Genomic DNA, 56,681 nt, shown 5'->3' with positions numbered 1-56,681 from the left:
AGATTCCATTGAGGATTTTTTTGTTAATCTTTTGCTGGCTTGTTTATTTAAATTAAACCCTGATTAACTTAAGAAGCTTTCTTTGGCATTTAATAGTTTATCAGAGTAAAAGATTACACTGCCAAACCACACACACTTTTGTCACACAGCTGATTCTGGGGCAGTAAAATTTGCTATGCTCTCTGTTTCACTTGCTGCACAGAAAGCACTTTATCATAAAATGATTTAAGGCACATTTATTGCCAGTGTCCTGTGGAGGAGCAGAGGATCTTGTGGGTATAAGGTTAATGGCCTGTTTGCTTGTGGTTTATGATGCTGACATTTGTTGTGGGAATGCTGGACCTCACAGAGACTCTGGCCTGTAAGTGTGTGCTGATGGCACAAGAGTGGGGTTCTAACTGGTGAAAATAAAAGAAAAAACAGATGGAAAGTTTTCTGACTGTATTTACTAGTTCATTGTAGAAAGGGCCAAGCAAAGCTACGTGCAAAGGGAGAGCCTGTGCTGCCAGTGGATGTGGTTTGTGCCTCTCCCTTCCTGCACACGAAGGAGCAGTGCCAGCAGTGGGAGCTGAGTGACCCCTGGGCTCCTGCTGGACACAGGAGTGACCCAGGGACTGAGTGGGCCCAGGAGTGCAGTGCCATCCTTTCAACATCAAACACAAACCTCAGCACCTACAGCAGAGCTGGCAGCTGCTTTCCGTGAGGCTTCTGCATTTGTGAGCCAATGTGCTCTCTTCTAGGTTATGTCTGATTTATGTAACTTTTTATTGGAAATCTTCCAGGATTAAAAGAAAATGGAGAAAAAGCAAAATTCTGAAGTATTTCTGCTTCAATGTGTGACCCATGGCCATTCAATATGTAATATGAGTAATTACAGGTATCAGAAACTATTGAAAATAGTTTAGAAGATAACTAAAGAAGAGAAAGAATTGTTGAATCTTGAATGAGTGTTTCAGCAGAGATGGAAAGAAGTGGATGAATTAATTATCCATTAGTAAATATTTGCCTAGCTTTATCCCTCACCAAGGCAGGGAAAAATTGAAGTACTGTAGAGATTTGGAGGTAAAAAAATGCTGGCTAAATAAACCCTTGTAACAACGTGATCTGTTGAAATTTAAAAATGCTGCATTTTTGCAGGCTTGTTAAGTCAAAAAATGTATCAAAGACTGGTGTATCAAAAACTGAATAAATACATTTCTGATCCTGATAACTAAGCATGAGTGTATTCAGCACCAGGTTGGATTATTTGTTTTAGTTGTCTGGTTTGTACTTGAAGATTTCTCATGACTCAATCCCTTTTCTTTTCCACCTGCTTATGTTGCACCCCTCGGGTGTTAGAGGGGATGCCTGGGAGCAGATGTCCCTCCAAGCACTGTCACAGAGCTGGTCAGCAGAAATGGGAAGCTCACTGTGAAGGGCCTTGCAGAATCAGTGCCCAGATTTTGGTCTGTGTTCTGTTTCTGCTCTCCAGTAGATCCACTGACCACTGCAGACAGAAACATAAATCCCTTCCACAAGGTCAGCCAGGAGCAGCCACTGCTTCCAGGGGATGCATTTTTGGGAGGTTCCTGGAACTGGGGGCTCTGCCAGGGTGAAGTTTGTGGGGCCACAGGAGGGCTCAGAGAGTTTTGGGACAGCAGGACCAGCTCCTGGCCCGTCCTGAGCAGGAGATGGCTCCTTTGGAGAAATGAGGTTTGAGCAACAGTGGGCAACTCCAGAGTGGCCATTCCCACTTTTGGGGTGTTTGCCACCTTCATCCATGCTTCTGAACAGGTTGGTTGGTTGGTTGATGGTGCAAAAACTGAGCATCAGTGTCCAGAAGACCCATGGAGAAATTACTAAAAATGGTTTATATGAGATCTCTTTCTTCTGGGAGAGGGATGGGAATGATGGAGGGCTGGATATGTCTCCTTCAGGAGCCCTGCAGGAGTCTGGCAGCCCCAGCCCAAGCTCTTTTTTGTTTTGCATTCATTTCCCATTCACTCAGCTGAAATGCCTCATGTCAGATAGTAAAGTCTGAATGAAGGGTGAAGCTGTCAGCAGGCAGCAGCATCCCAGGAGTGGAAAAACACAAACAGGAGCAGGGGCTGAGCTTGCCAGCTTGGCTGGCCTCAGCAGGTTCATGCCTGAGGGCTCCAGTAAATTTTCCTGCTGGAAAGGGGCTGATGTTCAGTCGCTGCCCTGCAAGTGACCTGAAATATGTGCTCACTTAAGCAGCCAGATATTTGCTTTTTAAAATGTAAAATCATATTATGGTTGAACTTGTCTCCGGGCTGTGGCAATTCAGCCTCTGGTGTGGACCCAAACTAGCTAAACCAGCCCTGCTTTAGGAGGAAAGGAAGGAATCCTGCACATTAAGGCATTTCTGTGAGTCAGTTTTTCTTTTTTTTTTTTTTTTTCAGGACTGCTGTCAGGGTTTAGTGAATTACTTGGCATCCTGTATATTACAAAATGGAAACTATACAACACCACAGAGCCACAAGTCCTACCCCCTGCAGCACCTCAAAGACCCCCACAGCTAATCCTTAACAGGCGTGGCAGCTTGTGATGAAAGGTGCCGAGCAGAGTGACTGCTCGTGTGCTTTCCTCTCCTCTGCACACCAGCCCGTGCAGCTGCTGAGCTGGAGATGCCACCAGCAGGAACAGAAATCAGATTTCATGCATCTAACAACCCATAATACCATTATAGTAGTTGTTAACAATCCCAAGTAGCTCTTGAGCTGTAAGCAAGCAGTCTGAACTCTGGACGCGGAGGGGAAGCCAGGGAGCTGTTTTCTGGCAATATAAGTAGCTCAGACACCCACTTTATAGCAAGAAAAATCACAATAACCTCTTTCCCTTCCCTCCTCTCTCTCTCCCACTCACCATTACTAATTTATCCTGATTGTAATGGCTTCTATTTGCTCTAAGCAGATCCTGTTCCCTTCCTGGGAAGAACAGCCACAAGGACATCATATTCCCAGTGGAGGATCTGTGCTAGGATTCAGGCAGGCTCAGGCAGATAAAATGATCTCTTGATGGGAGGCCCCCTTTTCGATCAGCCAGCCCATGGCCATTCTAATGTGATCATAATCTGAAATAAAACACCAGGAGCTGCATCTGGAGTGAGCCCTCCCGTGGTAAGGAGCTGCTGTTTAATTTACTGTCACAGGGAAACATTTTGCAAATGTTTTATGTCTCTTCAGAAAGCCCAGCTGAGCTGCTTGTATGTGCCTGCTGATGGGGCTAGAGGCTGTGTCATGGGTGCTGAGGGGCAGCAGAGGGTGGCTCTGCCACTGGCAGAGATGTGGGGACAGCCTCATCCTCTGTCCAGGTCCACCCAAGGGGTCACACCGTATGAGAGTTCAATCTTCCCTGACCATTCTGGCTGCAAAGCAAATGCCAGCACTGCCCTGGAGCACTGCTACTAACTCAAGAGGGTTCCCTGGTTATTTCTGAAGTTTCTCTGCATTTGCCTCTCTCTCACTTTCTCCCACTGTCATGGATCCTGGCTGGATTTGCTGTCTCTGTGCCATTGCTAAGCTCCTTGTGAGGAGCAGAGCTCAGGGGAGGGGGCAATTGAAGCTGTCTGAAGCCACTCTGTGCTGGGCCCTTTGTTCCTCTGCGGCCAAGGGAGAGAGAAGTGCTGCTGGAGGATTGTTCTTCCCATCAAGCTGAGTGGGCTAAATAGCTCTCAGGATGTTCCTGCCTCTCTCAGCTGGGTACAGAAGGAGCCTGGGCACTAGAGTAAGAGAGCCATTTAGGTAATGGGTTCCTATATTGATGGGGGCCCATTAATGGAACAGCCAGCATCACTCAGCCAGGACTCTCTTTATCAAGCCTGTGTCTGCTTTACTGCTTTTGTTTTGTTTTGTGACACTGGGGAACCATGGTAGCTCTGCAGGATGGTACCCCTGGAGCCCCAGCCAGCACGCCTGGAACTGCCTGGGTGGGCAGTGCTCACTCCCTTGAGCACCACAAGCATTTTGCCTACAGGGGGGTGTTTGGGGAGGGAGAACAGACAGGTTTCCTGGGGACAGAGGCTGCCAGTCTGCCAGAGAGCTCCACCTCTCCAAACGGCACTTTAGCCCAGCCAAAAGCCAAGGTGGGACAGAAGCTACACCACGTGCCTCCTGGCACTCAGCCCTGCCTGCTCTCCCCTCCTGCTACTGCTGCTGGAGGCTGTAAGGCTGTCACCTCGTCACAAAGTCCTAAATGATGTTCCCAGTGCCTGCTGTCAGCTGGGCTGTCAGTTCCAGAGCACTGTGTGGTGCCCTGGACTTTACGCTTGTCTGCACCACCCTGACTAACTGTGGGCACCATGTAAATAAAAACACTAATTCACCTTAATACCTTCCCTCTGTCCTGGGTTTCACAGCAGCACACTCAGCCACAGGTCACAGGTGCAATCACATCCCTGTCGTCAGTGTAATCTGTCTCCGTGTCACACCTGGACAGGCCTAATTTAACAGAGATGTTTTTTAGAACTAGCTAATAAATTGTTTGCTCTGCGTGGTTCCCAGCCCTGCTCTCAGCACTCCCACCACCCTGGTGTGTGGCCCATGACTGTTTTCAGCCTCTGGTCTCTGTCCTGTTTGGTTGTGGAGGGACTCAGGGCTCTGCTAGGCACAGTTTATCTCTGCAACAATGAGCAGCTCCACTGTGCATGTGGCTGGGATGTAACGCCTGCAAGGCCAGGGATGACAGCGTGGGGATGTGGGTGCTCCAGCTCACCAGGGTGATGTGATCCCTGCACTGTCCCAGGCTGGGGCACAGGGCTGCCTCACAGAGCTCCAGACCTGCAGCGAGGGATTGTGGCTGATTGATTGTTTTTTGTATCCTTGGAAACTGAAAGGGCATTAAAATTGCATGGTGTGTGCAGTGCTGATGCACTCTGCTCCTTGCAGTGCAGCCTTGGGCTTGGAGATGGCTTCAGCCTCCAGCTGCCCTGTAAAGGGCACTGGTTTGAGAGGAAAGCTAAGCTACAGCTGAACACAAAACTGCTTAGAGGGAATGCTACCTATTTAGAGGGAATCCAACCAAGGCTGGGCTAGATGGGCCTTTGAGCAACCTGGTCTAGTGGAAGGTGGCCCTGCACATGGCAAGCATTGGAAATCAGATTCCCTTCCAACCCAAACCATTCCATGATTCTGTGAAGTACCTTTGTGAATTTCCTCCTGAGCTCCAGGAGGGTGTCTGGCTCTGAGACATCCCTGACCACGGCTCGGCACTTTCTCTGTTGTGTTTCTCACAGCAGAGTTCCTGCCCAAGAGGAGCTGTCTGCCTCTAGACCATCCCACCCCAGCCATGGGCACTGCTGGGCAGCGGCCAGGCCTCAGGAGGAGCTCCTGCACAGCAATCACCACCCACCAGAACGAGGAACAGGGCTTGCAAAAAGCCCCAGTGTCTGCTTAGGGCTTCATCATCTGACACCAAAAGGGAGTGAATATAATCCCTCTGGGAGAGAGACTACAGAGAGCACAGGGTAGCAACAGAGTCCCTCTCCAGCCTTTGCCTCATTTTGTCTCAGCTTTTATGCCTTAAAATAAATTTACTAAATAAGAAATACTAGCTCCAGTGGCCGATGTGTGGATGTTTGTGACCTGGTGTGCACAGAGCCCTTGGCCAGCACAGGGTGTAGCCAGCACTGCCTACACGAGGGCTCCTGTGGCTTCCCAGCGTGGTGCTGGCTGCTGGACTGGGCCCTGCCTGTGCATCCCACAGCTGTGCCAGCAGGGCAGAGAGCTCTGGGATCAGCCCTGCCTCACCTGTGCTTCTCAGGCAGCTCTCCCCAGCTCTGAGGGGAAGGGGCTTCTCTGGAATTGCCCCCAGGGCCATGGGAAGGAGCAGTGAAGGGCTGTCCCCAGTCTGGAGCTGCCACCAGCCCAGTGCTGCCATCAGTGCACACACTCTCACGGTGTCTCACCAGCACCTGCCGTCCTGACCTCAGCCAACAAACCTCATTTTGCATCAGATCTGGGTTACTGTCTCTCAGACACCAGATTTTCCATTTCCTACAACAGCACCAGAACAAAGGCTCTCCCAGGATCTCATTTGCTCCTGCCTTCTCATTGCTGCTAATTAATACCGTGGCTGCCTAGTCACGCAGTGGGTGTGCATCTTTATGCATGTGTTCACAGAGGATGAGCATAATATCTGCATCACGGGGTCCTGTGAGTTGATGTGCTGGGGAAGAGAGGTGCCTGATGCTTCAGGAGTTCCTCTGGCCACGGCAGGATCTGCTGGGCACCTTGGTGCTCTCCTGGGCTCCGCACAGCCCTGCCAGCCACGGTGCTCTGGCTGCTCCTTGCCAAAGGTCACCCCAGGAAACATCCATGGTCAGGGGGCTCGAGCTGCTCCTGGGATGCTGTGGGGGGTGACTCACAGGGTGCTGCTGAGAGCCCTGTGCCTGCCCGAGCACGGCCAGACCTGTGCAAGAAAGGGAATGGGGCAACCGTGTGTGCGAGCACGTGGGGAGGAGGGAAAAACAGTGAAACCACAATTGGTCGTGGGCTTCAACTAATGGGCATGGAGTACTCAGAAATCATTCTGTAAAGTGCACCAGATCCCCACAAAGCCTCGCTGGCAATGAGTCACTGGTTAATGTACCACTAACTTGGATTTATAGGTTTAATATTTTTCTGTAGCACTGTTGCTGTTGCTGTGTAGATTGCTTCATCAATTTTCTTTCCTGTTCTGAGGTACGTTCAAGTAGGATCTTTTGGGGTTGTTATTTTTTAATAAATAGATTATATTTCAAAGAATATTGAAAAAGTTCCTTGCCATTTATTCTTCAAGACTTGAAATGGTCTCTCTAATGTCCTAGTCCAATTTACATGGTGGCTAACTGTCTCATGCCTACATAAATGTCCTTCTTCTGAGCACCTAGTGAATATAACAGCCACTCTCAATGCATTTATTTCAATAGTGGTTGTGAAGGAGAGCATTTAATGAAACAATCTTTATTTTTTAAAAAACCTACCAACATATTAATAATTTTTTTTTAAAGTGTCAATATTCTTCCTGTGTCCGACTGAATACAGACATTTCACTCACTGTTTTGAATAATATACATGCCAACTTTCCCTTTCAGAGATCAAAACTCTGCTCTGGCAAGAGATTTAAAAGTAGGAGTTCAAACTCGGCCACATCCCACGGAGCCAGGGGAGAGTGGCTGTGTGCTGTGACACTCCCTGTGCGGGACAGGCTGGCAAAGCTGGGCCTGGCACTCTGAGGTGTCTGTGCTGGCACCCTCAGATGCTCACAGGCACTCGGGCTCCTGAACACCTGCGGAGCCCGGAACCCACTCCAGCCAGGTGAGGGAAAACGGATGTAAGGCTCGTGGTATTGAACTATTGAAGTTGCTGGGTATTTAATGTCTGTAATTAGTCATTTTTGACACCGTACACACATCGTATATATACACACACTATATATATATATATATATATATAGACACACAGGTATGTGTGAGCATGTGTACTTGTTGGGTTTTATATACATTCCATGGTCCCTTTCCAGACAGGCTGGGGCGGTGCAGGTGACCCTGGGGCGGTGCAGAGGCTCCAGAAGCGCCAGGAGCACTCGGTTCCTCCGGCAGATTTCAAAGGGAGCGGAGCCCCCAGTGCAGCAGTAGGAGCCTGAATCTCTCCAGAAATGAGTCTCGGTTTAAAATACATGAAGGTGCTGCGCACCTTGCTCGTCTCCCGCTTTCCCTCGGCGGAGCGCCGAGGCGGATGAGCTCTCCCCACGGGCCACGGGCTCAGCACAGCTCCTCCGGCCCCGCTCGGCTCGGCGGGGCTCGCCGGCCGCCCCGCGCGGTCCCGCCCCGCCCCGCCCCGCGCGGCTCCCGCACCGCCGCGTTCCGGGGCTGGCGGCTCCTCCCGGCAGTGCGGTACCGCGCGGCCGCCATTGCAGCACCGGCACCGCGCCGGCCGCGCCTGCCGCCCGCACCGCGCCCGCATCCCCACCCCGCATCCTCATCCCGCATCCTCATCCCGCATCCCGCTCTCCGGCTCTCGCGGCAGCGGGGAGAGCTCGCGGCCGGGCTCCAGGGGCGCCCGGGCCCGCGCGGGGCGCGGCGCGGGGGCTCGGCGGGATGCGGCGGTGGTGACGGGGCAGCGGAGCCGCGCAGGGCCCGCGCCGCCCGCCATGGGCCCCGCCTGAGCGGCGCGGCCGCCGGGCCCGCGGGCCGGGCATGGGCGGCGCGGCGGCGGGCGGGCGCTGAGGGGCCGGCGGCAGCAGCATGGAGGCCATCTGGCTCTACCAGTTCCGCCTGATCGTCATCGGCGACTCCACCGTGGGCAAGTCCTGCCTCATCCGCCGCTTCACCGAGGGGCGCTTCGCCCAGATCTCCGACCCCACCGTGGGCGTGGATTTCTTCTCCAGGCTGGTGGAGATCGAGCCTGGCAAGAGGATCAAGCTGCAGATCTGGGACACGGCCGGGCAGGAGCGGTTCCGGTGAGACCCGCGGCGCGGGGCCGGGGGCTGCGGGCCCGGCTTGGGCGGGGGGCCCGCGGCCGGGTGAGGCGGGTGGAAATGAGACAAAGAAGAGTCAAATTGGCACCTTTTGTGCCCCCCGCATCCTTGCCCCCATCCCTGGGACCGTGTCCGCCTGCAGGTGTGCGGGCTGTGCAGGTGTGAGCCGTGGGAGGGACGCGAGGCCCGAGGCAGCGCTGGGCCCGCGCTTTGCCGGCCCGGAGTGTCCTTGCCTCAGCGGGTGCTGCTGGCAGGGAGAGCCCCGGCTTCCCCCCGCGCGGAGGCAGTGGCCAGGATGCTTCCCAGGCGAGCACTGAGGCTGAGGCTCGCCAGACGCAGTGGAACACGCGTTTTGGTGCTCTGCTGCGACAGCAGAGCTCAGCTCTCCGTAGGACAGGGAAAGGTCGGGACGAGGCTTTGGCTGTGGCTGTGGCTGTGGCTGTGGCTGTGGCTGTGCAGGGATGACAGATGCTTTCGGAGAGTGCCACGCCGAGCGCTGCACGGGCACAGGCAATTTGGGAGCGTAAGCAACAGTAACCGAGTCTCGATGAAGTAAAATAGAGGCAGCATGTGGGACCGTGCCAAGTTTCCCGCAGGACTGTGCGGGAGAAACAGCAGCCCTGGTTGGAGCAGGCTCGGCCGAGCCAAAGAGGGGCTCAGATGTGCTGCTCACAGCGCTCGTTTTGAAGGTGTGTGAGTGTACCCACAGCTCCTGGCCTCCTGTTTATTTGTATTTTTCATGTGTCTTTAACCCTGATCCGCCCCTCCATCCCGCTCCCTTGGGATCACTTCCTGTGTTCCACATCTCTGAGCAGCATCACAGAGCTTCTCCTTCTGCGCTGTAATGACTCGCCTGAGGAATGTTTTGGTTTCATTCAGTAGATGAAGACTCCTCTACCCCACCCCTCTCACCACCTTCCCTCGCATCTGTGGCCCTGGCATCTGGCCCAGGATGTGCAGTAGTTGGTCCTTATCCACTGACAGGATTTTCCTCTGCTGCCTTGATGCCTTGCAGGCAAGGAGCTGCTGCTTTATTCTGCTGAGAGAGGAGGTGCTTCATCTTGCAGTTGCATCAGCTTCCAGCTTTGGATCTCTGGCTGAGGTCTCTAGCAAGCACACCTGAGTGCTGTCCCCTGTTCTGCCGCTGCTGCGAGGAGCCGGAGCTGTGGGATGGCTTCAATTTCCTTTCCTTTGCACATTAGGGAGTCCATGGCCCCGGAGGCTGCTTGCCCTCGGTGCTGGGGCTGACCCTGCCCAGCACTCGGGTTGTCAGCACCATGAGCAGGTGACCTTCAGAGCAAGGGCAGCTGCACTGCTGCCGTGGGCAGCAGCCTGCAAAGGGTGCAAGGGGCAGCAATGGTCAGTGACAGTGAAAAACCCCCACTGTGCAACTTTGAAATGCCCTTGCCAAAGTGCAGACTTGAATTGCCAATGTGAATAGCTGGAGCTAACCCAGGGGCCTTTATGATGCACTCTGAAATGTGAAAAAAAAAATAAGGTAAAATCTGGTTTGTGTTTATCCCTTTCAAATCACTCTTAGACCTGTGACAAATTGTGCCCCATGAAGACACCTCTTGGGCTCCTCCTACAAGGAATGTTTCTTGGCCAGAGACAAGAATTAGCTGTTACTGGAATAAGCCAAAGCCCTTGGACTTGTCATAGGCACAATGGAGCAGGTACTCTCCAGAAACCTGAAACTTTTTTTGTCATTTGTCAAGCACAGGGAATTTCTTAAGAGGGAAATCTGTAAAAATGAGCTCCCCATATTCAGATTTGAGCATTTTCGGTCTGCTTTACATAGTTTAACAGCTGCCCCACGAGGACAAAACCACTGTAGTTATTTTGAAAACACCTTGGCATTCTCTGAGCAGCAGCTGTTTTACAATTTTCCTCTTCCTGACTCCCTGTTGTGAGCTCTTTCACTCTCCATAAATTAGTAGCAATTTCTGTGCAGTCAAGGCTTAAATTACAGCTAAACATGTGCCACTCTGTTTTGCCAGACCAGGCCCCAGAACATGCTGCCTGGGGCAGTGCTGAGGCTGCTTTGGAGCTGTAGAAGGGCAGGGTCCAATTCTTCCTGGACCAAGCAGGTTTTGCCCATCTCTTGTTGCTCAGATACTGCTGTTCCCTTGTCTGAAACATGATGTTGTGTAATGCCAGCAAAAGCAGAAGCCTGTGCAGCCCTCACTCCCTGGAGCTGTCCCACCACCTACAGAAGAGCTGTTTCCTTCCAGCCAGCAGCTCAAGGGGAATACTCGAGCAAACAGGCGTGGGCCCTGGCTGCAGGAGTCCCCACTGTGGGTACAGAGCAGGGGACAGTTCCCAGACAGAGACTGTGTGTTAAAACTTGGCCAAAGCAGGTGCAAGTCCCTGTACTGCCCTGCATCAGTGTGTGTGGCAGGAGGAGGGAGGGTAGAAAGCTTGGAAGGGAGCTGGGGAGGGATGTGCAGCTTGAAGGCAATATGCTTTGCCTCCTGCAGAGCAAAATATGTGTAGAAAAGGCTTTAAAAAAAGGCACTGAGACCTTCACCTGATTTTACCTTGAAGCAGCATTCAGCTTAGATCCCATCATGTCTTTCAGGAGTACCTGAGGCATTGTTGTTGCTGGCAGGAGGAGGCAGGGCTGATGGCACAGAGCACAAGGGAGAAGCAGAAATGTCTGTGACAGTGTGGGGGTGAATTCAGAGTGCCAGTATCTCTTTGCAGCTGGCCAGATAGCAAAAGGCAGATCTAATTCCCTCAGTGCCAAATGTGCAGAGTGACTATTGTCCCTAAGCCAAACAGTTGGAGAGGAGAAATTATCCAAACATTGCCAGCTATGTTTTTTCCCCTGCTTCTGGCTTTCTTCAGTTTTGCATGTGCATTTTCACCCATCACTACGTTTGTCGATAAAACGATTCTTGAAAACTCTAGCTCATCCTTTCTTGGGGCAATTTGGACAGATACACACACTACAGGACCAAATGGCACCTAACAACAGTCTTGCATAGCCAAAAAAAGACTGTCCTAGGGTAAAAATGCAGCAGTGCTTGTATTACTCCAGCAAGGAAAGTTCAGGCCTGAGTGTGAATTCCTCCAGGGACTGAAATCGATCATTGCTTCTGGATTCAGAGTGAATCCATGACTTGCAGAAACACCTCTGTTCATGAGCTTCTTGGTTTCCCCTTGTGTAGCAGTCACTGAACTGTAGCTCTGCTTAGCCTTGTGGCCTCAGCTTTGCTCCATCACCCCGAGTTTGCTGATTTCCTGTGCTGCTTCTGGCTGCCTTGGGCTGGCCTGGCTCGGAAGAGCTGTGAGACATGTGCTTCGTTTTCCAGCCTGCAGTTCCAGGGTCTTTTGGTGACTAATGTCAGTATTTGGCAGGACCATGACCAGTGTTAGTGCAGATTCTCCTTGGAAGCTCTTGTATTGTTTTGCTGTTTCTTGGTCAGTGCCGCTATCAGTAACAGTGCCCTGTCACTGCAATGTCACTTTAATCCAGTTGTGTAGAGGAAGAAGCTGTAGGGATGGGTGAATGTCCCTACCCAGGGTCCTGGGTACATGGTAAAGGCCCATGGTCAGCCTTTCCAGATCTCTGACCTCCTGCGTTTATGTGGCTGTCAGAGAGCGGGTGTTTGGTTTCAACTGAATCCTTTGATTTGTCACAGTGCTTTTAAACCCGTGGGTTAGATGAGGTGTCCAGAGAACTGACATGTTGGGGGGTGGGAGTCAACAGCCAGGGACATACAGAAATCCATGAGAGAATAAAATGGTGGAGGGATTTTGAAGAGAGCCATAATCAGTGGGGCAGTTACACAAGCGTGAAATCCTTAAGCCAAAATAAGTTTTCCTTTTAAATGACAAGCTCTACAGAGCACAAGCTGGAAGTTCTAAGACATTGCCTGAATGGCTTTCTCTTGCCCTGTATAGTGCAGGGTGGGCAGGGTGGTGGTAATGCTGCTTTCTTAAAGGACACGTGTTCAGAGAGCTGTGAGTTAACACTGTTGTGGCTCCTTGGTTGCAGGTCCATCACCAGAGCCTACTACAGGAACTCGGTCGGAGGACTCCTCCTCTTTGACATTACAAACCGCAGGTCTTTCCAGAACGTCCACGAGTGGCTGGAGGAGACCAAGGTGCACGTGCAGCCGTACCAGATCGTCTTTGTCCTGGTAGGGCACAAGTGTGACCTTGACACACAGCGGCAGGTGACCAGGCACGAGGCGGAGAAACTGGCTGCTGCCTATGGCATGAAGTACATTGAGACCTCAGCTCGGGATGCCATTAACGTGGAGAAGGCCTTCACTGATCTGACTCGTGATATATACGAGCTGGTGAAAAGGGGGGACATCTCAATCCAGGAGGGATGGGAAGGGGTAAAGAGCGGGTTTGTCCCAAACGTAGTGCACTCTTCAGAAGAAGTGGTGAAATCAGATAGAAGGTGCTTGTGCTGAGCTCCTCTAGAGAGGCGAGTGGTGATGAACTCTACTAACCAAACGTTCTTTACTAAGTGAACTCAGTGTGACAGAAGGGAGAGCAACACTCCCCTTGTGAACAGCCTCCCACGCTGTTTTGGACACCAGGACAGACCCTGGAAAGAAATGTTCTGTTCCAAATAACCTTTCAGAACTGGGGGCTACAAACCTGAAGGAGAGTGAGTGAGGGTGCATGTGGATGTTGTAAGGAGACAGGAAGCAGAAATGAGGGGCTGCACAACACAGGAGAGGGTATACAGAGCTGAATGGGCTGGTACATGCCAGGGTACTGTACATGTTCTCTTTTAAGTAAACCCATAGCTTCCTGCTGGCTTTTGGAGCCACAGGATGGATACAGGATGGATATGACAAACAGGCAGACAGAGAGAAAGCAGGAGGACATTTTGGTTTGTGTGAGCTCTTTCTTTCCAGGAAGGTCTAAAGGCAGCACAGATACCATTTCCTCATAAGGTCAGTTCCACAGGAGAAGTTTACTGACATGGTATGCACACTTCTGAGTTTTCTTTCTTATGTTCTTGAACCTAGTTCAATAGAAAATAATATTTTGTGGGGTTTAAAGAGGAAAACAGTACTTATTTGATTGGTAATTAAAGTTTAAATTATTTCTCCCTTAACAGCATTTTTCTTGCTGTGCGGAACCAAGACTCTAAGTGGCAACTCTTGCTGCAGTAGAGATTATTCAATGCAATTTTTACTCATTTAGTGCCTGGGTGAGTACCTTGAAAGTACCCCAAGTTCAGGGCTTTCCAGCAGAATTAAGTGATCAAGAGCATAAAGAGAGAACCATGTCCTCAGGTGTCATGTCTTAAGGCTGGGTATTGCAGCCAGGTGGGACACTCCATTTCTGTCTCAGTAGCAGCTCTGTGCTGACCTTACCAGCCAGGTCACAAGGAGGAATGGAAAGGAAGGAGGGAAAAAGGAAACTCAAAAGAAAAAACTTGAAAAGCTTAACTCAGGTGCATCAGACATCCTAAAAGGTGAGATCAGCTCTTAAAGAAATCAAATAGCATTGAAAGCAACAGCTTCCATTGGTACTTTCTGCTGTTAAAATGTCATTTTCTGTCTTGGCCTCTGTGGAAGAGAACTGGCACTGGGAAGGTGGAACACACAGCAGGAGTGTCTGAGCAGGTGGAAAGGAAAGCCTCAAGACACACTCAAGAGTAAAAATTGTTTTCCTCCATGTTTTAGTTTGACAAAAGAGGATCCATCTCAGGCTGGCCATCATGGGATGGCAGCTGTGTCACAAAAGCTGTATGTAGGTGGATGTTTTCTGGGAATGCCATTCACCACTTAAAAGCTTTGCTTCTGCCAAATTTTAACCCAAGCTTTTGAAGTGCAATGGGGTGACTGTGCTCCTGTAGCAAATTAGGAAACTTCAGCCTATTGAAAGTGAGCAAACAAAACTATAGTGACTTTTTTACTTGTGTTTGAAAGCTTTATACACCAAACTGCAATGGGCAGGAGGGGGGATTAGGTAAAAGCCACAGGAAGCATCTAGTGTTTATTTTTGGCCTATGAGTAGAGAAAAAGAAAATATTTGTTCCAGCTTTTTAATCTGCCCCATCTACAGAAATACAGGTGTTGATTGCTGTTGAGTTCAGGCTGTTTCTCCTTCTGAACCCATTCTCACAGCCTGCAGCAGCACATGGGCAGGTCTGCAGTAAGAAAAAACCTGCGGTTTCCGTATCAAAGCTGTAAAAAAAACCCAAACCCACAGCAAGCCCAACCCAGCAACCCAAACCCTGAACACTTTTGTTTGTGGTGTTCTAGGAACACTTTCAGTTCCTGGGCTCTGCAGGGGAGCTGCATGGCTGCACCTGCTGGGAGGGCACAGGGAGCAAATGGCAGGAAGGGGGTGGCAGTGGCCTGGCACTGCTTGGTGAGCTTGGCACTGCTGGAATGGGCTGTGAGAGCATCCAACACCTCCTGCTGAAGGCCAGTGAATGCCAGGCACTTGTGGTTGGGTTGAGTGCCCTGAAGATTAAAAAGAAAAAGTATGCCCTTTACAAAATCTGTTTCTGGGTGAGCAGAGGTGGGTGCAGGGAGCACCCCAAGAACTGGGCAGCTGCCAGGGCAGTGTGGGGTTTGCTCAGACCAGCTCAGTCAGTTGCATTTCACAAAGGCAGGGACAGACAGTACCAAAGGGTCATTTTCTTTGTTCCCTGCATGGAAAGTCCACCTAGCAGCTGCTTCAGCTTTTCAGGGGCCAGCTGGACACTAGGTGTGTGTCTGGGGTGTCTGGCTGAGCCCCCAAGGGCACAGAGCCAGAGCGTGACAAGAGGGGCAGTTGGGAGTTGGATCAGACATTTTAGCAATAGTCAAATTCTGTAATTCCCTGTGTGAGAGCCTGGCCAGAGGGGAAACATCAACTTTTCATGAGACAGACAATATTTTATTCAATGGGTTTTGGATATTCCCCATTACTGCTCCCAGGGAGAAATTCCAGAAAGCCTAAGCCAGTAAGTGCATGCTGGCCTTCAGAGTAAATCTTCAATTTAAATACAGAAGTGTTGTAATTCTAAAGAGGAACAGTACAGAAGAAAATGTACACAGTCTTAACTATTTAGAGTTAATAAATTGTTATATTAAATGATAGAGAAATCATTATCTACATCTTTTTCTAATTCCTTGCATTTTCTAGACAGCTTATTAAAATATAGGAAATGTAGATTCATCTGTACAAAATTTGGAATGTTTTTTCTAAGATGAAGAACTTATTGGATATGCTAAGAATTCTTTTCTAACAACTGGTTTTAATGCTTTGACTTAGAGGGACTTAGAGAAATCAGGTGGTGATACCTCTCACAGGCTAAAGGTCAGGAGCTCTTATACTCTAGGACAAAAAGAGGAAAAAAAAAAGCAAAAGCTAACTTTCTGTGGTCTCTACCACATGTTAAAAACAATCTGCATGTTAAACTGAACTTGCTCAGAACCTCCAGAATAAAAGCATACTTTACACTGTCCTCGCTTTGTTATGCACTGTAACGAAATGTGAAAATAATGCTGTATTTAGCTGTCTGTATGTGACTGAAAACATGCTTGTATTTAGCAAAATGGTTACTACGTGATAATGTGAAATTCAAAACTTGTAAAGAAACTTTGGTGGTTGTTTTTTTTCCCTTTCTCTCTTAGTCAGTTCCCTGCTCCCTGTCCCTGCTCCGTATTCCAGCCAGGGCTGGATCCACCATTCCCAGGCACTGCCTCACAGGCACTGGACACCCTGCCCTCTGCAGAACCTGAACTCTGCCTTGCTGAGAAAAGCCAGACCAACTGCTCTGAGACAAACCAGCCCCTGGTGGCAGCAGCTGCACCCCGGCAGCCCTGGCCCCTCCAGGAGCTCTGGTGGCACAGCAGCTACAGCAGCAAAGGGCAGAGCACACCCAGGCAGGGGTGAGCCACAGAGCTCATCTGTGAGCTCTGGGGCTTTTATTTACCTCAGATCAAACATAAATGCCAAACCCCGAGTTATGATGGCCCCAGCCATCTCCCTCTCCCCAGGAACCAGACCCCTTTGGACACAGGAGCCATTTCAGCTCCAAGGCTGTCCCCTGTCCCCTCTGACACGAGGCAGCAGCTTCCCGGCAGTGGCATCCCGTGCTGATTCTGCTCGGTTCTGCTTTTGCTGTGCAAAATGCTTAACTGGTCGTTTTGTTGTGCACAACAAAGGCAGGCAATTGCTGCCTTAGGACCAGCCAGGGGTGGGGGGAGCACAGCCTGTTGGGATCTCATGAATTCGAATTGAAGAAAAAACTGGGAGAAATCAGGCTCTGTGCAGCTGCCTTTCCATCACTGCTGCTGCTAGAAAAAGGAAATGGAGAGCAGCAGCCTGCAGCCTGACCAATGCCACATCCTGCTGCTGTAGCAGACACCTGTGGCAGAATACAGCAGGGCTCCACGTTCCTCTGCTGCAGCCACAGACACTGAAACAGCAGCACTGCCCTGGGGAAGGAAGAGATGAGCCCAGGCACTCGCTGCTGACCAGTGCTAAGGGCTTGCCTACTCTGCCCTTCCCTGCAGCTCACTTTTTGTCAGGCACAGTGCTGGTGAATCACTTGCTTTCAGTCACCAATTCAGATGTGCTGACTCACACCCCCCTTTTCATTCACACCAGCATCCAGCAGCCACACTTTTCACGTCTGCTGCTTCCACGGAATTTTTCACTCCCCCACGGCCTGTTAAGGGAGGAAAACATTATAGAAAATCACACATCACATTCATGACTTTCACACAAAGAAAAATGCACAAAATCAGCTGTTTGCCACAACTGTTCAGTTTTACTATTTTAATATCATGAAATAAAAGTACAAAAAATTTACAGGTATATTGTTTCTTACATGAAGATTGAACAGTTAACATTTGCATTTATTTTGCAGTGAAACCTGTACTCTCAGTCACAGAATGTGATTATTAGCCACTGACATCACCACTGAGCATTTCATTTTAGAAAGAAACTGCAAAGGTAAGAGGCAACAATCTCGCAAGGCTTCGGAAGGACCAAAAAATACTCCAACTGTACCAGCAGAGGTCATGTTGCAGTCAGGCTCCTGACCTAACACAGGTTTCCCACCTGGGAAGCTGTGTTCAGACATTTGAACAGGACATCTGGGCCAAGGGGGCGGAGTGGAGGCTCTCCAGGCTGTGGGCTCTGGGAGTTCCCCAAAATAACCAACGTGGGCACACGTATGGAGAACAAGGGGTGACACCTGCCCTGTGCTGCTCACTGCCTTCCCACTGCTCTGAGGAAATCACAAACTGCTGCACGTGAAGTGCTGAGAGCTCCGTGACAGGCAGTTAGCCAAAGCACAGTTACCACAAGTTTATCCAAAGTGGATATCCAGGAATGCCTGCAGACTGGTGCTGCCATTGACTGACTGACACAAACCCCAAGATTCCACTCTATTTTTGTTGTTTTCTAGAACATTACAGCTGCACATCTTCCCAGCCCAAGTCAAAGTTAACTCCATCAGCTGTACAGAGATGGAAAACCCTGCATTGCCTTAGCCTGTGAACGTGTCAGGCTCCATTTCATACCTGCCCCTCAGCTTTCAGACAGGCTTTCAGGTAGAAATTTATTTATGATGGACTGGTCTGATCAAAATACTACATCCTTTGCTGGACTGTGTGGTGCCTTTTCAAATAATTTCATGAAGCATGCATGAAACCAAATTTTGAGTTTACAAATAAATAATATGGTGCTCACCATTAGTTTTTATATATTTTACCATTTACTGAAATGCTGAAAGTAACTCAGTCCTGAATGAGGTTTGGGGGTGTTTAAATAAAAAATACTTGGAAATTGAAACCACATTTAAAGTTGGAAAAACTATGCTTTGTTTTTGGATGGGTCTTGCTTGTTTCTTCTCTTTACGTCCCAATTATAAACTCTAGCCATATCTGAGGGTGTGGAATTAAGGAAACAGCTCATGCTAGCAGAAAAGAGAAAAAAAAAAGATTTTTAAAAAAGGAGAAAGTGCAGGTTACAGCGTTGGCCATTTAGTTACAGCAGTCAGTACAGAAACCATTTCATGAAAGGGCTGAGTTGGTGTGGAGCTTCAGCTCTCAGGAACACTGGTAACTGCAGTATTTAGGTCATTACTTAAAAAACCTCCAAAAAGATATTGCAGAGGTTTTTTAAGAAATTATTTTCTTAATTTTAATTTCACCTAATTTACACAATTTTAATTTTGCCTAACTCTGCTGATTTCAGTCAAGCTGCCCATATCAGCTCTATTTGCCTCTTTCAGGCATCCCAAACTCCTGCTGCACTAAGACAGCTCAAGTATCAACTTGAAAGAACAAGCAGTTGTGCCTTCATTAAACTAAATCCAATGCTTCAGGTAATGGCTACACTCATTAAAATGGTTTTTAACTAGAAAGCATAAAAACCAACCCTGCACACCCAGGAGATGGTTCATGGCAGCATAAAGAAATTTAAAAAACACTGAGCACAGCCCAAGGGCTCCAAGATGGGCAACAAAGAACAATGTCCATATGCTCTAGGGGAAGGGTGACTGTGCTTTAAGGTGGTCACCTGGGCATCAACCCAACCTTCCAACTCACTCTGCAGTCAGTCTGGGTTAGCAACCACTGCACTAGATCTCATGAGGACACATGTACAAGTTTTGTTACCTCTCACACACCAACCTCCGACTCAGCCCTGCCAACACAATATTCCATTACACTGCCAGGGCAGCAAAGTTCACAGGTGCTACAGAATTTTGAGGCAGCCAGTCTAAGATGAATACACATCAGAAAGTTGGTTACCTGGCTTTCAGATACATCTCCTCCCCCATCAGTGAAAAGGATACTGACTTCTGTAGTGGTGAACTGATCTCTGAGAAAATCCAGGTCTTCCTCTAGAAGATCGAGGTTTTTTGTGGCTGTTGACAAATTCTTCTCTAACAGAGCCTGAGCTTCATCAATATCATATTCAAGCATCACATTGGCCTGAAAAAGAAAGATTGATAAAAGCTTTTACTCTTGCATTGTAAGGATAAGGCCCACCAAGTATATTTTAAGCTGCTGTTCAAAACTAATCCCATTAGCACCACACTGTCCTGACAGGCCAATCAAGATTCAGGACAGGCAATGTCCAAATCCACTTGAGGCCTCCACCCCTTCAGTAACTGAGTAATAAATCTCTCTAGTGACTTAAAGTTAAGTTCTCTTCCTATAGCTCAGCAAGAAAGGATTTCTTCCCCTGTGGCTCACATGCAGCCTTTCAGGTATTAGCATCTCATCCTCACTGTATTTGAAAAGTGAGAGACCTTACATTTCTCAGCAGCACCTTTCAGGTGCCACACAACTATAGAAAGTTTTTGTTGGATTCAAGATAAACCTCTGTGTGGATCTGTGTGGAACACTGACAAACAGCTGGCACTGTCAGTAACAAGAGCTACTACAGGTTTAGTGATACAACAGGTATAAAAGTCCTCTCTGATGCTGTGGTGATGGTTTTTAATTCAGACATGGTTGTTTCAGTAAGAAGCTACCACAGGACAAGATCAAAGAGCAGTATCAGGTGAAAATGCACCAAAGAAGCTTTTTCACTTTCCAGAACTGAGCCCTGAATGGAGCCACAGGCTGTGACTGACAGGTTCCCACAGAAGGCTACACTGGATCATCTGTTCTTTAAAGCAGGTGCAGGAGAGATCCCCAGTGACAGTGACACACACAGCCCAACACAGAGTGTAGGCAACAAGCAGGAGAAAGGCAGAAGGCCAAGAACACCTAAATAAAATTGGTTGTGTGTGGCATTTCATCACAGCTTTTCAGTGTGAACTGTCAATAAGATGAACCTTCTCTGATTTTCTATTAGAAAATAAACCTGGGATGTTCCATGAAAGTCAGTATTTATGAATTTTGAAGACAGTCTCCTAATAGCAACAGGCATCAGAAAATTGTTTTCTTTTTATGACAGAAGTGGGAAAGGTTGGGAGCAACTGTTCAATCAGTCTGGATGGTTCTGTCCTAACCAAGAGGTTTTGTTTGGCAGCCAACACTGGGATTTAGGAACATCCATGATTTAAGGCTCAAAATAAGCAGCAGGTTAATCTCCACATATAATTAAGCCTCTAAATAAAAAATACTCCAACCTGATAGTGCTTAAGTACTTAGGAATCTGGGTTGTGAATGCTGATCCCAGCAGGCTTTAGTGCAAAGTCCACTCTAAATGCTGGCAGATACCTGTGAGAACAGAAATCCAATCTTTCCCTAAAAAGGTGCATGAAGAGGGAAAGCAAGATGCTGAATACAAATAACATAGAGAAGATGGGAAGCTACTTGCCAAACTAAGTTATTTTGCTGGGCACATTCCCATGCCAGGCAATGTCATTAATTTGAACCAAAAAGTGACAGAAATGGAAAGGAAAACACAAACAAGGTTTTTGGAAAGAACAATCCAGCAAAAAGACAATTCTCTGAAATCTAACTGTTCAGGAACCAAATAAAATGGAACAAGAAATCCTCACTAACACACTGAAGCTGCCTGGTTAGATGTGCTCTGCTGCCATGGTGCAGCACCACCATGCACCCAGCAACAGAACCATGCCCACTACAACCAGGGGAGACAGCAACCACAACTCTCTTTCACAAGCCTTTTATAAGTTATTAAAACAGTTTCAGAGAAAGTTCAATTTTACTTACCCCCAACCACAAACAAACTTTATCTGTAGGAGGAACTGAAGCTTTGCAGTAGAGATTATCTGCCAATAAAAATCTGGTTTCCATTGGATGTGTGGAATCCTTAAGACAAATGATAAAACTTACAATTGCTATTTTCACTGGAAATATATTAAAGACATAAAACTTAGAATAAAGAGCACACTTTTCTGCTTTCTACCATTGATACAGTATAAACTTGTGTGGAATTCTACATAACTTTACTTCAACAGTAAAGTTAGAGCTCCAAGAATAATGCATTTGTAAAAGATATATTTAAAACAATACAGAAATCTCTATAAAGAATGGAGATGAAGTCAAAGCTTAGCTGCAATCTATACACTATTAAAAATGAAGTTTGCATTACAAACATTAACTTTTTTTGAACTAGCTTTCAAAAAGTACTACATACCTTTAAAAATAATTCTGTTATTTATAAAGGCATATTAAGTGTGCTCTCCAAAACATTTCTTGCAATGTGTTCTGTTAGGGTGGAAAGGTAGTTAGCTTTTCTCATACTCATTAGATATTCAAAATAATTTACCTTTTTCTTCTGCATGTGTTTTAAAATTTCTAATGTCTGTTTAATTTCAGGAATCTGACTTTTTAGCCTGTGAATTAACAACAGTCATAATTTATTATTTTACAGAGACACAAAGTTTCCTAAACAAGTGATCAGTGTTATTATACAGTCCACCCTCCATTTTAAAACTTGTTAACAGCTTCTTCCAGCTTACAAAAGCAGGTTTGAAAGACATGGCATGTAAAGGCAGCTCAGCTCCAGCTTCACCTGCCCCTCACAACACCAAGGCTGGCTGGCTCTGGAAGCACAGCAACCCACTCAGCTTTCACAAGGGAACAACACACAGGAACAGTAACAGACCCCCTTTCACCAAAACAGTACATTCTAAATAATTGTAGTCTCCCAGAGGACAGGGAAACCTCAGCAGAAATAAGTAAAACAAAACAAGTGTGTTTCTTCTGAGGTTCATGGACTATTGTGACAGTGAGAGCCACAGGACTCTGCACTGCTCAAGCAAAAGCTCTCCAGAGCTGAGGGCACTGCTCTGCCCAACAGCCCTGGCAGAGGCACTGGCATCCCCACGGCCCTCCTGGCCACTAGACTTATCATTAAAAAAACACAACTGTGCTAAACATATCCCAAATCTGCAAAAATTACAACTTACCTCCTTTTCTTTTGAGCAAGATTAAGTTCCAGAAATTTATACTTCTGATACTGCTCATCCAACTTCTTAAGAACTACATCTGCTGTCTCATTTCCAGGCTGTTTCATAAAAGAATCTACATCTTCCTTTAAGGGGAGAAAGAAACCCTCAGTGTTAGAAGAGTTTTATGGAAATGCTAGACACAGACATGCTATCATCTTACTGCAGCTACGTATCTAGAGTTTGAAACGTAAACAAACTTTTTTTCTGGACTGGAGTACAAAAGCATTTTGTTTCTTTTCTTAGTCATCTCTTCATTTCCCTCTCCTTCCCTTTTTTGTAGGAACTAAGGGTCAGGTGCAAGGATTACTTCATAACCATATTTGTGGGTACATGGTTAGTGTGCTTTCAGTCCTGGCTGATGACAAGTGACACCTCACAGGGCTGGGTATCCATGGAGCATGGCTAAACCTGGGTTCCCTGCCTGTACAGCAGGGATAATGCTTCTCTGTGGCTAACCAGATTATGAACTATTTTGGATAAAACTGATGAAGGAAAAGAGCCTGATCAAGCATGTTGTGGCAGAGAAAGATGCAAAGGGAGGAAAACTGAGGTATCTGCTTGCACAGGCACTATGGAAGTGAACAGCCTGGTTTCAAAGGCTCCTTCTATAGTTAGCAGGAAGCCACAGAAGCCTCTAGAGAACAACTCCAGCCAGTCCTACCATCAACTGATGGTGAGAGCCATGGGACTGGCAGGAAAAGCTGCCAGAGAAGAAAGGCCCAAGTCGGCAAGGATGTCAGCCTTGGCACGTGCCTCCTTCAGAAGCCCAGGAAGCAGCTCCGTGCTGGGGGCCAACGTTCCCAGCTGCTAAAGGCACATCAGGCCAGGGACCAGCCACGTGTTTCTGGCCTGGGCACCACGTACACACAAAATTCCAGATGACACCACTCCCCCACTGAGGTAATTCTGCCCTTGTCTCCACAGCTCAGTAAAATCTGATGGAAGCCCCACCACAGGCCTCTTCAGCTCCTCCTTTTGAACTTGGAGTCTCCATTCCAGAAGCAGACTGTAATATGTTACTAAAGTGATATCAGAGATGGAGCTGCTCCCCCTCATTATGATGCCTTAACTCTCTTGGCTAAAGAAACTTACTAGGAAATTAGTGAATCTGGTAAGAAGTCCCTGCCTTCCTTATCATGAAGGAAATCTGTAGCAGAACATGAACTCCACAACCTGCAGCAGGCAGCACTGTCCAGGTGGTAGATCCAAACTCAAGAGACCACACCTCAGCCTGCCTGAAAAATGCCCCGAGCTCCCTCAGAGCCAGGGAAGCATTCCTGCCTCTGGACAAAGCTCCCAGAGAAGCCTTCAACAAAGAAAACAAGGATTAGGTTTGGGAAAGCATTGAAGTGAGGCCTGAGGATACTGTGAAATGAAACTCCCTCTTGTGGAAGCAGCTCTGCTTGTCCAAACCACGCAGGGCAGAGCAAAAGCAGGTGGGCAGCAGCTGCCCCCACACCCTGCCTGGCACCCAGCTCTGCCTCAGCTCCCATCTGTCAGCACAGGGACAGGACACAGTGCACATCCTCCTGAAACAAAGATGCTGGGAAGTGATTCCAGAAGTAAATCCAGGCCCTCTATATACTGGTGATCTCCTCCCACTGCATACTGTCCCAGTTCAAGGTGAGCTCAGATTTACCCCCAGGGTTTTCCAGCTGGGGCTTCCAAGCCTGCTGCTCAGGCTCTTGTCCCACCTCCCCACTGGCAAGGCTGAGGCACAGTCACTTCTTTAAGCTTGACCAGAACAGCTCTGAGGCTGCCAAAGCCACTAGGATCCTCACTTTGTGGTGTATTCCACAGCACCTCCACTGCAGAATTCTTACAACACAGGTTCTGCAAGGACCTGCCAGAACTCCTCTGTATCTTTTTTAGGAAGAGAATTCACTGGCAAAGCACCATTTGGCAAACTTCAAGCCAAGCCACAGGAATGCTCTGTAGAAGCCCTGAAGTTCAGCAGGATGGAGCATTCCCACGTGTCCCTAGGGTTCTCTTCTGAGTGATGACCCAAATAAAGAGCTGCAGGCATGAAGCTGCATCACTCTGCAGAGAGCTTCATCACCTGGGGGCCTGTGCAGAGAACAGGACAAGAGACACATCTCTGCAGAGCTGCATCCTCACACCTGCTGAAGAGGGCAGAACAACGAAGGCATTTCATTTGGAAATGTCTGAGCAACAGCTCAAAACCACCACAGCTGAAACTTCTGTTCTGAGAGTTTCTTATCCAGCAAAACCCTGTGTCTTAACACTAGCTGCTCTGAGTGCTCAACATCACCTGAAACCTGGAGAGGGGCAGGAGTGTACAGAACAACTGCCTCAGAGAAGACACGAGCCATAAATGGTGTGAGGAGCCTCTGCTGAACCAAGACACTCACAGGAAACATCTCTGAAGACAAGATTCACAGTAAGACTGCCCATGCAGCATGGGGGGAAATGCCAAGCAAGAGATCAGAAAGTCTTTAGATGTTTTTGAAACAGAAACCTATTTTCTGAAATAAAAAAGCTCTAGTAAAACCTACCCTCAAGACAGTGATATTTTCACTCTGCAGAGCAGAATACCATTACAACTTCTCAGTGCAGGCTTATTTTAAATGAAAGAAAGTCTGTTCTGCCACCTACATCCAAGTACTCTGTGATCACCAGCGAGGAGCTCTTCTGCAGACACACCTGTACCTGATCAGAGCACCTCTCCAAACAGAGTTAGGAACCTTCCAAGATGTTCAGATCCAGAGATTGTGAAGATCCACAAGGTTCTGAAGAAGTGAAGAGAAGCACAGGACTCAGGCACAGCCCCAGTACTCTTGGAGCCACGTGACACAGCACACAAGGCACTTCAGACACAGGCACTGAGAGGAAACCAATGGAACCAAACACAACAGCTACAAAGGCAGCCACCAGCACCGAGTGAGGGATGTGGCAGAGGCCCTTAAAGTGCTTGCTGAGGCTGTTCAGGTCCTGCCTCCTGCACTGCAGAGTCAGCAGAGACCACAAGCTGTGCTCTGGCAGGACCAGGGAGGTCTCACAGGGCAGCTGAAGACACGGCCCTTCCCCTGCACTTTGGTCCCTGCTGGCCTCTCATGAGGCATGGAAGGAAGCTAGCTGGAAGAAGCAATGGTTTCCAGCCCAGTAAGGATTTGCCACATCCTAATTACTGTTTAAAAACCTTACAGGAAAAGGAGGAGCTGGATCACTGGAAGTCAATGCACTGTACCTGTCTGGTCAGGTCCTACACCCAGACAAGGCACATCAGCAGTACAAGCACTGCATCCAGAAACAGCAAAATGCCAGTCAAACAAATTTATCTCTGCAAAAGCAGTTGTATCAGATGGGGCAGACATCCAACACTTCCCAAGATCCCCAAGGCAGGTACAGCTCAGGGATCAATAGCTATCGATCAAAGGAAATAAAACAGCAATCAAGACTGTACCAAGAGTGAGCTCACAGTGAAAGGGGACAACAGATGATGGTGAGATTATGCCACTGCACAAATCACTGACTCCTGCTTTTCAACCCCTCACCAGAATCACCAAACCCTCGGTACATCAGTTTTTAAAGCTGGATAAACAAGTTCGGCCTGTTTTCCAGAAGATACACATTTGCTGGTTTTCAAGAACACAGCGGCGCTTCTGAACAGTGAGTTTTCTCGGCAGTGTAAAAGCGGATCAAGAGACGAAGATGCAGGGACAGCTGCTCGGAGCGGGGCGCGGAGCGGGAGCGGCGCGGCCGCCCCGCCCGGAGCCGCTCCTGCCGAGCCGGGCACCCGAGCTGCCGCTGCGGGAAGGCGCCTCTCGGCATCCCAACAGGGCCCCTCAGCCGGGAGAAGGCCCAGGGCCGAGGCCGTGAGGGCCTCACCCGCGCCCCGGGTCCCGCCCGCCTCACGGGGCCGGGCCGAGCGCAGCCCCCACTGCTCGCTCCCCAGAACGCCGCCTCGGGATGCCCAGCCCCGCTCACCACGAACGCCGCCTCAGGGATGCCGAGCGGGCCGCGCTTCCCGCCCGCCGCCGCCGCCTCGCTGCCTCCGGCCGCCGCCATTTGGGAACGGACGGTGCATGCGCGGCGTGCGCCCCTCGGCGTCATCACGTCAGCGCCGCGCGGGGCGCGAGGCGGGCTGGGCGGGGCCGTGGCAGCCCCGGGCACCGCCCATTGGCCCGTGGGGATGAGGAGGCGGGGCTGGGAGGGGCGGCTCCGCCGTGAGGGGAAGGGGCAGGGCTCGGTGTGAGAGGGAAAGGCTCCGCCGTGAGGGGAAGGGGCAGGGCTCGGTGTGAGAGGGAAAGGCTCCGCCGTGAGGGGATGGGGCAGGGCTCGGTGTGAGAGGGAAAGGCACCGCCGTGAGGGGATGGGGCAGGGCTCGGTGTGAGAGGGAGAGGCTCCGCCGTGAGGGGAAGGGCTCGGTGTGAGAGGGAAAGGCTCCGCCGTGAGGGGATGGGGCAGGGCTCGGTGTGAGAGGGAGAGGCTCCGCCGTGAGGGGAAGGGGTCGGTGTGAAGGGAAGGGGAAGGCTCCGGCAGGAAGGGGCAGGCTGCTCTATGAGAAAGGGAAGGCTCCGGCAGCGGGGGCTGCCTGCGGTGGCCGCAGCTGTGAGTGCCTTGCCTGCCGCGTCCCGGGAAGGAGATGCCGCCTATCCCAGCCCCTGCTTCTGCCTGCGCAGGAAGCGCCCTTGTTTCTAAACGCAGCTGCTCTGCCTCTCCCCCAGCGTGGATGACAGGCCAAACGGGAGCACTGCCTTTAACGGTTTGCAGTAAATATTTCTAAAGGATCAGCGGTGCTGCCTCGCCGCCAGCTCACTGAATCCCCGCCAGGCCGAGCCCCGGAGCCTCGGCCCGGAGATGGAGACAACGCGAATGAACTACTGTGTAATCCAAGGTCACAACTGAAAACATCTCTGAAACCCAAATAAACAAAAATACAACTGTTGAAAACAGAGTTTTCTGAGGTAGAAAGAGGGAGCAGCTGCAGCAGCCCGTCCCAGGCAGACTGAGCCGAGGCTCAGCCTCCCTTCTCTTCTCCAGGGTACACACAGAGGTGGAATCAGCCAGCTAAGCACCCTGATTCAGCCATGGCTCATAGGCATTACAGAAAGCCTTAAGCCCCAGAACACAAAAAACGATCACATACACACGCCTTGCATATGTCAAAGTTTATTTTTTTCCAAAACTTGTTTCATCAAATATGTGGATATGAGCAATTTTTTAAAAAATGAACAATTTGCATATTAACAAATTGTGAAGTTCCACAATTAAAATATCAACACAGCCAGTCTTGTGCTTAGGCTTATTTTTTAAAAAATTCATAGGACATAAATCCTTAGATTTTTTTCCAGTTTGTGGCTGGTATATTTTCCACACATTCTGTATTCTTATAAAATGAAGGAACTCACAGAAAGGAACAGCTGTACAAGAATACATCTGAAAAAAAGCAACCTAAATTATCATAGCTCCTTTTAAATAAATATCCAATAAAAGGCACAAACCTGTTATGGGGAAAAACATAACATACAAAACAAAACCTATTAAATAAATAAAGTGTGGGTTGAGGTGAGGGAAATCTGTTCCAGCACCTATTTTGTCATTGCTCCAAGATGAGATTCCAGCCAAACATTTGGTAAAGGATTAAGCTTAATCACCAGGATACACATCTGAGATATACTGAAAGATTTGACGTTACAAGTCCTGTTGTAACTGTACCAGTTACTACAATCTCTTCAAATAAATGATCATGAGAATCTGCATGAAGTAGTGATGCAGCAATGTACAGATCAATGAAAGTCAGATACACCTTCAGAGTCATAGCAACAGGTTTTCTCTAGTCCTAGCTATCAGTAATGTATAAATGATAACATGTACAGTTTCCATTGCTCAAAAATATAATCTTTTCAATGGAAATAAACGACTGATACAGTGCCTTTAGATGTTATCCTTACAATACAAACTACCCCAAACAAAGTTTTCCTTTTTATGTACAAATTAAGCACCGATCCACAGTGCATACTATTCTAATTGTAACCCCCCCATCCCTGCCACACATCAAAATATCCAGCTGGGGATAGATACACCCTGTATTCAATCTTGTAGTCAGAAGTTTTGTTGTTGTTGTTACATTTGTGTGTGTGGTTTTTGCTGTTGGTTTTGTTTTTTTATTAAATGAAAGTCCATTTGTTATTTTACCTACAAATATTCCACCACTATGTGCACAGAACAGATTTTTCTAGTACACATGTCCAAAATTTTTTAAAAAATCAGTAACTTCTTGGAGGCAAAGTCAAACTATATCTAGAGAACATTAGAAAACCCCAGTTATTTAGAGAGGTACATGTTCAAGTCCAAGAGGCCTCACACAATCCACCTTTCCAAAGTCCCACAGAAGCCATCCTGTGGCATGTGCCATCACAGCCTGCCAGCAGCAGCACCAATCCCAACAGTGAGGCTCAAGTGACCCACTAAAGTACAAGAATGCAAAGTGTACAGCACAAATCAAAGTCTTCCTCCTTGTTCAGACAAACATGGAGAGACATCTTAGTTATCAGCTTCCTGAAGTATTCAGAACATGATTCTGATCCAATGAGTTGGAAGGAAAATCACATTTATATACATCTCTCTTCACTCACAACTACTGTTCGCAGTTTCTGCAGGCTGGTACAGTCACCCTCAAGAACCACCTTGGTGTTCAAAGTGGGTTTTTTTGGTGGAGAATAGCCATAAAAGCCTTGACAGCATCCTAAGTCCTTGGCTTTCACTTCTCATGTGTTATTTAAACATACTCTGCCATTTTAGGTGTTCCAATACATGCACAAGGAAGAGTTGGGCAAAACCCAGTCCTGTGCACTTGTGGGCAGAGAGAAGGTACAAAGAGATCTTGGCTTCACAAGGATCAAGCTGTAAGCTGTGCTTCAAAGCAACAAAAGAAGGTAGGTTATAAAGTTCTTAAAACATACTTTGTGGCTGTTTCTCCTTTTTTAATACTAGTTAAGTTGGTATCAGACAGCTTTGCTACAAGAAAGCAGACCAAAAGAACCATGAAAAGATCCAGAGCAAATCAGATGTAGTGCAAGCTATTATCCAGGACTAAATCCATTTCTGAGCCAGGTATATTCCAGATATTCAGAATGCTCTGCAATAAAGTTATAACAAATATATACTGCTTGCCAGGCATTTATTTGCATATTTTATTAAAATAATGTGTTATTACTTATACAACTCAGTATAAGAAAGAGACCTAACAGCTTACAGTGCTAGGAACTGCCTGCTTGTAGCACTCTCACTTCTGCCATTAATGCCCAGACATTTACAACTACATGGACTGATCTAATTTGAACACAAGACTTTTGACTGCTGAATGAATCTATGGAATTCACTATTTCTGAGATAAACAGTCCTCTCAACACAACGACCCATTTGAAATGGCATCTATTCCCTCAGCATGTGGAGGGCAACTATAGGCACTGAAGAACTCATTGGCTTAAAACTGTACAATTGTTCAACCCAATAAAGGTGGATTAAAGCTTGAAGCCCTTTGTAATTCAAACTTGAACATTAAACTACCATATACTGGGTCCAAATTCTTTCAAAATCAATACACATCAAGGAACACTGAGTTTTAAATTTCTGCAAGGCTTCATTTTCCAGGAAATGAGCAGTTACAGTTTTCAAGGGTTGGGGAGAGGAGTTCTATTTTGTTTCTTTTGTATTGATTCATTGGGCAAAATATTTACCATAGGGTTAGGAAATACTACTTTTGCACTCTTTGGACAGAATTAAGCATTTGGAAAAACAGAAAGGTTGTTGTTCTCACTCTGAGGAATGTGCTTCATTTAGAAGTTCTCTACAGGAGAGTTTGACATGATTCTCAGGCCTATCTGCATTTATGGTGAGAGTGAGAGACATTTCTGCAATTACAGACTCTCCCAGAAGATAAAAGACATACTATGCTGGAGGTCTATTGTAACAGTAGAAAACTCAGCTTTAATATTAATCATTATTAGAAGTAATTTTACAGGAGAGCTTTTCATTGCATTTTGCCACAAAACTTCTGGAGGAGAAGTTCTTCCCACTTCTATCTACTTAATTGTAACTACTGGGTTTTTTAATGCTATCACTCTTTATCAGACAGTGAAAAATGCAAGATAAGGCATTTTCATAGCCGATTTCAGTTCTGGAGGAAGATTCTTAAGTACAAAATATGTTCCAGAAGTCTGTACACATCTGACCCATTGTGAACAGAAATACTTCATAAATTAGTTGATTTCAAAGATTTTCCTTTCAAAAAGAGTCTGGATTTCTTAATTTTTTACCTTGAAATTACTACAGAAGAAAAAGATTACTGCAGCATCAAAGAAACAACTATCTAAAAGTTTACATGTATTTACACATTTAAAAATAATTATTTTTATATGGTTTACAATTAGGTTCTTATTTCAAAAAAGAAGCACAAGCTATTCTCTACAGCTGGATAATTTCAAAATAGTTGCCAGTTCACGAGTGTCAGCATGATTGCAAGGTTTGAGTCTTTTGACCTAATGGACTTCAGAAAGAAGAGCTGGCTCTCTTGCCTCCACTGCAGTTACCAGGAGGCTCTGAGTGCTGCTGGGCGCTGTGCCTGGGGCACTGACAGACCCTGGCTGCCCAGGCTGCCCTCCCTGAGCCCCGTGGGAGGTGCCACCTGCAGAGCAGGCACCTGTGCAGGTGAGCTGCTGGCACCTGCTGGAGCTGCACGAGCTCTTCTGGAACTCATTTCCCATCTCCATCACAGGCCTGCAGCCTTGCAGCTGCTGCCTCTTTTTACTCAGCCCTGTAGTACTGACATACCAATGGAGCAATTTATTATTTTTACTATGTCTGTGTAATGTGTCTTGTTGATTCACAGCATTTCAAACTCACATTATAAAGTTTGCAAATTACTATGAGTTATTCTAATGTGAAAAAGCTGTCTGATTTCACACAATGTTTGCCTTATGATAATGCAAGCATTGCTCTATCAGAGTATTTATTAGAGCACATAAAAATTTTATTGCTCAACTTGATTTCGTGTTGTGTCTTGGTTACAGCAGCCACAGAATTTATGAATAAAATAAATAACTTTGACATTCTCAGTCAATTCCTAAGGTAATCCACTGATGATAAAGGTTGTAGAGCAATCATGTAACCTTCTCCTTGATTTGAACATGGTAATCCAGCTTGCACCTCTGAGTCAACCTCAATAAAAATAGTTTTCTGCTGAGCAGTTAAAAAAAAATAAATCAGGAAACAAACATGACTTCACACTGCAGTGACTGTTATAAACAAGAATCTCTAAAGCATTGCAGTTCAAAATAATATTGTATTATACAGGGAATAAACAGTTGCCCTGTTCAGGAATACATCATGGAAAGATTGAAATTCAGTCTTTTCATTTTTTTACCAGTATTTGGTTGTTCTCACATCTTGTTGCTTTGGTGGTTCTACATAAACTGTATCTGTGGAACAAAGATTATGTATTAATGCCACTTACATAACAAATGCTTTCCCAGTGTTTTAGAATAAAGAATCTATTTGGCTGCTTTGTTACTTTTAAGTAAATACTATAGGCTTTGGCACTTTAAAACTCCCAAAGAATATTAAGACCTGTGTATTTGGATGACAAGAGTACAGTTTCTCCAGCTTGAATGATCTCTTGTCCATGCTTTTTTCCCTCCCACATCACCTGATCCTTGAAGCAGCTTCCAACACTGGTCTGGTCAGCATGACTAAACCAAGTATCCAACTAATGTCACAGGAGACTAAAACCTACATGCCTTCACCACTCCTTCACTTAATATTGAAACAGTGAGAAGTAAAAATCACATTTTTACTTTCTTCCTTGCTTCCTACAATTCCATCATATGAATTTTCCTCCTCACCAGCAAAAGTTGCTGCCCTTGACTGAGGAACCCCTCACTTTCACATGCAGAAATACACCTGCAGCCTTTCATGAAGCATTTGGTTGTGTTCGTCAAGACTGAAGTTTCAAAGAAAACAAGATTAAAGAGCACTGCTCACCTGAGTTTCAGAAACAGGTGCAAAAGGGTTTGTTGGCCTTAGACCAGGCTGTGTGTACATCATTGACTGGGGTGCCATCAAAGGAGCAGCTCCAACCTGAGGAGGTACCTGTGAGAAAAACAAAAACCCACAAAAACAAATATATAAAATTCAAACTACTTCCACAAGATACATCTTTTTGCATTTGAAGTATAGTAGAAAAGAAACATATGAACACACAGACAGAATAAAGTCAAAGCTTTTAAAAACCACTGCTATATCAGCCTCAGAGTCATCTCCTTCAATGCAGGGTGACAAACATACCATATTTCACACACTACTGCCACCACATTTAATTTGCAGGATGGTTTGAACATCATAATTTATTACACTAAACCCACTGGTGGAGACAACTCTGTTTTCAGGAATACAAAACAAATCAAGCTTCTTACCATTCCATATACAGGCACTTGAGGTGTGGTCAATGGGTATGTGATAGGAGCAGGTACCTTTAAACAAGAAAATTTTAAATTTTAGAGAAACTCATGCATACTTAATAATAGATATACAGAACTTTGAAAACCACATATTTTTCAGTACTAAAAATAACCAATGTAGTTACAAGAAATTGACTTACATATGCAGGATAGTGTACTCCATTCTGGCATAGCAAAAGGATAAGATAGAAAATTATTTAATAGGTATTCATGGTGGAAGTTCTAACTAAGGGATGGATTAAAGTCCAGTACCATAACAGTTTTTAACTATGCTCATTTATTAAAACCATTAAAGCGTGAGGAAAAAAAAAAAAGTTCAAGGACAGTTACGTAAGTTAAAAGTTAATAAGCTTAGAAAGTTACCACTAGTAAAACTTAAGAGCAAAATTAGAAATTTTACTACACCTAGCCAGGTTTGAGCACATTGCTTGCACAAGCATGTGTGTGTGAGAAGCATTTAGAGGGCACAGCATGCAAGGCTCCTTCTTCCTCCCGTTATTAGAGGAGGGCATAGAAAAAAAAGCCAAGAAAGCCAGTGACCATCTGGCTTAGGAATGAATAGCAACAGATGTTTAGCCAGGTTGATGTTGCCCACATACTAACATCTGATGTCAGCACATACCACAATATGCCAAAAGAAAAATGAAGAGCATTTTAAGCCTTCTATCAGGTTATGTTCACAGGTATGGCAAAGCATGTCCTTCCTAAGGCCATGCTTTGTTAAGCTGTGCTGATTACACTGAATCCCAAGATGGAACACTTGGCTATGGGACAGGATGCAGGGTACATGAATTGGAGGGTTAGCTCTGAGGGCCAGAGGCCAGCCAGGACACGGAGACCTCTGCAGTTCTGGGGCACACATTTTAAAGAGGCTCACAGCTGAGCTAGATCTTCACATCAGTACTTGTTGGGAGTTACAGGAAAATGCATGACCAGACACCTGGCATAAAAACAGTCAAATGCTTCGACCTGATGAACACATGAAATAAAAGCATAACTTGAAATCCACAGTGATCAGTGGGTACTAAGGTACCCTCTATGTTCCAGAAATGAAAATGCATCAGCATTCTAACAACACACTGTAGAGCACCTAGAGGAGGTAAGGAGATGGTATGGTCTCAAAAAGTCTCACATAAATGTGCAGTACAACTGTGCCCTCTCATCAAATTTTTTAGTCTAATTTTTGAGTTCAATACTAGATTTAATACTGTATTCAACTTCTCTAATTCTGAGTAAGCATAGTCATAAGACAAGGAAAAGAGGCATTAGAGGCAAAACTATGCTTATTGCAAAATTAAGTCAGACAGCAGTCCAAAATTCACAGCAAATGTGGTAATTATCCCAGTTGTCTATGTAACTGAGATGAACATCTACTTCCCTCTAAGAGCTATATTTTAGAAGTGATTCATATTTCTATGAATATATTATGAGTACAACACAGTTGAAAAATCTTTTAAAATCATAGAAAAGTCAGTTGCCTACAAATACCCCTCCTAGAAATGAAAAGTCTTCATTTAAATAACTATAAAAGATACACATAACATTTTGTACTGTGTTAAAAATATGAAGTTGCTGTTGAGCATTATCACAAGTCCAAAGTGTCTTGCAAGGGTGTTTCATGATACAACTGAAAAAGGAGCAAAGACTGGAAGGAACAGCAGTTTTGCCCTTAAAACACATTCTTTGGATTCTTAAAGGTGAATTTTTGTGTGCACATGTGCGTGTCAGGGGGAGTGGGAGCATCTCAAACATGCACATCAGGAATTTTCTGGACTGGGATAATTTGTTTCAATCCCAAAAGAATTTATGAACTGAGACAAGTAATCCGCCTTTCACTTGAGATGTAAGCCCTTAATGGACAAGTTTTCCAGTGAGGGGAAATAAAGCATGCTAAAATCTCTACCTTATTCAGTAAGATCCTATGATCCTGTAAGCATTCCCTGCTACCCCCAGTCTTGTATCAAATGTTTGCTGTTCTTTATAAATTAACACAAGCAGAGAAGCAGCATGTGCTAGGATGAAGTGTGATGTCACAGTACAGAAATTACCATGTGTGGAATAGTGGGTAAGGGAGTCGGGGTCCACGTGGTTGATGTGCTTGTTTTTGCTTGCCAGTTTGTTCCACCAGTAAGTTTTTTCTCTGTAGGCTGAGACCACTGCATATCTGATCTAAAATGAAGCAATGGTGTTAGTTTTCATGGAGAGGCAACAGCTAGAGTAAAACAACATCACAGGAAACCCAAACATCCCTTAATGCGTGCACACAGCTGAAATCTATGAACAAACACTCAGAATTTCAGTAATTACTCATGTATCTCTTCTCCAGTAAGGGTGAAATCTGGGGCTTCTGTTTGTGTTAGAAGTGAACTATCAGTACTGCACTGTGCATTTAGTGATTAACTGGAGTTTGATGTAACTTTTATAGTGTTTCATAAAAATACTTCAATAAAAATACAGCAATTGCAAAACTAATTAAAGTGAGTTACTTTAAAAGTTAAGGTTGGCCGTGTTATGGTGACTGACACTGTTCCAATGCACTACTCAGTTATTTTGGGTTGTTTCAAGAGATGAGATCCTGGTCATGTTAGTGCCAGAGACTTGCAAATAGTCATGTGAGAATATTCTAAGTACATATATGCACTTACTTTTTGGATGGAGTTCCTCCAAAGCCAAGATCTGTGTGGGAAAAGAAGCAGACAAAATCCTTAAGCATTTTAATTTGGGAGGGAAAAAAAAGCTTATTTTGCTTTTAGTAAAAAATGGGAAAGTAAATTTTAAAAGCTTTACACTTACTTCCTACTAGATTTGCAAGTGAAGAATCAAGGTCATTTGCTAAAATTTTTCCACTTTGCTGGCTGGCTACAGTGGCTCTTTGACTTTGTGGTGGTACTGTGGGTTGCAATACATCATCTAGAAAGTTAAAACCTAAACAAAGAAAATAAAAGCAACTGTTAACAAAATGGTCACCTTACATTTAATAAATGACATCTACAGGCCAGGGAGGTATTTTCTTTATAGAGCACTAATTTGAGTATTTATATGTGAAGGTTCAACATGATGGAAGTATTTAAGACTTTGACAGAAGCATAGTTTAACTTCTTATTTTTCATGGAATACTGTATTATATCTACTAATCTAAAAGAATCTTTAATTGTAATTTAACAATATTTTGCTATACAGAAGACTAACTCAGGTATTCTTCAAGAAACACACACAACCACTCCTGCACTTCTGCAAGAGCTGTGCCTCTGAATGGAATCAGAGGGAAGTCATCACCATGTATCAAGAGAAAGCACAGAAGAGAAATGAACACGAGCTTACCCATTAGGAGAATCCAGTGGGCCACGTTCAAAGAGTCCCCCAGAGAGAGAGGAAACAGTTATTACACAGAGAATGAAATCAGTCAAAGCTAATTTTAAAGTAAATAACTAACAACTGAAGTGATTTCCTCTTATCAGCCCATAATCATCTTGAAAATATATTAAGTTACTAAATTTCCAACTGCAATAGTAATTATGCTAAATTGTTAATCAATTTTTGCCTGTAGGGTATAAATTAGTTACAAGGCAGTTTTTACCACTTGCAGTCTTGTACTCTGGTGCTGTAGATTTTCCTCCAAAAACAGCATCAAAGTCCACATTAATTGTTGAAGAGGTGGTACTCGGAGAAGCTGAGTGAAGAGGGAAACCTGAAAAAAAGAGTTGAGTAATGAAATACATCCATGAAGTATACATCACTCATTCTAGTGAAACCAGAAACTTTTAAAAAACAAAAAGAAAAAAAAAATCGAATTACCATCGACAGTCACAGGATGATACACAGAAGCATATGTTGGTTTATGACCACTAAAGTCATCTTTGCAAAAAGAGAGAAGAAAATAAGATCAGTTTTAAAGAGGAAAAAGGAAGAGGGAACCCAACAATTAAGTCTGCAGTTAAAAGTTAGGAAATTTTACTAATATAAAAAGGGTTTCTAAAAATTATTTTACAGATTTGAAAAGCCAAGTAACTCCTGCATTCCCCATTACAAAAGAGAAAGGAAGCTATAGTTTGAAAGAAATCAGCTGCAGGACTTAGGATGTCTAGACTGGGCAAGCAGAACAAAATAGTTTATTTCAACTACAGAAATAAACGTTTTAAGAAAACCTATAATTTACTACACCTGGAATTAATGCACCATTTTCACTTGTTAATAAAAAGTGAAGATTGGCCCATATCACAAAAATATTACATGGCCCACATTATCAGCATTATCACCTCCAGCTGCAAATAAATTACATGGGGTTTGGGTTTTTTACCACTAAACAGTTCCACTGTTTGTTTGGAGGAAAAAGAAGAATTGATGAAAGGGGTGGCAGATTTTACAGCTTCTTCAACTGGCTTCATGTCAAAGATGTCCAGATGAGGTGGAGAACCAACACAACCATTTGAAGACGAGAAAGGACCTTTCAGATGCAGAAGTGAAGGAAAGAATACAGAGTACAAATAATGGAAAAGAAAAACAGACTGAAATGATTGAATATGAGAATCTCTAGACAAAGTCAAATTGTAAACATTCTACCTAATGATCAAAGTTAGATACAAATTTTAGATAGATATTATCTAAATACAAATTTTAGATACAAATTTTTAATTTCAGTTAAAAATCCTAACAGTTCTCTGTTTAGTGAAAATAATTTTAGTATTGACATAAGGTGGGAGGGGAAGAATGACAGAACATATATCAAAGAAGTTAGATACTACATTTTTGGCTTCAATAATCTACCTTTTAAATAGCATATAAGAGTATCAATTTCACCTCTTAAAACACTAACATTTACCACAGTGTTATCACTGCCTTCTTTTGGCATTGAAGCCATTTCTCTGACATCTAACCTGACCATTCTTTGGAAGGATGGGTGAACAAACTGGGGTCCACAGCTTTTTTACAAGAACTCTGAAATTACCAACACCTTTTAAATGAGAAGTGTATCAAATATTACTTAATTAACTGGAAATACTAGTCCAGGATCTTCTCAGTTACACCTGCTTAGGTTTTATTTCCCAGTGTTTTTCAACTTAGACCTTGAGTTACATTTCTTCTCCCTGTCCCCTTTATTGAACAGTTCTGCTCCTTTGTTCCATTAACACTAATGCTGTGTGTTCAAGGAAGTTGGTCAGAATTATCAGATATTTACTTCATATTTTGTTATGAATGTTTGGATGCAAAACAGTTAAGGTTTACAATGCAGATTCAATTAAGTATGGACCTTGCATTCTAAGAATTCCCTTATCACTTAGACAGTCAAATCAGGGTATGAGCTCACCTCCCCAAGCATTGCTTGCTGATGTTGATATAGCTGGAGTACTTTGCACAGTTGGAACAAATGCAGGCTGAAGATCAAAAAGATCACTAGAAAGGTTGGGCATGCTGAATAAGAAATGAGAGAGAGAGAGAAAAAAAATGTAAAGATATATAACACATATGTAAATTGTATTCTTACTTTTATGAACACTTGTACCAATATAATTTTCTCTTATTTGCTAGCAGCCCATCAACAACAGTGATACAACAAACTGGTAATTAAGCACTTACTGACAAAATTCCTGTGGGCACACCAAGAAAACATCAGCAAAAGTAACCCGAGAGGTAACTGATCACGGTTTTGCAGTTGATTGTGAAGCTACAGATCAGTGCAGTAATTTCTGTTTCTTTTGGAAAGCAAAATATTTCTCACCTATTTGTTGTGGGTGCTGGTGCAGCAAAGAGGTCAACAGCTACAGTGGTATTCACACTTTTTCCTGATAAAGTGCTTGGGGATGCTGATGTGGAAGTGGAATTTGATACTACAGAGATTTCTCTTAATCGCTGCTCCTGAAAGGTAAGAGAGACAGTTGTCATTTTAGTCTTATTGATTTATTAACATTTCAATCCTGGAGAGCTTTTCAAAGAAGAAAATTTTAATTATGGTCTTAATAAATAAAACACTTTCTTCTGTAAAGTCCTAAAACCAGAAAAATAACTGAAATTAGAGATAAGAGTATTTGTTTTAACAAAGCATGTAAAAATCAAGGTGAGACTTGATGTTTTAAATAATTATTCTTTAATCCATATCTGCCTAGAAGTAAATCACTTCTAGTCAAGCTACACATTCCAGGCTCTCTCCACAGCCACTCAGAGAAACAGCTCAATGGACCTTTGTTCAGGAAGACTCATCTCCCTCCTTTATGAGTCACTTCATAGCTCAATTCAGATGTTCAGAAATCAGTATGACAACGTGCAATCCAATAACTATTTTACCCAACACTATTTTATCCAGTTACAAAAAAATACTTCAATACAAAACTTGATAAAACATCCTACCTTAAGTGCCTGCAGTCTAACTTGCTCCTCCTCCAATGCCTGCTGCTTTTCTTTCTCATCCATCCGGCTGAATGACATTCCTGTATTGGCAAGTGTGGAAACAGCACTGGATAGGGCACTGGCTCTAAAAAGAGCAATAATTTAAAAAATATTATTAAAAAACCCACGGTCAGGTATACCTCACTTACAGTTTTATCATGAAGTGCTTTATCTAGTCGTGTGTCATCCTCTTTCCCAGTCACTTCTTCCCTTACTCTCTGGTACATCAGACCCCAAAAACAGTTTGGTGACAAAGAAGCACAAGTGCACAGAGTGACTCCCTTGAGTTCCAGCACGTAGGAACTGGAAAATGGGGAACATAGCAGTTGTCTTTCCTCTTTAAAGTTATCTAGACTAGACTGGAATGTTATTCAAATGTCAGAAGCGTAGAAAGCTTGTTTGTACACTATGTAACAACAAAGAAAGCACAGCATCATACATATGAACAGAATATTGTGGCAGTGAATCCTTATTTTCTTGAAAAAAACAATCTGAGGAGAAAGACAAATTGGGAACATACCTCAGCCTGATACATTTATCAATATTTACCAATTTTCTGTGGGAGAATGTCTATGCCAAAAGAGATCTTTCATTATTCAGTTGGAAATATTTTCATACATATTGATACTGTACTTGACAGAAAGAGTAACACAGTTTCTTTCAGCACAACACATCTAAGCTAATTTGGCTTTTCTGAGGAGGGGCTGAAGAGCTTTTAGGAGAAGGTTAAGATAAATTCATGGTCTGAGAGGTAGGCCATAAATATATAAATAATAACAACTCAGATAAATACCATCCTATCTTGCGTAAGAAGAGAATCAAAATTCAAACACCTTGTAAATGTTACAAATCAAAGGACTTAAAAAAGTAGAAGATAAAATGAATAATACACAAAGTCTCAGCTCAGTGGTTTATTACAGCATAATCAGAAGTCTGAGGCACAGGCAGACATACCTACATTTCCAATGTGGCTAAGCTATCAGACCATTACTCACCAGATGTTTCATTTCTATTTCTAGGAAGATACATTCAGAAGTGAATAAAAATAAAGAATAGCACATGACTGAATCCTGAAAATTGTTAGAATGACAATGGCAAATCTTAAGTACAGGCACTGCTGTAATTCATTGGGTGCTCACCTGCTGGCAGCAGAGACTTCCTTTGTTTTCTTTCCCTCCACAGAAGCCAGATGCTGTTCCAGTGCCTCAAGCAAGCTGCTGGGTGCCTAAAATTAAAAGTATTTATAAAACACTGCTTTTATCAACACATCATTGTTTAGTACACAGATTATTTTTAGTTGGTGAGAAAACCAAACAAAATCTCACACATCAGAAATGGTGCCTTTGAGTTTTGCTGCCATCCTACACACCCAAATTCCATCTACTCATTGGTGGTTCCTTAAAAGGAGTGGGACCACAGAGGCAGGAGGGAAGGATTCCCCAGAATGGCTTTGCTTCTGTGCACGCAAGTCAGATTCTTGGTTTTGGCAACAGTATTTGCTATGTTAGAATTAACTGAATAACCAAAGCTGATGAAGCACTACTTCCTTAAACTCACAGAAGTCCCCAGAAAAAGACCTGGCATTTTTTATATACTTTCCCAAGTAACAACAAAAACCCAATCACTCTCTACTCAAATATTTACAGTCAGAGGCTTTCAGTAGAAACACCTGCAAGGTTTGACAAAAAAGGGAATCAAATCCAATCTGATCCCAAGGACACTACTGCAGACTGAGTAGCTATTCAGCATGTAACTGTACAATAAACCAACTCAATTACCCGAAGTGAAATAAATCCTACTGCAGATTTAGATGAAGGGAATGTAACTCTAAAATGTAAATCTATTTACCAGCTCAGTCCTCTTCACTTGGCAGGGTTTCAGAGACATTAAGCCTCTCTTACCACTTGCCAACTTTCAGAAGGTAGAACAGATATAACAGGCATTGTTTGGAGGAAAAATAAACTTGCCCTTGCCAGCCCTTCTGTACCAAAAGCTAGAACAAGGCATTTCCTGGAAAGAGGAAAATATTATTCACACAAGCCTTTGGCAGGCAAGCTCCCCTTTGAAACACTGAGCACAATTCTACCTTCCCACTTTCATTGAAGGCAAATTCAAACTAGATTAATTAAGAGATGGAAAAAAAAAGGCAATCAGAATAATCCTAGAAAACTGCTTGTCTTAAAATGAATATCTGAGCTTATATTTCTTAAGCAGTGCAAGGTAAGCTAAGACAGTGTAGTTACCTCACCACAGGTCAGGAATAAATTCAGCGTTCGACCCAGACAGCTAAAACCCAAGGGGGGCATTTTGAAATAACCTTTTGGAAAGGTATCAGGGACAAAAAAACCCAAAGCAGACAAAAAAACAACATGCAAAAAAACAAAACAAACAAAAAACCCCAATCAAACCAAACCTCCCCATACTTTTACCCAGCAGAAGGCACAATAGCTTGCAAAAGGCATTGCATGGCACAGCTACTTAGATAATGTTAGTAACAACAGACTGTGCCCTAATTCCAGAAAGATTTTCCTCATATTTTTTTCCTCCCAAATCCACTCACTCTTATTTGTATGGAAATGCATATTCTGTACTTACTTTTTTTAAAACCCTGTGAACAACCCCCACAACCACAAGAACTAAACCAAACAATCCAGTAACCTCCTCTGAACTCTCTCACTACTGCAAATATCCAACAAAACATCAGACTTGGAGTGAACAGGTAGGGTAGTTTTATGTCAGAAATTATACCTGGGCTAATCCAGCCACTGACTTTAGAAAGGCTGTATTTCATGATTCACCTCCATCCCCCACCCCCCAAAACACATGACAGACTAACATCCATACAGAGGGAAACAACCCTGTTACATTCATGGCATACAAGAACAGCTATTAACAGAAAACAGCATCACTGTGAAACAGGGCACCTACAAAGGAAAATATTTTCTTCTCAGAAACAGGCAAAAGTGGCAGTATTAAGAAATTACAGCAAATTCTTTTGAAGTGGCACTAAATGGATGTACAATTGTTCAACTCGTATTAAATGCCATCAAATTTTCTGCCAAAGTGGAATGTTTAACAGTGGCACTGAAATTGCCAAAATGCACAGGATGCTGAGGTCTACCACCAGCTCAGAATTGCTTTTCTCATGTAAGTGCACTTACAACAAAACAGCTGAGCTATTAGAAATAAAATGTTGTGGGCACAGTAGATATTAAGTATTTTCTCACTGAAAGTTTCAGATAAAAAAAGCAGCAAAATGAAGTTAAATGCCCCTATTCCCAGTAAATAAAAAAAACCCACTTGCTTTCAAGAGGCTTTTAATGACCCAATTAAGTGGACAAGTACACACTAACCCAGTGAGGTATAAATAACTTCAGACTTCAGTATAATGTGATTAGCATAATACAGCCCAGCTGAATACTGCAGTACTAATCAAAAGACAAAGTATGACGCTGAGATCAAACACCAACAGAAAACTTCAAACTACTGTTTTTAATCATTACCTGCTCTTACCCTGATGGTTTCAGTCATATTTCCTTTATACCACATAGGCAAGTTCTTAAAGTGATTAATATTAAATGCTAGGAGCAAGCATTACAGATTTGTGCTTTGAAGCATGCATGATTTCAGATGGAAATCATACTGTAGGCAGTAATGAACACCACTGACAATGGAAGTTTGTGGCTTAGGTGTGATTTCCATATTAAAAAGACACTGATTAAGGTTAGGCAAATCTTCACACTAGATATATTTTTCATGATTAGCCCATGAAATTTAATTTCAAGAAGGTAGTGTAGGATTAGATGTGACTGTTCAAACATTACACAGTAGATTGTTAGTTTGTCACTGACTGCACTCCAACAGCTCCAGTACTCGAGCTCTAAGGCACTGCAGTTTGTGCCCAAGTCTCCTCAGGCTGTTTATTGCACCCTGCAGGCTACTCTGTGCTACAGAAATAATGACAGCACTCTGCTCTGTTGGGGTGGCCCTAGGTGAGAAATAAAACATCCCTATAAAATGAAGGGACTCACAAAGAATAACTTTGTTGACCTCTGTGGACTAACAGTGTTTCCTGTTCACCAAAGCATTTTCTCACCTCCCTTCTGCCCCTCAGTTTCTCCTCAGTGGAAGGTGTTTCCCTGCATTCCACCTTTCAGACTGAGTTATCCAGCACACAACCTACACTGCACATGTCCCTCATACTACTGAGTAAAACCAAAGCCAGCATTAAGAGCTGATACAGAAACATCAAATTTATTCTTCAGACTTAAGGGAACAGAAAGAAATTTCAACTGAACCAGCTCACTGTCATCTTTAAGCGTGTTGGAAGACATTAGGTTAGAGTGAAATAGAAGGCTTTCCTCTAGGTATGGCAAGATACTTCTGCTTACTTACCAGGGAATCCTCTGTGATAAAAATCAGAAGTTCTTGAAAAATATTATTTTCTGTGGGTTTTATTACTTTAAACAATCAAAAAATCTCATTAAGAACTGCAAAGTGTAAGCATTTAATGCATGTGAAAAGCTACTATACATATTTCCCACATTTAAATACATGAAAGGGAATACAGTCTCAAGAAGAAAGATTACTATGCTACACACTAACCTTTAAAAACACAATTAACAAAATAATTGGGTTAATCAATATGCAATGTACACTGACCTGAGTAAGATCTGGAATGTCACCCTGATCAATTCCAACTTGCTGGGTTTACAAAAAAAAGAAGGAGAAAATGTACATTACTACATGCAGTGCCAATGAAAATAAAAACCACCAGTGTCTGAGTGTTACACAGAAGCTAGCATATTAAAAAGGGATATTCATAATTTTCTGAACTGCTACAACTTTCACTAGGAACACACCTTAGAAATCAAAAATGCATTAAAGTGCATCTCAAGGCAAACCCAGCTTTTCATCCAGCCTAACTTTCATGCTGAAAAGCCTGCTAGAAGCATTAGAAACAGCCACATTGCTTACTGGAACTAGTTATCAATTTTTAAGTACTTACAGTAAAGGAGAGCCCTATAAAAATCTTTAAATAGACTGTAATAATCAGTTTATACATTCTGGAGCATTCATAAAATTTATAATGATACTTCAGAAAGTTTACTATGTGGTCTGCCTAATAAAAAGGATACCCAGGAATCCCACACCATGTTAACAGGCATATACAATCTTTAAATAACTAATCTCTAGAAAACTTCCTTGTATAGTGAAGTTCAGCAAACAATCTGTTTAAAGGTGTTTCTATGAATATTGATAGTGTACCAATACAGAGAGCTAAATTATATCCTTCCCATGCACATAGATTTATTTACCTCTGCTACTTTGAGGAACTCTGACAATTTGGTCATTCTGGCTAGAAATTTTTTGTAAATATCCAAGCCTTCTTTGCACTGGTTCTTCTTCATATCAAAATATCTTTCTGAGGATGCAAATAAAACTCTTGTAAGATAATACCCTCCCCAGCAAAAAGCTGACACAGTATTATAGAAGTTAATTGACACAAGCTTCATTAAGACCACAGCAGTAACTCAAAGCTATTCAAGCTTATAGGAATACCTGAATCCTTTTACAATAAGTCAGTCAATACAAAACCACTGATTTTTCTGTTTCAGTGTGTTAGACTATAATGCAAAAATGTATTAAACATGGATGTGAATCAGTGCAAATCATTACATTAGGTGTTATGGGGAATATTTTTAAAAAGCTGGCAATGAGACAAATTATTTTATCATTTGAAGCTATTCCTGGAATTTTTTTACCTTTTTAGACCCTGTATCAATACACTTTGATACTGAGTGGCTATGCATACTGAACTGACATACCAAAAGGAGGATCAACCACATCTTTCACTTTTTATGGTTCTGCCCTATATACTTACAAATATGGCACTGAGTAAAAATTAAGGATTAACAGAACAAACTGATGGCTTCATTCATAAATTTGCTTAAATAGTAATGAAAAGGCTTTGCTAAGAGCTTATCACCCTTTAAAAAAAACCCCTATATTTCATCTTATCAGCTCAGTCAGATTCGGGTACCAGTCAAAGGCAACCAGTCAAGTTTTAAAGAAAGAACAGGAAAACAGAATTCAGCCATACTGTGAGTATATTAAATACTCAAAACACCACATATCTCACCAAACCTTTACAGTCCAATTGCAAAGGTTATCCATTGCCTTTCATGGTATTTTTGTTTCAGTCTCACCAATCACCCTCTCATTTCATTTTCTGTTTCAACGTGTATTCTTCCAGGTAGAAGTGGATGTGTAAGCCTATGCTCCTGGTCACTAAAACTAAGACAGGCTTCATTTAACAGCAACAGAGCAGAGAAAATTTATTAAGAAACTGAAGTCATAAATTGTCTATGTTCTTTAGTTTTCTCAATATCTTTCACATAATTCAAAAGCTAAAAAAATTCTCACATACCTAAAAGATTAATAATCCCCTCATTGTATGCTGCAAAAAGTCTAATGGAATCTTTAAAGAGGAGCATAAAGGCAGCATTTATAACACCATTTGTTAGTTCATTTGGATTTGCCTGTGTAAAAAGCAATGAGAAAGTAAATTAGTATTTAACGAAATAATGAAATGCTCACTTCAAAGTGAAAGAATGTTACTTAACACAGAGCTTAAATTACTTACATCAAAATCAAGGAGTGCATCAAGCTGGTTCTGTATGATTGGAAGGGTTTTCAGAAGCTTTTCAGGATTCATAGTTCTCATCACTCCATCTATCCTACAGAGTAAAAGACAAACATTTACAAGATACAGAGATTTCAGCACACATTGTATTGTTTGAACAATGCAACATTGCTACAAAGGGCCAAAAGAGACCATTCTATGACAAGCTCAGGAACAACTGTGTTCCTCCTTGTCCCACCCCCTGCACAGGAAGGGTCAAACACAAGTAGTAGAGCAGTCTTACCCTCTTTTCATTTTGGTGAAGTCAACTGCTACAAGTCTATATGAAAGTGCTTTTTCATTCAAGTATCTGCTGTATCGCCTAATGAAGGTAGACATATCATAGCCTAAAAATTAAGCATTTGTAAGTTAGACATTTTGAAAGGAAAACTGAAGTTTTTCAGCTCTTTTCAAGAACTGTTCTCCTACAATAGCCTATTTTATGTCAGCTTGCATATGAAGTCCTTCCTAGGCACTTTCCAGAATCTTGAGAGGTTCCATTAGTGTCTTCCCAAGTGGCTAAGATTAGGAAAGCATTTGGTGCAATTGTGAGACCAAACATCTAAACACATTAAAATATTAGACAAGAACCGAGCATAAAAGATTAGGCAAGCATCAAACAGTTCTTGTTAAGATGTTCTTGAAATCAGAATAAAAATGAATTTCAAGCAAAATGCTGAAGAGTTTGGTAACTCATCTGCCACCTCCCAAAACCCACATAAAAACCTAAAAATGTTTTCTACCACTAGCAAGTAATTAAAGGACTTATCAGAGATTTGAAGAAGTTCTCCCTATTTATACAGCACATCTTAGTTACCATTCCATGCACCTTAACAGTAAGTATTTACTCTTGAGGCTTTAAAAATCAACAACAAAAATTATTATAGCGCTGATAATTCACCAGGTTTATTCTAATGAGCATCAAGAGGTCACTTTGTAAAATTTACAGCTGTGTGTGCAATGCAACATACATTACAGATTTCTAGTACTCACCTAGGTAACTAAGTCACTTTACCAGTGTCAGCATTCTTGGCTGGACATTCTTTGGTGTCTCACCCAATAAAAATTAAAACATTCTTCCATTTAAATGTCATTTAGCTCCTAGTGTGCACCAATGCATGCACCATCACAGAGAAAAAAGGAGTAGTTATCTCCTTCAGTGAAAGATCCTTACCCTGCATGGCACTTTTGTCCAGGTAGTTATTTAGGTTGAACAAAGTGTTCCGGGATGCGAGATACTGGATAAAGCGCTGTTGGTGAAGAAAAAATGGAGAATGTGATTGCTGTGAGAGTCAAAAGGTAGAGGCATTTTACAGGCAAACTACACAATTTGTAACTGTTTCTAGTAACCTTTATCTATAATAGAAATTTGTTACAAGGGAAAAAAATTAAAGGAAAACCTGAAAATACTTATTAGCAAAGCTTCTGACATCCAAAAGTCAATTTGGCAAAAAAATAAACTTAAACTAAACATAGAGACATCACTGCTCATGAATAAAATACAAATAATTCCAGAAGAAGCTGCCTAGTCAACTTTATACTTTAGAACAGACAAGCTGGAAAACACAAAACAAAAATACTACTTGCATAATCCAGGCTCCTGAAGTTTGACTAGCTCAGCTGCTGTGGTGTGAAGAGCACACTATGTTTTACAGGTCATTTCAACCAAGTTCAGAGCTTTGCAGAGAGGAGGAACACCAAGGTTTCACAGCAGTTTAATGGCTGGAAAGCACTTTGAAGAATTGTCACTTCAGTGTTACCAGTGGTAAACAATCATTTCTTAGGTCAATGACCACACACAGGCTCAGGACTGTCACCTGACCAAGGTTTAGCTTTTAACATAAGGCTTGTGCAAGAGAGGCTACATTTCTAGCTCCATGTCATTGACTAGGAAGCTTTTAATAAATTGTGATGAAATAATTAAAGTGAATTAAATGCAGTAGAACAGTGCTTCAGAGGAATGTTAACAGCAACAACATATGACGACTCAGCCCATTAGATGATGTCTTGCAAAATCAGATGTCCTAGTCACCATGTTCCTCTCCCCTTCAGCAAGTATTCTTTCTTATCTGTTATTAGGTTGGCTGCACACTTATGGAGTGCTAACAAGACTCTTGTCCTGTGCTCTTAATGATAAGCACTACCCTAATGAAGTAAAGCTCATCAGAAGTCTTTCAAGCCTTTATTCTAGAGAGGTCACAGACCAACCCAGATACCTGCAGGTAAACTGAAAACACTGATATATTTTGGTATTGAAATAATGAACAACTATTTTTTTTCTTCTGGACAAATACTTTAGAGCTATCAGCAGAGGAAAAACAAAATCTTTGAAAAACTGAAATAAGCATCTAATGCTTTATAGATTGAGACAATTTTTTAAAAGCTGTCTAGTAGGCTTTAAGAGAACAAATCATGTCTTACCTCATTTCCATACATCATGAGGTGGTGTGTTGTAATTAGAGCTTTGAACACTACAACCCAGCTACTGTTTGCAGTTCTCTCAAAGAGTGTATCTGCCAACTGTGGAATATTCACATTCATTTCATTTGTGCACTGTATTAGATCTAAATTAAAGGAAAAAAAATCAAAGCATTACAATGAATTACGTGCTCAGAAGATCAACATGTTATTTAGTGGTTTTTACACTGAGAATGCATACTGGAAGCATTAACTTCAGTTCTTTGTTTAAGAAATAACTGAGGTCATTTACTCTCCTTGCTGAGATTCACTACATTTTACTGAAACACTCCAAGCATGAACTTCAAAGGCATTTCAATAATTTTAAGGAGTCTCGATATCTCATCAATAAATAACCTGTTCCATTAAAATGGAGCCCAAATTAGTCTCTGAAAGCCAGTGCGAGCTGGCTGGATGTGTGACCTTCTGGATCCTCAATGCCCGAGGCCACTCCATCTAACCAAAAAAATGAAAATCTGACAAGCAATGAAAAGCTGAGACATCCCAACCTCATGAGATCAACAGGCAGCACAACCCTTCCACTCCCAGCTAGGCCTGAGTACTCACACATGATGGCAAATGAGATGCTACAAAATACAGCTCTTTTACACCTGTAAAATACACCTCTTTTCAGTAAGAATTAAAAGCAAGAATTTGCATCTATTCACCCTTCCACTTAGCTTTAAAACACCTGATCACAAGCCTACTGAGTATTTTGTGATGGAACAGGGTAGGTCTTGGGCTTTCATACAAAAACCTCTTTGTGTCCTAGACTGACAATAAACTCAATAGCAGAACATTAACTTGGGAGGTCAGAGACAGAGAGGTTCGGGATTTTGCCTGAGATTTAGAACAAAAGGACAGGCTCCAGCAGACACATGGGAAGACACTTGCCTGAGAAGGCTGAAGTAGGTACTTGCTGAGAAAAGAGCAGAGAACTGAATCCAGGACTACTCTAAACCCCTCAAGACACGCACATCAGACATTTCTTCTCTCTCTGTGCTAAATTTGGCTCAGGTGTGATCAAAGTACACCCTAAGGACTGGGCAAGGCCAGTAAAACAAACATTTGGTTTGAAAAGCTTCCTTTGTGGCCTCTGATTTAGGCTGAGCCTGCGAGCAGCCATAGGTACAGAGCCCCTGGCTGGTCGTGCAGCCTGTCTGGAGGAGGAGCTGAAGGAGGGCAGTGCCCGGCACCGGCAGCAGCGAGTCCCGAGGTGCTGGCACCACTGACACTGCTCTGCCTCAGCAGCAGCGCCGAGACAGAGCACAGACTGTGTCATCACAGCACTTGAAATGGCAACTCAGAGCTCACACATTGATAATTCAGGACAAGATATTGCACAGAAATACTGCACTTAAAATTTACATCTTTCTAGGGCACAGAGTATATTGCAGATGGACTTGAACTAAAGATTGGTTTATTAAGAAAAAGTCCTTTGATTAAGGATTGTTGTTTAAAATAGTTTACTAACCAAAGTAATTTCAACAGAGTAAAGAATTTTAGTATCTCATCAAGGTAAAAAACTATAAAATGCAAGTTATAATAAGTTACTAATTTCATTCAGATGTCAGATTTCCAAGTACATACAAAACATGGAAGCTGGGATGAAAACTTTCACTCTTATTGGCAACACACAAAAATGCTGAAATAGCTGCACAACAAGAAGAGCACCAGAAAGCAGCTTTAAGCAAGCTATACATCAAAACCTTACTGCTGAGTAGTATTCAAATAGTTCAGTATTTACAAATGTGAACTTCTCAAAACCCAAGTAATTTGTTAGCTACTGCTCCCTACTCATGGTTATATCACCATCAGATGCCCTGACAAATTAAGAGGTACTTTAACCTAGAAGTCCAAACAGTCTATATGCAATTATTGCCCCATATAATGAAGCAACAGCCTCATCTATTGAATGAAGATCTTGTTGTGACACTTCTAAGTAGTTATTTCAAAACACACTAAGGCAACTAAGTCTTCCTAAATCCAATCAGTATATAATCAGGTATTATAGAAATACATGGAAAATACTGAGCAGTATCTAAGAGCAGCAGCTGATGTGTCTGTACTCCACACAGAAATGTTACAGGACTATTGAAAGTCCTACTCTCAGTTTATAAAAACCAACCAAGGAAAAAAACCCAATCAACAAAAATCTCATTCTCTTTCAAGAGCAATACCTATAAAACTAGGTAACAGTTGAAGAAATTCCATTGATCTGCTGAGGTCAAAGACCACACAGCTTATCGAAAATATTAATTCAGCACAAAGTCCTTTTGCTTCACATAACCAGCAAGCAAGTCAAATTTTTCACTGAAGCTTTTCAATATTAAATGTGCTTATTAAATAACAGATGAAACTAGAAGGAAGATCCAGGTTAAAAACCAAAATCTTGCTGCTCTCCAGTCAAGCTAGCTGAGGTATTTTCATTTCTATTTTGCCAGCGCTCCCCAGAGATTTCTGTCCTGTCACCTTCCCTCAAGCTAAGGCCTCCCAGCAGATGTTCCAGCAGACCCCAAGATAATGCCAACACTGGGAGATGCTTTGCACATTCCAATGTCTGTGACTGCTATTGAGAGTTCTTACAGCGCTGCTTGGGCACAATGTGAAAGGAATCCTACTGTTAGCACCTGCATGAAGTGCTCTAACTGGAGAGCTCTCCTTTCCTTAAGCCCTACATCCATAAACCAAGTCTTGCTTTATGCCAGAATAAAGGTTTACTTCCACGAGAAGCCACACTCTTCTGTCAAGTGTCAGTAACAGAGTGAAGCTGACAGAGCTCTGCTGTATTTGAGAAGTTCTTTTGTTATTGTTTCATTCTCAAGTGCGGACACTTCTGTGTAAGGTACGTGTCTGTCCATTTCAAAAGGCAACCAAAATTAAATACTTCCCATAGGCAGGGCCACCAGGAGTCCAATTCAAGCTGTGGCTCAGTGAGCTGCCACCCCATGCACTCGAGACATGCTGAGGACAACACTCACTGGCTGCCCTGAAGACAATTTTTACAGGGGGTACTCAGCACAGTGTGGTCTTTGACTCCAAACCTCCTTCAACACTGAAGCACAAAAGTCACAGTTACCAACACTGGAGAACACATGCTTAGACAAACAAAATGCCTCTGAAATGCTAAACTAAGCAAAACATGTCAGTGCATTTTATAGGTCAAAACTGAACTTTCTTAAGAGCATGTTGTAAAAGACCAAGTTTAAAAATAAGGCTACTTGGGGTAATTAAAAAGATATACTATTTTACAACTAGCAATAAAAATAAAGCTGGCATTATATTTTAATCCCACAATTGAGATACATAAAAAGAAATGCAAGTGCCATTTCTCTAACATGATTCTTCTAAGCCTGCAATGGGAATATCTATATAGAGACAACTGCAAGGATCTATTTCAGCTGGTGGCACAGAAGGAAGAGGCTGTTATCCCCATACAGCTGGAAGTACAAAGGAACACATGCACCTGAGAGACTGACAGCTGGGCAACAGTAACATGGATGTTGGCAGCAAAAACTGGAATGAAATGCACAGGGTGAGTGATGCTCATTTTCTTATCGCAGTACTTATATAAACACTTCACAACTCAAAGCATTTTGCCAATTACCCAGAGGAATCATTTCAACTACAAGTGAAACTGCAGCACTATTTCTAGAATGGAATTTAGAAACACGTTAACATCACACGGGGAAAAAAAAGAAAAAGAAAAAGAAAATAAATAAATAAATCTAACAGCTTTAAACCAGAAGAGTACCACAGGGGCTTTCAAGCAGCCTGAAGAGCTGTGAGAATCTCAGTGCCTAGAGGAGTGCTTAGTACTTCTTTTCCACAACTCATCTGAAATACTGGCACCTCATCTATGAAGCTACACAGCCCTTCAGAGGACAGCATGTATAAATCCAGATATTAAAAACAAAATAAAAAAATATATATCAGGTTTTTGGAAAAGTCTCAGCCAGGCACTGACAAAAACTGACATAATTTTTAACTTTTAAGTAATAGGAAAAGGCATAATTTTCTTGAGTCAGAAATCTCTCTCAAGAGAGCTGTAAATACATAAGATAAAGACAAGCAAAATAGTTTAATATTCATGTATTTCTTCCATTTTGTCACAGGACTGAAATTCCTTTAAGACAGATATAAGAAGTAAGACCATTTTCCTGAGTCCCAGCAGTCTTAAAAAAATACACTCTCTTCTAGAAAGTTGCATCATAGATGGCACATTACAAAAATGTAAAACATCAGAGCCACTTCAGCCAACTTTCTCAATGTAGCCAAGGAATGCAACAATTTTTGCTGGAAGACTTCAAACACAGCACTCAACTGTTACAAACATTGTTATGCCCGTGTTTGCTCATAGTGAACATTTGAGAGCAATCTTTAAATTTCAATTATATATTAACAGCTAAATCTGCATTTTGAGTTACTTTATCACAAACAAAGCAATTCAGCTATTCTGTCCCACTCCCCCACTAGACAAGGATACAGGACAGACAGCCCATAATATTTTAAGAAAAACTATATACATTTATAGATCTCCACAATATTAACTATTTTTTTTCATTCAAGTTAAATTTCCTCAATTATTATACTGAAAAACTTCACAAATTGCTGAAGAACTTCAAATGAATGACAGCCACTGGTCTGTGTAAAGGGTTCAAGAAAATGCCTTTGTCCTGTAGCACAACGTGCACATCTCTGCAAGAACTCTGCATCAGCATTCACTTGACAGTCAAAAGCTCAGGTTGCCTGAGAAGAAAAAATGGGCAGTACCAGAATTACAGTGCCCAGAATTACCACTTCTTAGAAGGTTTCCAAAGCTTGTATACATATGGGAGTTTTAAGTTTTGATTAGCAACATTAACTACCTTCCCCTCCCCTGTGCTTCTAAAGTGGGCTGCACACAAGTTAAACAGAAGCTATTTTTTCATTACTATGTTAATTTAAAAGTTTAAGCTGCAATTAATTTAGGGGTTTGTTTTTTCCAAGTTTTGGTCTACACACAAGTCTACTCTGCCAGTTACCAGCCTGGCTACAGTTTTAATTTATTTTCTTGTGATTCTTCAGCAGTTGGACAAGAGGAGGTTTGCCTTCAAAAGAGTAACAGCCCCACTGTGCTGTAACCCAGACTCTGAAGGCTGAGGGAGTGACAGAACTCCCACTAGGAAAGAAGAGACAAAACCTTCAGGTGCTCCACTATATAACATTTTATATTATCCAAAAATATTACAAAATACTACAGAAATAGATCTGTTTACTTATTTAGGACACCATGACCTACTTTAAAAGGTAAATCCCCAAGTATTCCCATTGACACTGCTTGGGTTTTTGGGGTGGATCTTTTGTGGGTGTTTTTTCACTCTTAAGGTAAAATATGACTATACTACTCATCAGTTAGTAGTCAGACAAACCACCAGACTCTTAAATACTCACACTGACTGCATATGTAACACTTCTGTAAAAACCTATATTGTAATACCACTTTTTTTTTTTTGCTGAGGAAACTTGGCAATAAGGGGATTTTAAGAATTAATCTGAACAGAGGGCACAAACTGATACTCTTCCACAATCCCTGATACAACTGCAGCAACTCTCAAAAAATTGTTCCTGGTAAAGCTTTTCCCTGAGCAGCAGTTAGAAATAATACCAGATGGTGTAGCATTTTGAATGACACACACACACAGTGACCAGAGTACAACACCAGAGTTTTACATTAAATCCAAGCTATATTTTCCTTCATAATGTACTTTAATTGGGAAGTACTTGCACTGTATCTTGGAAAAGCATACTGTATGACATTTTTTTCCCAGAGACTGCAGTATTTTGTATCTACCTGCTCACATATAATACAAGTAAGCCTTATGTACAAGTGAAAAAATAAAAATGCCACTCAAAGGGCTGCAGATGTTTGAAAAGCAGTGCCTGGGTAGGCTCAATGAGGAGAGGAGCATGTTCATTGGGATTTTTTTAACCCCTTACAGACATATTTAAGGTACCATATTTCACTTTTTTTTTTTTATGCCTACTCCACCAAAGCATTCCTCTATTTCAGATACCAAGTGACAATAAGATTTTTGTCTTAGGCCAAAGTCTGAGCAAATGAGTTACACCAGAATACAGAACTCATCTGGCACAGAAGGGGACTGTCAGGAGACTGACTGACAGCTCTAAACAGCCTGGGATTAAAAGGAACTTGGTCATCAAAAGGCATTCTCAGGTTAAGAATTGTTCCACCTTTCCATTTTCATATTTTGTAAGGGTGACTTACAGCAGATGACATTATTTCAATATTTTCAAACAACACACTACCTCTTTTAGGATTCAGAACCTTTCAAACTATTGAGCAAACTGTCACCACTTTCTGGCTTCCTGTTATGTTGCCATTTCTGGACTCAAAGGTTACCTCACTGAACTTGTACCACAGGCAGAACACAAGACCAGAAGAAATAAGGTAACTTTAGAAAGGTATCTTTAGAAAACAAATTGTCAGTTACCCAGTTTTAAGGCTTTTCATTTCAACACAATAGCTGCAATGTTCACTACTGTAGCTGGATGCCACCCATTCAGATCAGTAACAAATGAAATATAAATTGGGCTGGTTTTAACTGTGTGATCCACACCAAAAGCTCTCACACCAGCCAGTACGAGCAGACCAGTGTCACGGGTCACACATCCCAGCTATGCTCAAACAATGTAACCCAGAACACTTCTGCCGAGAGCCTGAACCAGCAGCACCTTTAGTACCATCAACTTGTATGAATCCTGCAGAACTGCCCGCCTGTCTTTGAAGAAACCAGCAAAAGGCTTCAAGCCTTTTTTCCACTCTTTAATGGAAACACACACACATTTATTTCGCTTTTACAAGCTGGAGAGCGGGTATGCTACAGAACGTACAAGGTTTGTGCACTTTTGAGCAATCAAACAGGAACTTCAATTGCTACTCTGCTACTAAAGCGGAGCAACACCACTGATACTTCTGTAGACTTCAGAGGTAACTGCATCTTTTGGTATGGAGAAAAAGGCTTTAACACACTGAGTTTAAGCGTATTAAAGCGGCAACATACTCTCATCCAAAGAAATGCACTGATCAACCTATGCCCTTCCCTCTACCTCGCTTTTAATCTTTTACCTCCTTTCATGAGCCGTAAAACAGATAATTATGGTATTTCGGGAAACGTTCGAATTGTTTAAACGGCTATAGTCCACGGGATGCACGGAAGGCCTAAACAGTGCTTAAAAAAATTAAATTCTGTCTTGTAACAGTTAAGATACCTTTTCCCCAGGTGCCGGATTAATAAGCACCACTGTATCCAGAGCACAAGAGCTAAGCAGCTCTCACCGGGAACAGCTCATGAGCCGGGAATATTTTTGCTCCCCGGGCGCGACCAGGTGTTACAAGCCTCGCTCCCTCCACGTGGAAAATAAGTTCGGGAGATCACACCAGTGGGGTCCACCCAGATTCACAGGACACCCCCCTGCAGGTGCAAGCGGCCGGCTCTCCCCTCTCCCGCCCGCGGCCGCGCCGACCGGCTGCCCGAGCTCGGAGCCCAGCTCCGGGCCCACCCGGCCCCGCCGCAGCTCCTACTCACAGTCCAGGTGCTTCTTCTTGGGGCCCATCACCTCGTGGGTCGTCGCCTTGCACACAGCCTTGGCGACGGCCGAGCCGGTCACACTGTGCTGCGCCGCCGTGATGCGGTCGGTGATCGACTGCCCCGACATCATCGCCGCGGCCCTGGCGGCGGCTCCGCCGCGGTGCCCCCGCAAGGCCGGGACGGCGGCTCTCCTGCGGCCGGGGGCGAGCGCAGCCTCCCGGAGGAAGGGCGCCGGCGGCTCCCTCCGGCGGGAGCGCTCGCCGGGCTCCGCCTCAGCGGCTCCTCTCGGCCGCCGCCGGGGCTCTTCCCGCTGCTCCGCGGAGGAGCGGCGGCGATCGCTCGGCTCCCAGCCCCGCTCGGCGCTGCCGCCTCCGCCCGCGGGTGCGCCCCGGCTTTCCCTTTCACATTACGCTCACAGACAAAATGGCGGCGGCCGCGGCGTCAGGTGACCGCGCGCCCGCCCCGCTCCCGCCCCGCCGCTGCCGAGCGGGGCCGGGGCCCGGCTGGGTCCGGGCCGGGACAGGAACGGGAGCGGAACGGGGCCGGGAGCGGGAAGGGAAGCGGAGTAGGAGCCGGGGCCGCCCCCCACGCCGGGCCTCAGGTGTCCGCGGGCGGTGGGACCCACCCCCGCAGCGCCGAGGCGCTCCGTGACTCGCCGCCCCCAGCACCGGAAAATCACAGAATCAATTTGGGATGGAAAAGACCTCTGCGATCACTGATCCCAGGCTGTGACCGACCACCACCATGTCCACCACACCCCGGCGCTG

General features: G+C 43.8%; 2 protein-coding genes across 11 annotated transcripts; one reads left to right on the top strand and one right to left on the bottom strand.

The window, feature by feature from the left end:
- Positions 1-7,828: 7,828 nt before the first annotated feature.
- Positions 7,829-16,026, top strand: RAB39B (RAB39B, member RAS oncogene family). Its single transcript, XM_064426838.1, has 2 exons — positions 7,829-8,439; positions 12,461-16,026. The coding sequence occupies exons 1-2, from the start codon at positions 8,225-8,227 to the stop codon at positions 12,885-12,887; spliced, it is 642 nt and encodes a 213-aa protein (XP_064282908.1). The 5' UTR covers positions 7,829-8,224; the 3' UTR covers positions 12,888-16,026.
- Positions 16,027-17,196: 1,170 nt separating this feature from the next.
- Positions 17,197-56,337, bottom strand: VBP1 (VHL binding protein 1). 10 transcript variants are annotated; one of them, XM_064426837.1, is made up of 26 exons: positions 55,912-56,331; positions 48,287-48,429; positions 47,040-47,115; positions 46,110-46,212; positions 45,827-45,920; positions 45,611-45,722; positions 44,499-44,605; positions 43,843-43,884; positions 40,320-40,405; positions 39,142-39,265; positions 38,516-38,652; positions 38,105-38,208; positions 37,097-37,243; positions 36,595-36,654; positions 36,377-36,487; positions 35,593-35,724; positions 35,445-35,475; positions 34,848-34,968; positions 32,940-32,963; positions 32,755-32,811; positions 32,324-32,431; positions 22,277-22,401; positions 21,634-21,700; positions 21,075-21,173; positions 19,238-19,376; positions 17,197-18,323 (listed from the first exon to the last, which is right to left on the bottom strand). In XM_064426837.1, the coding sequence occupies exons 1-26, from the start codon at positions 56,042-56,044 to the stop codon at positions 18,253-18,255; spliced, it is 2,553 nt and encodes an 850-aa protein (XP_064282907.1). In that variant the 5' UTR covers positions 56,045-56,331; the 3' UTR covers positions 17,197-18,252. The 10 variants fall into 10 exon arrangements, with proteins under 10 accessions (XP_064282907.1, XP_064282905.1, XP_064282897.1 ...); XM_064426827.1 differs by lacking the exons at positions 17,197-18,323; positions 19,238-19,376; positions 21,075-21,173; positions 21,634-21,700; positions 22,277-22,401 and adding exons at positions 27,436-29,420; positions 31,707-31,761 and having other exon boundaries at positions 55,912-56,337; XM_064426828.1 differs by lacking the exons at positions 17,197-18,323; positions 19,238-19,376; positions 21,075-21,173; positions 21,634-21,700; positions 22,277-22,401 and adding an exon at positions 27,436-31,761 and having other exon boundaries at positions 35,593-35,709; positions 55,912-56,333.
- Between the last annotated feature and the right edge of the window lie 344 nt (positions 56,338-56,681).

The sequence above is a fragment of the Passer domesticus genome, chromosome 7 (genome assembly GCF_036417665.1).
Source record: "Passer domesticus isolate bPasDom1 chromosome 7, bPasDom1.hap1, whole genome shotgun sequence".
Classification (NCBI taxonomy): Eukaryota; Metazoa; Chordata; class Aves; order Passeriformes; family Passeridae; genus Passer; species Passer domesticus.
This window is presented reverse-complemented; position numbering and strand designations above follow the sequence as displayed.

Coding starts and splice junctions, on each gene's coding strand:
- VBP1 (XM_064426837.1), bottom strand. CDS start 56,044: ATGATGTCGGGGCAGTCGATCACCGACCGCATCACGGCGGCGCAGCAC. Junction 44,606..45,610: donor GGGGATTATTAATCTTTTAG/GTATGTGAGAAT, acceptor TTGCATCCTCAG/AAAGATATTTTGATATGAAG. Junction 32,432..32,754: donor AAGTGCCTGTATATGGAATG/GTAAGAAGCTTG, acceptor TTTTTCTCACAG/GTACCTCCTCAGGTTGGAGC.
- RAB39B (XM_064426838.1), top strand. CDS start 8,225: ATGGAGGCCATCTGGCTCTACCAGTTCCGCCTGATCGTCATCGGCGAC. Junction 8,440..12,460: donor GCCGGGCAGGAGCGGTTCCG/GTGAGACCCGCG, acceptor CCTTGGTTGCAG/GTCCATCACCAGAGCCTACT.